At 38.0% G+C, this 72,089-nt stretch overlaps 2 protein-coding genes and 1 pseudogene across 2 annotated transcripts; 1 reads left to right on the forward strand and 2 right to left on the reverse strand.

The window, feature by feature from the left end:
- Positions 1 to 2,063: 2,063 nt before the first annotated feature.
- Positions 2,064 to 12,170, forward strand: LOC137394495 (tetratricopeptide repeat protein 28-like). Its single transcript, XM_068081220.1, has 3 exons — positions 2,064 to 2,138; positions 5,453 to 7,198; positions 8,841 to 12,170. Exons 1-3 carry the CDS (start codon positions 2,064 to 2,066, stop codon positions 12,168 to 12,170), a joined length of 5,151 nt encoding a protein of 1,716 aa, XP_067937321.1.
- Positions 12,171 to 13,395: 1,225 nt separating this feature from the next.
- Positions 13,396 to 28,550, reverse strand: LOC137394496 (GPN-loop GTPase 2-like; annotated as a pseudogene).
- A 13,554-nt stretch (positions 28,551 to 42,104) lies between these two features.
- Positions 42,105 to 43,523, reverse strand: LOC137394497 (jerky protein homolog-like). Its single transcript, XM_068081221.1, has one exon. The coding sequence runs from the start codon at positions 43,521 to 43,523 to the stop codon at positions 42,105 to 42,107; it is 1,419 nt and encodes a 472-aa protein (XP_067937322.1).
- Between the last annotated feature and the right edge of the window lie 28,566 nt (positions 43,524 to 72,089).

The following is a 72,089-nucleotide window of genomic DNA, read 5'->3' on the forward strand; positions in this document are numbered from 1 at the left end:
TTGTTTGAACAAGAAGTCCTAACGACTGACTGGATAATTCTCAATAGAGTGATTACTCATGATGATATCTCACAGTGCACCGACTGGTCAGCGTATTAGTTACCGTACTTTTCGGACTATTAGCCGCTACCTTTTTCTGATGATTTGGAGCCATGTGGCTTATATAAGGGTGAGGCTATTCTGTGGTTGTTTCTTTTACTGCTAGGGCACATTAACCAGAATCTCTGGTTAGTGCACCTCTAGCGGTGAAAGAAAAAAACGAAACAATGCCTAGCGGTACTGTTCTGTTAGGCACTAGGTTAAAAAGCGTCAGTTAAAGATGTAGTTACGTCAAAAAAGTCAATTTAATGAAATTAGGACCCATAAAAGACTAAAACATCAGCTACAATTTGATGCCATTTTTGTCTTTGTAGACCAACCCTGTCCAGAGATATATGCGTTTGAATAAGGCCCTCTTTTAAAAAGCTCACGTTCCAGCGGGTGCCTATTTTGTGACGTCACAAGCAAGATATCTGAAACGAAACCACGAGCGATAAATATGAGGTCGCTTCGTTAGCCAATCATGAGCGCGAAATCTTTATATAGGCCGTAATTAATGTTATCACTCGTAAAACGCGTTGTCTGTGATCTCGAAGAATCTCATCGTTAGAGAATTCTCAACGTTACTGATTCAACGCGTTTCAACAATTACTAAGTTATACATAGTTTTGTATAGCGACTGCGACTCAGAGTTATTTGAGCAACTTTTAGTAAAAGATTGGAGTAGACAGCCTATGGCTGTTGACAGGCGTCAGCAGCGTTTTGCTGCAGAGGAAGACAGAATGGAGGTAAATACTTAGAGTCTTCTATACTTGAGTAAATATAATATTTTTATAGTCATAAATACATTTACTAATTAATAAAATGATAATTCTTTGCTATCTCCAATCATCGTTTCATAGCTTATCTGCCGTTTTACCTAGCTTTAATATTTTTTTCGAATTTTCTTTGGTAAATTAGAGTCATGATTACCAATTATTTTCACTTGTAGAAAGTGGGTAAAATCGATTGATCATTGCAAATCTTTAATTTCCAGAACCAAAGCTTCGAATTGTTGGCTTGGCTTGCTTGTGTCTTTATTAAATGTTTATTCGTTTTTAAAATTACACTCGCAATCTATTTAACTCCCAATTTGGAAGCTGTCAATAGACACGCTTTAGAATGACATATCTATGAATGACATATATTTATTGCATTTTTTTTACTGATTACAGAATGTTTATGTCGTCCCACCAGCCGAAGAAGCTTTGTCAGTGTGGAAACTGCCATAAAGTGGAAAGAGAGACTTGAATGCGTGCTGCATAAGCCATGATGTTTTGTTTGAGTTTGTTGCAGTAGATGAATTTGTCTTATTGTATCAGCTAATACTATCTGAGTGGCCACGACTTGATGAATATTTTTAATAAAAGTTTTATGCCGAGATGAAAATATTTTTGCTTGTAAAAATTATATAATAAAATAATATTGTTGAAGATAATGCAAAACATGATTTGCAGAATATTGTAGTGAATCGGATATGGTATATGGATGTCCGCAGAACTGGAGAAGGTGAGTTCAAATCCAGTTTGCAGCAGACTTCTCATCCTTAAAACCACAGGTGTCCTTTAGCGGGGATATTGCCGAAGCCAAGACCGGGCCGTAGTCTACACACACAAAAAAACAACAAAGGTCCACGTAGTTCTGAGCAAAAACAAAAGTATCCATCCAAATATCTCACCAATCCAATGAGCAGCACACACAAAAACTAAACCAATCGACAGCGCCACCCATCATGTCAAAATATTCCAAGTTTCAAGTCATGTCTTGCACAACTCACCTTATGGTTTGTCAAAACTTGTCCCAAAGTCCTTATTAATTTGAGACTGTCTAATATCCGTTTTAGAAATGGTCGCCGCTAGTCTAGCCTAACGTTCTGATTCAACATCTTAGTAACTATTGGGGCATTGCTGAGTTCTCCCGATCTTTTTGAGTTCCTCTTAAGTTTTGTTTACAATAGTGTTAACCCGATTTTGATTGGTTCTTGCATGCTTAAGAAAGATTCAAAAAGATCAGGAGCACTCAGCAATGCCCCGATAGTTACTAAGATGTTGAATCAGAACGTTAGGCTAGGCTAGCGGCGACCATTTCTAAAACGGATATTAGACAGTCTCAAATTAATAGGGACTTTGGAACAAGTTTTGACAAACCATAAGGTGAGTTGTGTAAGACATGACTTGAAACTTGGAATATTTTGACATGATGGGTGGCGCTGTCGATTGGTTTAGTTTTTGTGTGTGCTGCTCATCGGATTGGTGAGATATTTGGATGGATAAATTTGTTTTTGCTCAAAACTACGTGGACCTTTGTTGTTTTTTTGTGTGTGTAGACTACGGCCCGGTCTCGGCTTCGGCAATATCCCCGCTAAAGGACACCTGTGCTTAAAACTCTATCCCTGTCTATATTCTTTTCAAAGACGTGGCTTGCTTATTTCACTTCGGTAGTATTCGGTAAGAATACTACTAGTAAGAAACTAGTACGTAGACGGTGTAGGCAATGATATACAGCCCTGCCCAAAAGATAGGCGACAGGCATAATGTAGGTGGGGCTTATAAGAGGCTGTATATCGTTAGTATAATGGGTAGCGCTGATACAAAGACCGTGTTCTACATAGTGACTTGACAGAATTACCGTAGACCGATAGAATTGGTAGTCGGTACCCAAATGTTTACACAACATTTGGAGAAAGTGAGTAGAACAAATTTTCAATTTTCGTTATTTGAGGCCTTTGAAACATTCATAATAATGCATCTGTAGCAGGATTTAAAATTTTATTCTAGCCAACATGAGCAAATACAAAATAAGATATATGCCAATAGAGCCGCGTAAGACTAGACTTTTATCACAAATAGCCGATGTGAATACGAGAGATAGAGACAGGTTGCCTAACGCGTGACATCATTTTGGGCAAGTCTGGGCACGTTTTTGTGGCCTGAGCGTTTTTACGGCGATCAGATTTTTCGGTTTTAATCTTCAAATATCTTGGCAATGCGATCGCGTAACACAACAAACAACATATCAACTGATAGAGAAAAAAAATGCTTTCTCTTAAGATCAACTTAAATTTGACGCAACTACATCTTTAATACGAAACAGTGCCATTAGGCACTGCTCCGTTTTAAACAGGAAAGTTGCTGCCGTGTTAAAAAGCACCATCCTGAGTTCTGCGGCTTATACAAAGGTGCGGCCTATGTATTATTTCATTATTGTTTTGTAGAAAATAAAGCAGATGCAGCTTATATAGGGGTGCGGTTTATACCCTAGGACTCTTATATTTCGCTAGTATTTAGTTTCGTGAGTAGCATACCGAGCAAAATTTCGCTGGAACTTAATTTCGCAGCTCTGATGAGTGCGAAAATATAGTGATGTGAAAATAAATGCAGTGGAACAAACATTAGATTCCTCAGGTCCAGTTCGCTGGTACGACATATTTTTCAATTTGGGACTACCGTACTGTTTGGACTATAAACCGCACCTCTTTATAAGCTACATGTGCTTTATTTTCCAAAAACGATAATAAAACAATACATAAGCCGCACCTTACTATAGGCCGCAGAACTAAGGACTCTGCTTTTAACGCCATTTAAAACGGAACAGTGCAGAACGGCACAGTTTCGTATTATCCGACGCTTTTTAACTTAGTGCCTAACGAGACAGTACCGTGAGGCATTGTTTCGTATTTTCTTTCACAGCTAAAAGTGCACTAATTGGAGATTCTCGTTAGTGCGCCCTAGCGGTGAAAGAAAAGGCCACAGAATAAGCCACAGTGATTAGCCGCACCCTTGTAGGCCTACCTATAAGCCGCATGGCTCAAATCATCAGAAAAAAGTAGCTGCTAATTGTCCGAAAAGTACGGTAGTTTGTATTTGTGAACCGCAGGTAGAAATGTGTAGGCTAGATCAATAATGTAATTTGATCGCTTGCTGCCATTTGTTTCCTAGACTATCAATGACGTCAAAGCCGCAGTGACTGATTGGTACCAATATTAGAATTCAAGTATTTATAGCACGCGGTGCCGCGGTGGCCATGGCACCGGGTTGTTATTGCTTTTGGTTGGTAATAAAATTCATCACCACAATAATTATTATTCAATTTTATGACTTTTCCTACCAGACTGTCATCCTCATCAGTAACAAATTCAATGACTAAACTAATATCATCATCTTCTTCATTTGTCTAGGCTTTTCCAAAAAAAATTTATTATCTTAATTTGTTTTGCCAAGCTGCTCAGTCGGTGTATTAGCTATAATGAGTTTAGCAAAACTTGCCCAATGAGCCAACCACACACGAAAATTGCCTGCATTTCTAATATGACGATTTTATTGTGAATATCAATGAAGAAAGTCATTTATTTTCGCGTTTTCGCTCGTTCGTTATGATAGTTTATTTTCGCTCATGAAATTTTCGCGAGAGGCTGTTGCCGTGAAAACGCGAAAGTTAGATGCCGCGAATACATAAGTGTCCTAGGGTAGTACAAAAAGTATGGTAATAGTAATAAGTTTGTGAAGGCCATGACAATGAATAACATTCCACAATAGAATACTTTGTAACTTTACAGCTTCTTGCTGGACAAATTAATACTGTAAAGAAAACTGGAAAAACTCTGGTACGATTTACTACATCGATATCGATTGACTGGACATTTGTAGTCGAGAGTAATACATATGTATTTGCATATAGTTAGGAGTAAAGCAAAGTTCATATACATATAAGGCCCATAGGTGCTCTGCATGGTCTGTGTTTTTGGTCTCTTTACATATATGGGTCATTGGCAGGTCAGCTCCACCTCTTTTGAGTCTGGCTCTTTGTTGGTAGCCTCGCCGAGTCAAGCAGGGCGGGGTCGGAGGAGTTGTGCTAACCTGGATACAAGGCAGCCTCACTCCCATCACAATACGGCAGCACAATTATAAAGTTTTGAAACACTAAATCACTTGCACACTTTGGTGTACAAGAAAAGTCTAACAAACATTTGAAACAAAACCTGCTACCAATAACAACTTTGATGAAAAAGTTGTAAAAATTTAAACATTTTTTCCATTAAACATTAAAATTTCAAAATGTATTGTGTACTAGTGAAAAATAAGATATTATGAAAATATTAAAAAAATTTCGCACCTTTTTAGTGAACAAAGAACATGCATGTCATATGTCACTTATATTTAGTTTCTTCAATCTGTATAAATCTGAACATGCACTAGTGCAATTATATTAGAATATTCACATGTTCAGCGCTCAAACTTGAACACAGCAACAAATAAATTACAAATAGCCATTGAATACCATTGGTTTATCTGAGCACTTTCTAACTTAACACTCAATACTGAAAAGAAAATAATCTACAAGTTGATATACATGTATCTATTATTTTATATTACAGGCCCACGGGATAGCCAATTTTTGTGTGACTTTAGCACCAACTGCTAAAAGGCGTAGACTAGTTTATGACATAGAAGAGAGTTGGTACAAAGGAAACCATTCTCTCACCTATGATCAACATCAGAAGATAATCAGTAACCATAAGGCACTTCTAGAGAAGTACAGAGAAGATACTAGGAAAGACTTTAGTAAGCTTGATGACCCGATGATGGCCTTGAACAATGATGACATATTCAGTGAGGAAAGTCTCTTGAATGCGACATCATTCTGTAAAAAAGTGTTTGCGGCCAGCAAGACCTGCAGTGAAGGACTTATCAATGTCTCAAAAACGATTCTCCAATCAAGCATTGATGTGCTGAAGAAGAAGGATGAAGAAGCTCCATGTAAGTTTACTATCATTGGATTAGGTTCCATAGCAAAAGGAGATGCAACTCCTTACTCTGATCTAGAATATGCCATCATCGTGGAGAAGGAATCAGATTACTTTGAAAAACTAGCGGTAGACAGCTACTTCAGAATAGGGAATCTAGGTGAGAGTCCTCTGAAGTCCTTTGATATTAATGAGTTGAAGACAAACAGTGAGTTAAGTAAGCTAGCTAAGACGGCTGTCACTGGATACAGAATAGATGGTATCACTACAAACTCTGGTAACATCCCAACAGGTAATGGTAAAGAAGAAAGTCTGAGTCTGACGCTAACGGTAGAACAGTTTATGGAGCTGTACAGAAGTGAGGCTGAAAAACCAGTTGGTCGCCTTGCAGATAAATCTGACATGCTCTCCTCTACGGTCGTCATATTCTCAAATGAGGACTCACCTGATCAGAGCCAGCAGCATGAAGAGTTTGCTTCTGAAAGAAAATCGTATGAAGACTCTTTAGTAGGAGCAAAGGTGAAGAAAAAGCGTTTCGATTCATTCGCAAGTGACATTGATAAATACACCTTTTTACCAGAATTTGTATCATTTCAACCTCCTCAGAATTGGAATATCACGGTAAAAGAGAAGATATTCAGATATCCAACACTTCTTGCTAACAATTTGAAGATGTGTCTTGGACTCACCTTTAGCCAGTCTTGGGAAATTTATGGAGAGATGAAAAAGCAGGGTCTGCTGTCTTCAGAAAACCTTCAGTATCTGAACATACTCCTTGCTCTCTCCATATACATCCGTACTTCCTCTTATCTGAAGATGAGATCTCAGGCAGAGTTTGTACAAGTTGACAAATACTACCAAAGAGGTCAGATATTGTTCTATGCTGTTCCTGCACATCTAGTTGTCATTATGGGTTGTCTTCTCATCCCGATAAAACGGTTCATCAAATCCAGGATGTTGGAACTCAAGTCTTCTGCCGAGACTAAGGAGCAGTCAAGCATCGATGTGGCATCATTATTTCAAGGTTTTCAAGTTCCTCAAGAAGATTTCTGGCTGAAGTCAGAAGTACTCTACTTCACTGGCCAATACCATGATGCTACAATGGAAATCAGCAAAGCAATTGGACAACCCATTACCTCAACAACCTTTGCTGAACTAAAAGAGATCAGTCACTCGTCTGTAGATGAAGTTTCACTCAACAAGCGTCTACAGTTGTGCGCGTACCTTTTGTATTACTCACAAAATTACAAGCTAGCTCTCGAATGCTTCCAATGTTTGTCTGAGAAACAACCTCAACGAAGTCTTTGGAAGCTGCTGGCAGCACACTGCAGCAAAGAGATTGGGGACTACAGGGCTGCCAAACGACTGCTTAAAGAGGTGAGTCAGTTGTAGCATATCACAGGCTGTATATATGAGTGATGCTAGAAAGGTGGGTAGGCTAGCTTAGGTGTGGTGACAGCAGAGAAGAAAAGAGAGAGGGAGCACCATAAGTAGAGAAGTTATCTACACTTACAACAGTAGTAGAATAACTCCCATAATCAGATGGTAGCAATAAACACAGACCATCATGGCTGGCATACTAATGTTGTGGGATTAGATGCCAGGATAACCTATAATGATGAGTATTTCAGGTATCTAACACATGACTTCTTGCTGTACCTGTGTAGGTACACAAGCTACTGCAATATTTTATTCTACATGCACAATGGAAGTGCGAAATTAAGATTTTCAAACAATTTGTTTCAGTGCTTATTTAACCAGATTAGCTTTGTGTATGGTATGCCACTCTCCAAACCATAAATACATGTGTATCATCATGAGCCAATTGAAATCTTTCTATACACATGAAAACAAACAAACCTTAAATGAAATTCAAACAGACCAGCGTATCATGTCACCCCCTCATTATCATTGATAATCCGTCTCTGAATGATTGACTACTTCCATAAACCAAAAAGGTATGCCAACTTTTCAAACCCTCAATACAAATACAATCATACCTCACCATACTTGAGCTTAATGCATTTTGAGACTGAACTCGAATATCAATTTACAATTTACTCTTGTCTCAAAGCACTATTTCCTATATAAAATAACTATGTACAAATAAATCAGTTACCACACAATTAAAAGGCAACCCAAAAAAAAATATTACGGTAGAAAAGAGTGTTTTGATTGTTATAATTCAGTCCCTATGTTAACAAAGTAACCAATACATATTTAGTATAATATATATATATATATGTGTATTTAGTGTTTATTAGGTGCAATAAAATGTAACATCACTATCTACACTACTCTACGGAATGTTACCTTTAAGACAGATGTAGTGGATAACGGTGGTCTGAGAGAGAGACTAAGTAGCTATGTGCTTGGATCACAAAACTTTTGTGACCCTGCGTAACAGATAGTTGGAATTTAACATGAATGAATATATAAATATATAGCTTACTTATATATATGAATGAATATAGCTTACTGAATGTACACTTGAAGCTAAGTTTTAATCTTTTACTAAACTTACTTTAATTTTGTTGTTTTATTTTGTATTATTTGTTTCCGGTGTGGCGCTTTTTGCCTCGGGTTCACTATTATTTTCATCCAACCTTGTAAAAATCTTTTCCCAACTGATTCAAAGATAAAATCGAGCAATGCTGCTCTCAAATGTGACCTTTCACACTCTTGGCCATGTAGTGGCCACGGCGAACTGATTCAAGTGCTCAACTCTCAAAGATTACTCATACCTCAAGAAAGAAACTTGCTAAAAAGTCTACTCATATTTCAAGTATATTGCATGTTGGGGCATTCGTAGGCAAAGGTACGGCTGTATATTATACTGAGCAAATATAAATGCGTTTGATTTGCAGCAGCACCATCTATTTGAACGTCACTGCTAATACAATGGTACTCTAGAAGGGTTAAAAAAAGAGCACCGTGACGTTCAAATAGAGGTTTATGGTAACTCTATTGTAAAAGCTTTACTGAATGTTTAGTACCCACTAAGTATTTATTTCTGCAGGCAGAGCAATCATTGGAGATGTCAGATGATAATACTTCTGAGGGTGTAGATGAGAACCACAGAGACACATACATTACTTACACAAATATTGGTTCAGTGTACCAGGCTTTGAGTGAGTATGAGAAGGCATTGCATTACCTTACCAAAGCTCTGAACATCACCAAGGCTTTATACCCTGATACCAAGCATGCCATTGCAGGCAGAAGTTTTAATAACATTGGATTGGCTGATAACTGGCTGGGTAATTATGAGCAAGGCAACAGCTATGAGTCATCAGACATGTTAGAAGCAAATACGGAATATGAAGTAGTTGTCATACATCCTGATATTGCTGCTAACTACATTAACATAGGTTCAGTGTTCAATTCTTTGGGTGACTACAGCAGAGCATTAGAATATCACAAGAAAGCATTAGACATGTTAAAGGCTGTGTATGAAAAGGATACCAACCATACTGCCATTGCTATCTCCTACAGTGAAATTGGTTCAGTATACAACTCCTTGGGTGACTACAGACAAGCATTAGAATATCAACAGAAAGCATTAGACATGCGAAAGGCTTTGCATGGAAAGGATACCTACAATACCGATATTGCTATCTCCTACAATAACATTGGTTTAGTATACCACGCCTTGGGTGACTACAGACAAGCATTAGAATATTACAAGAATGCATTAGACCTTCGAAAGGCTGTGTATGGAAAGAATACTGACCATACTGAAATTGCTACCTCCTACAGTAACATTGGTTCAGTATACTGCTCTTTGGGTGACTACAGACAAGCATTAGAATATCACGCTAAAGCATTAGACATGCGAAAGGCTGTGTATGGAAAGGATACCAATCATACTGATATTTTTGCCTCCTGCAATAACATCGGTTCAGTATACAGGTCCTTGGGTGACTACAGACAAGCATTAGAATATCACATGACAGCTTTGAACATGCAAAAGGCTGTGTATGGAAAAGATACCAACCATACTGATATTGCTACCAGCTACAGTAACATTGGTTCAACATACATTTTCTTGAGTGACTACAGACAAGCATCAGAAAATCACAAGAAAGCATTAGACATGCAAAAGGCTGTGTATGGAAAGGATACCAACCATACCTGTATTGCTACCACCTACAATAACATTGGTTCAACATACAATTTCTTGGGTGACTACAGTCAAGCATTAGAATATTACAAGAAATCATTAGACATGTTAAAGGCTGTGTATGGAGAGAATACCAACTATACTGATATTGCTGCCTCCTACGGTAACATCGGTTCAGTGTACAACTTTCTGGGTGACTACAGGCAAGCATTAGATCATCACATGAAATCATTAGACATGCAAAAAGCAGTGTATGGAGAGGATACCAACCATACTAATATTGCTACCTCTTACACTAACATTGGTTCAGTGTACAACTCTCTGGGTGACTACAAACAAGCATTAAAACATCACAAAAAAGCTTTGAACATGCAAAAGGCTGTGTATGGAAAGGATACCAACCATACTGATATTGCCAGCTCCTACAATAACATTGGTTTAGTATACCACTCCTTGGGTGACTACAGACAAGCGTTAGAAAATCACATGACAACTTTAAACATGCAAAAGGCTATGTATGGAGAGGATACCAACCATACTGATGTTGCTACCAGCTACAGTAACATTGGTTCAACATACATCTCCTTGATTGACTACAAGCAAGCATTAAAAAATCACAAGAAAGCATTAGACATGCGAAAGGCTGTGTATGGAAAGGATACCAACAATACTGATATTGCTAGCTCCTACAATAACATTGGTGCAACATACAACTCTATGGGTGACTGCAGGCTAGCACTAGAATATCAGAAGAAAGCATTAGACTTGCTAAAGGTTGTGTATGGAGAGGATACAAACCATACTCGTATTGCTACCACCCACAATAACATTGGTTCAGTGTACAACTCTTTGGGTGACTACAGACAAGCATTAAAAAATCACAAGAAAGCATTAGACGTGCAAAAGGCTGTGTATGGGAAGGATACCAACAATACTGATATTGCTATCTCCTACAATAACATTGGTTCAGTATACAACTCCTTGGGTGACTGCAAACAAGCATTAGATCATCACATGAAATCATTAGACATGCAAAAGGCTGTGTATGGAGAGGATACCAACCATACTAATATTGCTACCACCCACAATAACATTGGTGCAACATACAACTCTATGGGTGACTACAGACGAGCACTAGAATATCACAAGAAAGCATTAGACATGCTAAAGGCTGCGTCTGGAGAGGATACCAACAATACTGATCTTGCTACCACCTACAATAGCATTGGTTCAGTGTACAACTCTTTGGGTGACTACAGACAAGCATTAAAAAATCACAAGAAAGCATTAGACGGGCAAAAGGCTGTGTATGGAAAGGATACCAACCAGACTGATATTGCTACCACCCACAATAACATTGGTGCAACATACAACTCTATGGGTGACTACAGACGAGCACTAGAATATCACAAGAAAGCATTAGACATGCTAAAGGCTGCGTATGGAGAGGATACCAACAATACTGATATTGCTGCCACCTACAATAGCATTGGATCAGTGTACAACTCTTTGGGTGACTACAAACAAGCATTAAAAAATCACAAGAAAGCATTAGACGGGCAAAAGGCTGTGTATGGAGAGGATACCAACCACACTGAAATTGCTACCACCTACAATAACATTGGTGCAACATACAACTCCGTGGGTGACTACAGACGAGCACTAGAATATCAAAAGAAAGCATTAGACATGCTAAAGGCTGCGTCTGGAGAGGATACCAACAATACTGATCTTGCTACCACCTACAATAGCATTGGTTCAGTGTACAACTCTTTGGGTGACTACAGACAAGCATTAAAAAATCACAAGAAAGCATTAGACGGGCAAAAGGCTGTGTATGGAAAGGATACCAACCAGACTGATATTGCTACCACCCACAATAACATTGGTGCAACATACAACTCTATGGGTGACTACAGACGAGCACTAGAATATCACAAGAAAGCATTAGACATGCTAAAGGCTGCGTATGGAGAGGATACCAACAATACTGATATTGCTGCCACCTACAATAGCATTGGTTCAGTATACCACTTCTTGGGTGACTACAGACAAGCATTAAAATATCTCATAAAGGCATTACAAATGAAAGAGGCTGCGTATAAAAAGGGTACCAAACATCTTGGTATTGTTCACATCTACCGTAAAATTGGTTTAGTATACTACCACTTGGAGGACTACAAACAAGCATTAGAATATTACACCGAAGGATTAAACATGCTATAGACAATGCATGGAGAGGATACCAACAATGCTGATATTGCTAGCAGCTAAATCGCACCTAGCTCAACATTTTTCTGGTAGGGTAACCACACAAGCATCAGAATCTGAGTCTAAGACATCAGGCATGAAGCTCAAGATGAATGACAGGAATTCAGCTCATCTTCATGTTAATGGTAACAAAGAGGCAGAGAGACATTGTAAATAAATTAATAAAATCAACCGCAACAGAGACGGTCACATCAGACATGTAGCTCTCTTGCAAAAGATAACAATGATCACTCATATACTTGTTAGTTAAAGATGCTTATCCTGTAACCAGGGATCCTAACATTTTACTTTAATACCTCAGGGTGGGATATGACTCATCCCTTATCGGTCTGACTCTTGCTATATACTTGCAGCAACCATTAGGCAGTGCGAGTTGACTTTTTGCTGGCCGCCTTTTTACACCCCTTTTGCCATTTTGATATTCTATACTGATTAGTGTAGTTTTGTTTGATCTGCTAGCCTACTATATACTAACTTACAAGTTTTATGTTTATGGAAATATGATTATTAATAAACTCATATTTGCTTGTCAGATGTTCCACTACCTTAATATAGTGCGTAGCCATCTTGGGATATATTTCGATGGCACACAATGACATTGACCTCTATAAAAGCTATTGTAAATTACACCTTACCATATAAAATAAATGAATAAAGCTAAACAGCTCAGGAAGAAATTTGATACGTATAAATTTACGATAAATTTGATTTGAATAGCAAAACTAAAATTGATAAATAAACTTGGAAATGCAGTTTTATAACATTTTCCAAATAAAGCATCAACTAATTCATTCTTCAACACGCAATTATGAGAACAACAACAAACATTTTCATGCCTTTTTTTATTTCAAAAGTGTTCACGGTGAGTACACCTCACTCTCTCGCCCGCCATCGCTCTCTCATTCGCCATCACTCTCTCGTTTGCCATCACTCTCTCGCTCACCATTGCTCTCTCATTGGCCATCACTCTCTCTTTCGCTTGCCATCGACCTCTTTCGCCATGTCTCTCTCGTTCACCATCGCTCCCTCTCGCCATTGCTTTCTCTCTTACTGTTGCTTTCTCGCCGTCAGTTGTTCGCTGTCGCTATCTCGCTTGCCGTCGCTCTCTCCCTTGTTGTCGCTCTATTACCGTCGCTCTCTCGCCTTCGCTATCTCTTTTGCCATCGCTATCTCTCTTGTATCATTCTCTTTTTATGGTGAGCAAGAAGCAATGGCGAGCGATGGCGAGCTTGCCGTCACTCACTGTCGTTTGCCACCACTCATTTTCAAACGCTGTCGCTCGCCGTCCTTCATCCATTGATTGCTGTTGCTTGCCGATCGTTGAGCAACGATCAATGATCAATCGACCAACAACATCTATGAGTAATGTTGGTAAACAAAAATGATTCAAATGGTTATCTTTATGAAAGTCGATATTTCGTACATAATTATACTCTTGTTAAAGAAGATTCACTTGATGAGTTAGATAAATAAAAGCTGTAGTGATGAGTACAAAGTAGATACTGCATTTAAGTTATACATTCAGCTTAGCAAGACTTACATCACTAGATCTGTAAGTTGTAGCAACCTAGCAAGCATTTTTAGTAGACTCCCATGCTAAGCAATTATTATATCACACAGGATGCTATACAACGTATTATTCTATATACGTATATATAAATCTCAGAGTTTGTCATTATTTGTTTAAATGTCTGTCTGTCCAGTTATAGTTATCAAAATCTTGGAATGAAAAGCTCACTACCTGCTGAATTTGAACTCACAGAGATTGTCACTGCAAGTTTATAACCACACATTTAACCTTCCTCTCTCTCCCCCTCTTTTTTTTCTCTCTCTTCACATCCCTTCCCCCCCCCTCTCCCTTCCCTCTCTCTCCCCCTTTTTCTTTCTCTGCCCTCTCTCTCTTTTTCCGCTTCTCTCCCCTCCCCCGCTCTCTCTCCCCCCGCTCTCTTCCCTCTTTATTTTCCCCTTCCTCTCTCTCTCCCCCTCTTTCTTCCCCTCTCTCTTCCTCCCCTTTCTTTCTTTTCCCCTCTCTCCCCTCACTCACTCTCACTCTCTCCCTCCCTCGCACTCTCTCTTCCTCTTCCTCTCTCTCCCCCTCTCTCTCCCCATCTCTTCTTCCCCATCTCTATCTCCCTCCCCTTCTCTCTTCCTCTTTTTCCCTCCCCCTTTTTTTCCTTTCACACTTTCCATCTCTCTCTCACTTTCCATCTCTCTATCCCACTCTCTCAATTTTTTTTCAAAAGAAAACATTTCATTGTATTAACCTTTCCGCCATTCTATTCTAGAGCTCTGTCAGTGCAGATACTGGACTGGTAATCTATTCATAAAATACTTTTCGAAGGAATCAATCATACTAATTCTTAGATAGTTCTATCATTGATTAAATTTTATTATTATTGTTAATAAAAATCAACACAATTACTCAGTGAGTCTGATATTCCAAATTCAAGATGGTAGACACTTGAGTCACAAGAAACCATTTGCTGTCGCTAATACTTGTTTTAAATTATTATATTAATTGTACCGACTGACTTACACTGCCATTATTTACCATTACATTAATCAGAAAAAAGCATCATCGCCCATTACATCAATTATTGCATTGCATAGCCTTAAACCTTCTGCTTTTACTGATCGCCGACTCATTTTCTAAATAGATACTCGTTATGTTTCCACGCTAACTCACATATGGGCTGTATAGCTTCCGTGCATGTGTTATCCTGAGATGTTTTTGAGATGCACAGAAACATTGCAGTACAATTGCTCTCACTACCTAGTAGCACTAATAACCCACACGATGAAAATATTCTATGGATTTAATAATTCGCAATTTTGCGAACAGACAATTCCGCGAATAATTCGCAAATTTCGCGAATAATTAGTTCTATTTTTAAACACAAGGGAGAATAACTACTACCTCAAGTTAAAAACTAGTCGCTAGGCAAAAGTATTAAACGTAGCCAAGTTCCAAATTCTTTTTAAATCATCGCTGTGGCATTGAGTTAACCCCATTGCCAATGCATCACACCTCTTTACAAATTTATTCAAGGTTGTCCCAAGTTATTCGGAAATCGACACGGCATCATCGAAAAAAATCTCCTGCAGTTCTTTACGTTGAAAAAACTCATAACTTACCACAAGTTGTTGGTTCATCCAGAGGCCTCCAAATCAATGAACATTCATGAAAACCTCTGGATGAAGCCAAAAATTTATAGCTTAGCATGATCGACATAAAATGCTTAGCTAAACAGAAACCTAAACGTGTGGTATACGCAATACTCTATTGCTAGCAGCTTTCACGGATTTACAGGCACTTTCTGTTACCATCACAGAGGGGTACCATATGGAATGGGTTCATCAAGGCAGGAATATTGGAAACATGATTATACTATATATATTCAGTGAAACATGGATAACTCAAACTTCACGGGACCGAGCGAAAGTGTTTGAGTTATCAGAGCGTTAAGTTATCAGAGCACAGTCACAAGTGAATGTATTTAGTAGATACATATACAAACTACATGTATATATAAAACTAAAGTATAGGTTGTTTGTTGTAAATTAAAGGGCATCTGATGTAGAGTTTTAAAGTATTTATCAGAAAGTATAGATATTTTTATACACTTGAGATTTGTGTGTTGTTTTAGGTGATGTGACTGCCAGAACTTTTTCAGATTAAAATTGGCAAAACCTAATCGCGGTTAAAACGCTCAGAAGACATTTTTTCTTCTGAGTGTTTTACTCGAGATCAATTTTGCCAATTTTAATCTTAAAACGTCTTGTCAGTCACATCACCTAAAACGGCAAACAAATCTCAGCCCAATAGAAAAATATCTATTCTTTCTGATAATTTTTAAGACTGGACATAAGTAAACATTTATGACCAATGCAAAAAAGCATGCTTTACATCTGATCAGTTGTTTCATTTAAAATTTATCGTGTTTAGTCTGTGACAAGGTATTTTTTGACAAAGATCAACAGTGTGACTTATTGTAGAAATAGATTTTAAACAGCTATTATAGTCCTTAAAAACTTGTTAGCCTTTTCTAACAAAATTGGCTCATCGATAGTTACGCCTTCACTACGCACTTGTCTAAACCAAGTCAATAATACACCATCCAAATCATCGTGCGACGTTGAACGATCTCTTAGCCTTGATGAATTTTGGTCACATAACGATCTTATTCTTTCTTTTTGTTTAATCCATGTTGACACTGTACTTTTTGGAAAATTTTCTCTTTTTGATAATGCTCATAGCTTTTGTCCTGCTTCGATTTCCTTGAGTACTTTAAGTTTGTCAGAAGGTTTCCACGCTTTTCTTTGCTTGCGTGATGCCATCGTAAAGCGGATGTCTGTTGTAGCGGACGCCAAGCCACAAGCCTATTTGTGACATTTTATCTTAATGTATCTGCATACAATCACTGTTACAGTATGTATTTTGCATGCTGTGTCTATCTTTATTAAATTTTTATCGCTAATACCTTCTAACGTTTATAGCTTGGCCGTAACTAAGCGAACGTCTCAGCGACCCTATTAATCATTTTTATACGATTTCTTTTTCAGTTCCATCATACGGTACGGGGGAAATTATATGTACACTATACGCGTATAAAAAGCGCTTTCGTTAAGAAAGCAGAGTAGTCTCAGCTCCGCGACTCTGTGAATTTGGCAAAAAAACTGTTCGAGTTAACGATGCCAAGGTCGAGTTATATAAAGCAATTTATCATTGCGTGGGAACGACCCAAGCAAATCTATTCGAGTTAACAATGTGTTCGATATATCCGAGGGCGCGTTATCCGAGTTTCACTGTACTTGTAACACACCCAGAATGAAAAAGATCTGTTCCTGCAACTTATTGTTTCTTTTAATATACCGTAAAACCTTTAACTGAACGCCATGGCGCTCTATTTTTCAACCCTTCTTTATAGTGCCAGTCAATTGGAGGTGGCGTTCAAATAGAGGCTGGCATTGTATTTTTCAAATGGCTCATCAGAATTTTTAGAAGATAAATTTAGCGATATTAGGGGCGAAGCGAATGTTGCCTATACTTTGCTTTTTTTTCAGTAGAGCAATATTAAACCTTTTGGATGCAATAACTCTGCTAACTTACCTTCAACTTAGGCAAAGATCTCTTAATAAATATGCATCGAGAAACCGTAAATTATTTCTACCAGTTGATATTTATTGCTTGCAATTGACCCGCGATGATATTTTCCCGTGTCCTTCATTGCAATTTGTTGGTATTTTCAATTTTTATTTCCTTCTAGATTTGAAAACATACTTTAATTTTCACGCGTATCTATATTTAACAATGTTGGATAAAAGCTCATTGCACTCATTGACACGTTTTCTACAGTTTGCAGCCAAAGTAGCTTTTTATGTGCAATAGAAGGAGGTATGAGCATCGATCCATTGTAAGCCGTGCAAGACAGCCAAAAGGATGCTATCAAATAACATACTATAAATCTGCACATTTATAAGTTATACAATACTAATCTATTAAATGATACAAATATATATTAATGAACAAGTGACATGAACAAACCATACTTATATTACATGCAGAAACAAAAATTAACGCTTTTAAAACAAAAATATTTGCATCGTTTACTCGAATAGCTGCATTCTAATTGCGGCTTTCGATGGAACGAACATCTTCTAGTTGTGCAATACCTTCCACAATGACTTTTGGCATTAACTCTTCTTCTGCACAGCTGAACTAGTCAATATTAGCGTCCAAACAATTTTTTGACAGAACAAAACTTTTACGTGCCGCTTTTAACACAAATGCAGCTCGTAAATGTTTGCTCGCTAAACGTAGCCTTTAACCCAAAACTTGCAAATCATTTTTTATACCATAAGTCCTCATGCTCAAGCCGCGCGGCTTGTTGCTGGGCGCGGCTTCTGGTTCAAGATCATAGACAGCGGCTTAAGGCTATTCTTTTATGTAGATTGGCTCAGGGCAGCTTCTCAATAAATGCGGTTTCTGCTCAGCTCCTGCGCTATAACCACAGAATTGCATTCATGATACACTTTTATGTACGGGGGTTTCGGTGGCCCTACTCGTTTATTTTCAAGGTCATGTTTATGGAATAGTTTAGACTAAAGAAGATTTTATCGCTCTAAGTCGAGATGAATTCATGACACACGAGTGAGAGACAAGTGGTTGAGAGCGTGTTAATACCTGCTGACATCGAAGCAGAAACTATAGGCGAAATTTATGAACAATCGATTTCGGCATAAATGACGCTTGGATCGCCTATTGTTAAACCGGAAATATTTTGAGCTTGTTACTGGTGGTAAGGGATCCCAATATGATTTTCTGATTTAAGTACTTTCTATTCCTTTGGTGTTGTAAAATAAGAAAGTGACAGAAAGGATAATACAATTGAAATAATGAAGAGCGGTGTTGATTTTTGTATCAAGTAATACTAAAATGCAATATCATAAATTAAATGTTTGATCCTGTTTACTGATTAATCCACGTATTATTATTATACATTATGTTATCATATTATTGATTATCAGTTGTAACAGTGATGTCAGACTTGGCCCTACAGCCCATGAGATCGGGTCGCTTGTTGTTAGGATGACAAATGACATAGACTTGATTAGGTTGTGGTAATCTGAAATTGGCTGCGAAATTGACAACGCCCTGGGATTGGCTTCTGAAATAGATTGTTTATAAATTTCACCGAAACTATAGACCAAACTGAGTGCAAAACAGTTTTTCTTATTCAAGAGGACGGGGTATAGCAAAACCCGTCTCAACACTCTCGCTCTTGAAGGGGTCAAAGACGACAAAACCTCAGTCGTTAGCCATGGTCTGTGGGCAAATGCGGCTTGTTGGTAAGGGCAAATAGATACCACAGACGGCTTGTTGAAGGGTTATTTTTTCCTTCATGAGTTATCTGTTTGTGAGCACAAGCCAGTCGCGTGGCTTGAGCATGAGGACTTACGGACTTGAGCATGAGGGCTTACGGACTTGAGCATGAGGACTTACGGACTTGAGCATGAGGACTTACGGACTTGAGCATGAGGACTTACGGACTTGAGCATGAGGACTTACGGGCTTGAGCATGAGGACTTACGGGCTTGAGCATGAGGACTTACGGACTTGAGCATGAGGACTTACGGGCTTGAGCATGAGGACTTATGAGCTTGAGCATGAGGACTTACGGGCTTGAGCATGAGGACTTACGGGCTTGAGCATGAGGACTTACGGGCTTGAGCATGAGGACTTACGGGCTTGAGCATGAGGACTTACGGGCTTGAGCATGAGGACTTACGAGCTTGAGCATGAGGACTTACGGGCTTGAGCATGAGGACTTACGGGCTTGAGCATGAGGACTTACGGGCTTGAGCATGAGGACTTACGGGCTTGAGCATGAGGACTTACGGGCTTGAGCATGAGGACTTACGGGCTTGAGCATGAGGACTTACGGACTTGAGCATGAGGACTTACGGGCTTGAGCATGAGGACTTACGGGCTTGAGCATGAGGACTTACGGGCTTGAGCATGAGAGCTTACGGACTTGAGCATGAGGACTTACGAACTTGAGCATGAGGACTTACGGACTTGAGCATGAGGACTTACGGACTTGAGCATGAGGACTTACGGACTTGAGCATGAGGACTTACGGGCTTGAGCATGAGGACTTACGGACTTGAGCATGAGGACTTACGGACTTGAGCATGAGGACTTACGGACTTGAGCATGAGGACTTACGGGCTTGAGCATGAGGACTTACGGACTTGAGCATGAGGACTTACGGAATTGAGCATGAGGACTTACGGTATGCATGTTCCTCGAAGCATTAACTCTTTCGCTACCGCATTAAATTCTGACCGAACGATTATTCTTCCCGCATTAATTCAAACGGATTTTTGAAAAACTGATATACAGCTAGTATTCAAGCAATATCTCGAGAAATAAAGCAGATATCATTTCACTGTAAAATGCATCTTATTCAGAAAAGAATTTTCTCCAAGATAAGCATTAAATTGTTTAATAAATCTTACTCTCGTAATTTTTCTTTGCTTTGAACTAACGCAATGTGTTTTTTATTGCCATGACGATAGCGATCTGGTTTTGCCATTTTGAAAAATAATTAGAAATGAAATTGTTGAGCCAAAAACTTTCTATTGGTTGCACGTGCTTGGCAACAAGGTTGTTTCATTAGATACAACATTTTATTAGTCTAGCTAATGTGTGGGCTTTGTAACGAGATGAAAAGTGCAACACTATTGATAAGCCGATAGATCGGCTTACGGTCTGTACTTATGTTACCGTGCAAACCAATACATCAGCTTACGGTAGCGAAAGAGTTAAGACCCTGTTAAACAAGTAACTACTATTAGCCTGAGACAGTTAGTAATTATTTCTATAGCGTTGCTTTGAAGGTTCATCTACCATCGTAAATTTAAACCTTTTTTATATAGGTACATGTACTTCCAAGTAGAAAGACCGCGTTAAACAAGAAACTACTATTAGCCTGAGGCTGTTATTAATTATTTCAATAGTGTTGCTTTCAAAGTTTGAACTAAAATAAGCAAAAAGCTTTATAGTTGGACAACGAAAGAATTGATTGTTCATAATATAAACGCCTCATTATTAATAAGACTTTGTGGACACGTTTCTACTGATCCCTTGATATTATGGGCTCATGAAGATCAAAGATAGTCAAAGTGGCGGTAAAATAGAGAGTGGCGCTTTATTCTTCAACCCTTCTCTTGTAGTGGCGGTCAAATAGAGATGGCATTCAATCAGAGGTGGCGCTCAATTAGAGGTTTTACGGTAACTGGTTATATTTACATTCTTATGTAATGTATATGTTATTGAACACCTTAAAATGGATAATCATGATAAGAAAACTCCCATGAGAATAACAATGTGAATGGTCTAACTAGCAAAGTAACCGAACTTACTTTGACAGAAAAAAGGGTGAAAAGAGATGAGTCCATAATCTTCTACCATTTCAATTATCTTCTCATTTAGTGATATATATTTGGGCAGTACAATATCTGTCTGTAAGTAAATAGGTCAGTAAAGGTGATAAGCAATCACTCTACAAATGCTATGTCAAGCAATGTAGAATCAATTCCTGTGATACATCAAAATGATTTTCTTGAGTTGGGTAGCTTGAATTTATAAATTGGATTTGTCCACTCATGGAAACTGTCTTTTTCATACGCTGATTGTTCTAGACTCAAAACAAAAGAACTTTGTATCTGGAGATTAATGGGTTTCATCTACCACCCTACTTGAGAATCATTCGTAAAGGCTTGTGTTACTGCGGAGTTAAACTCCATGTTATTGAAAAACCACAAATAAAATTACATAAACGTATATAAAATTAGATAAACTTGAAAACCTAGGTCTGTTAGCAGAATATAATGCAAAGTTGTAAAATCATCCAACTTCTGATAGCTAAAATTATGTAAAAGTCCATGTGTTTCAAATTGCAAAACCACTATCTAAATGTAACCACCTAAAGTGCTACATTGTAAGGCCTGTCAACCAAAAACTAGCTTTACTGGGCTACAGGTGCAAATAACTCCAAATTAATTAGGTAATAATAAACACTAACCACACCTTGTCAAGTGTATCTAAGAGTTGAGAGAGAGATCCAGCACTTCTGTATAGAAATCAAAGTTGAACTCGAGTTTGCCGTACTGCTCTATTAGATCAACCTCGGAGAGAACATTGATGTGGGGCAGCTCCAGCTGCAGCATCGTGGACAGGCTTGTCAGCAGGACGGCTATGAACTTGGAAGAGTCAGTACAATAGTGAGAGTCAACGAGATGCACAGCTGCCAATCTGCAGTCTTTCTTCCTTGTCAGGTGATCGATGATATTTTGTACAGAATTGTGGTGCGTGTAGAGTTCCACCTGACCTGGACAGTCAAATAAGAAATAAGCTTCCGAGGGTAAAGTGTCAAGCTGCGTACATAGCCACTCGAGGTTGGTTTCAAGGCATTCCATAGCATATAATAGCCCTCCATTCGGTCCAAGGCTGAGTGTGTCCATCACATCGCCAACAGATACTAGGTCTGTGATATTAACGCTGCATGTGTAGGGTAATATGTCATTAGCTGGGTCCAAGTTAATTATAGATACCTTTCGCCCTGCAATATGACAATCTAACAGTCAACGAGATACACCGTGGAATAACCACTATTGGTATCATAAAAATCTTTAGATGTAGCAGTTGGCTAAAAAAGCTTTGTAGTCTTGTATCCAGTGAGCACAGAGCCTAATGGGTACATGAAAAATCACTAATTGTTTCATATTACATATGCATCTGAAAATGCAAACAGAATAAAGTGGAGTTCAATAGAAGGCCACCTCAAATTTAAGTTACAACTGAATTTGTCTGTAGTAGTATAATAAATCCCATCATTTTTAAAAGCAGAATTTTTAGCACAGCATAAAATTCAAACATACAAAAGATTACAGCCAAACTTAGGCGTAATCTAATACTAACTATAATAATCAAGCAGACCTACCCATGGTTTCGAGCAGATCCTTTATTGCTTTGCAGTAGGTGCTCTTTCCAGACCCTGGAGGTCCAATAACGACTTGCCCAAATCTAGGTCCCATCTCGACAGCTTTGGTTAGTCGGCGTTGCTATATAAATACACATTCTGGTATATCAATTACTTAAAACATTTCATAGTACAGAACTAAAATGAAAAATGACCACAAAATGTTTTTATGTACCATAAAAACACGTATCTAACAAGACCATTTTACTCAGAAGGCACTTGTTTGGTGGCTGAGATGAAAAAATGGCTGACTAGAAATTTATTCATCATTGGTTTGGGTTATTATCGATAAGAAAATAATCAAAATTACTATTTATGCGCATAAGTTAATTACTATAATTACGCATAAGTTGACTTTTTGGCAATTATTTGCCAAAAAATTTAAACAAATAAACTCAAAAACTAGCAACAAAATTAAATAAGCCATTTCGATAAAAATACAATTTGCCCATTCGTAAGCATAAAATTTATTTCTTCACACTTGGATCAACTAGTGAGGGGCCTTTACGATTTGAGCTATCGTCGGCTTGCCGAATTCATTTTGTGGTTATTTTGCCTAAACAGCACAACAACTAAGAGAAAACAACTACAAATTAAATGTACAAATTCTCGCTAATACGGATACACATAAAGAGTACAGTAAATGAAAAAGGGGTTTGTAATGTTTTAGTAATCTAAATCGGTATAAAATTGTGCAATAATCATCAATCTGAATCAGAAATATTTTATTCAAATGACACTCTGCAGCCATGTAGATACGTGTTTGTTAGTTTTCATGAAAGTTCTGCATTTCCCTAATTTTGAACAATTTTGCTTAAAACCTCACATGCATTTGCCTTCCACCAGGTCACCAAAAGTAGTTGGTTTCAAAATTCCATCTGGTTCCTAAGAACCAGCGTCTTAAGAACTTGAATAATTGAAATTTTCTAAGAAGTATTTTATTTATTTCAACATAATTTCAAATATCTTGAACTATCTAAAGTAGTTTTAAGGCTGTAAATAGACACAGTAATTTGATAACGCAGTGTTGTAGCATATACCGTTAAACAGTCTGGTTCCATCAACCCACTTAGTACTATTAGAAGTTTTGTTCTTATAAAATAAGTTTTGTTCTCTTGGAAATATTGAAACTGAAACTTCATTCCTTTATGATCTACATGTAATTAAGTCAATGACATGCATGATGCATTTACTTCCATTTTGAAAGCAAGATTAAATTAATTTGGATATAAAATAATACAAAACTATTATTTTGGAAAAGGTTTAATCTTATTTAATTTTAAGCTAGGTTTAACTAATTTAGATCACAGCTAACATAAACAGAGAAAAGGTAGAAAGTGATAGCTGCTTTATTTGTAGACGAAAGGTTCCGACTTCTATTACTGTGCAAGGGCGTAGTTGTAGATCATTAATCTCCCAGCTGAAAGAAATTAGAGAGATTCGTGTTTAATCAAGATTGCTACGAATAATTGAAAAGGATTCAACAGTAAGTGAAAAGTACCAACTGTAAGTAAAAGGCATCAACTGCAAGTGAAAAAGTACTAGCTGTAGGTAAAAAGGCATTAACCGCAAGTTAAAAGTACCAACTGTTAGTAAAAAGCTTCCACTGTATATAAAGGACTGTGCAAAGAACATAAACCGGATGTAAAAGGCCTCAACTGTAGGTGAAAAGTACTATTTGTTTGTAAAAAGCTTTCATTGCATATAAAATGCTTCAACTGTGTATATAAGTTGCCAAATCTATGTAAAAGGCACCAACCGTATTGGTCTCACTGATAAAACAATGCATTTGTGTCATCGCATTTAAAGAAGATAGGTTATAGATATCGTTTATTTAGTTTTTAAAAGCAACGAAAAATTTTTTAGAATCACAGGCAGGTTAATAATGCAAAACAACTTCAAGGTGCAATATCATGTTTCTTTCTGGATGAATAAGACACAAAGCAATTGACACATTTTCTACCTTATTAGGGCCTTCACTGACTGCTCAGATTATATTATTGTTAAATTAAGCTGTTTTTGTTGCACTTTCATATCTGCCAATAGCAACGCACCAGCACCTCTCTTACTAGCCAAAACAATCAGGAAATTGCGAAAGTGAGGGATTGTTGGACCTTGTTCATTGGAACTAATGAAACAGGGATGAACAACACTTCGGCAAGAAATGTAATTCGTTAGTTTACGAAATCTGAGATCTGATTGCTTTAGTCACCAGATAGGTAGCCATTTTCTATCTAAAGTGAATAGAAAAGGCTAAGCTATCTCTCCTTCACACCACAGTTGGTGAAAGAAAGCCCACAGCTTCACTTTCAAAAATTTAAAACTACATATCTGTAGCAATAAATGCATGTTTTGTTTTTCAATAATGATTCTGGTTTTAACCTAGACGTTTTGACGCGACCACACAGATAGCAAATAGAGTTTGCTATGTATTTTTAATAAGGACTTGCTTAGTACTAAACCTTGTTACGTATGCTCTTTGTGAACTGTGGTTACTGCACTAGTACTGCACATAACTGCTGATCAATAGCTGGTGAAGTCAGGCCATAATCAATCTAGAGGTGGATCTAGATATTGTCAACAGTGGGTCTGACAGTAGCAATTTCTTATACTAATATGAGTTTGTAGTCTGTGCCGATTCTGTTGTGATTCTGTTATAACCCACATTCTTTACACAAGCTGTCATCAAATTCAGCTGCCTGGTTTAGTCTCTGGATGGTAAGAAAAGTTTGTATATGTTACATGAAAAGGTAGTTATGCATCTATTACCAGCATAACGGTGAACACAGATAAAAGAAACACAATGCTAGTTGAAGTAAATAGAAGTACATACATTCATTCCAACAAGTTATCACTGTAGACCAAAATTCATCAGGAAATAAATCTGATTAGACTATCATAGTGTGGCCATGTTTAGGGTGACACTATGATAGCACTAACAAGTTACTGTACTACAACTACAGAAGTATCAGATGGCATGAAAACTTTGCAGAACGATTGGGTTGAATGCATTGTCAGATATTTTGACCATTCATTAATCAGGTTTAATGCCTTGGTAAAGTGTCAAGCTGCGCGCATAGATTGGTTTCAACGAATTTCATAGCATATAATAGCCCTCCATTCGGTCCAAGGTCGAGTGTCCATCACATCACCAACAGCTACTAGGTCTGTGATATCAACGCTGCATGTGTAGAGTAATATGTCATTAACTGGGTCCAAGTTAATCATAGATACTTTTCGCCCTGTAATACGTCAATCAAACAACAGTCAACCAGATACACAGTGAGATAACTACTATTGGTATAGCAATCTTTAGATGTAGCAGTTGACTATAAACAAAACCTTTGTAGTCTTGTATCTAGTAAGCACAGAGCTTTATAGGTACATGAAAAAAAACAGTAATTGCTTCCCATTCCATATGCATCTTAAAATGCAAACAGCATAAAGTGGAGTTCAATAAAAGACCACCTTAAATGTAAGTTATAACTGAATTTGTCTGTAGTAGTATGATAGCTCCCTTAATTTCTAGCAGCGGAATTTTCAGCACAGCATAGAATTCAAACTTACAAAAGATTATAGCCAAACTTGGGCATAATCTAATACTATTTATAATAAAATAATTGATTACTAATTGAAAGGATTATCAAAAAAATCAAGTAGGCATACCCATGGTGTCGAGCAGTTCCTTTACTTTTCTATGCTGCTGCAAATCTAGGTCCCATCTCAACAGCTTTGGTTAGTTGCTATATAAATACACATGCTGGTATATTAATTTCTTAAAACATTTCATAATACAAAACTAAAATAACAAATGACCACAACGTTGATACATGGTAATCTAATCATGTACCATGAAAAACCACATATCTAACAAGACCATCTTACTCAGCGGCAGGCCTGCCAACCCAAGAGTGGGACAATGCTTGAGATTTGGTTTTGGGGCAATTGATGTATCAATGATAGTACATATAAAATTGTGGAAATTAGGGCAAAAATCTCACGCATTTCTCACTCAATTTAATTTTTTCTTTGGCGTGATTGCGTGAGTCTCACGTCCAATGCGTGAGAGTTGGCAGGCCTGCTCAGCGGGCACCCGTTTGGTGACCGAGATCAAAAATGCTCGTCTAGTGATTTGTTCATTAATGGTTTGGGTTATTACCATTAACAGAATAATACTATTTATAAGTGATGCACAAGTTAGCTTTTTAGCAATCATTTGCCAAAAAAATTAAGGTATAAGCTCTGTTAAGTATGTACCTGTGTCGGCGTAATAGGGCAGGTTTAACGCGAGGTAGCAAGATGGCGTCTGAGCGATTTTCTACTAAAACCGGAAACTACATTAAAGTCACATGATCATTATGTGACAAACTCCAAAACTAGCGACCAAATTAAATACAAGTAAGCCATATCGAGAAGAAATTTGCTTAGCCTGGGCGCGAGAGGAAATTAGCACCACAAATGAGAAGGCGCGCGGGAGGTAGGAATAATGGGTTGTTGGGTTTACCCGCCAAGTACGCTCGTTATCGCGTTCTAAACTACGCTCTGAACTATGCGTTCTAAACTCGTACACTAAACTTGCATCTTCCCCATCTTGGAGAAAAGATTCTTTCAGCAAGCTTGAATCAGACAACTATCATACCATGAGCACTGACCACACATATCATTGTGAAAAACCAGCAGCCAGTCACCAAGAAGTGGGAGTATCAGAATGGGACAGCATGTGTAAAGTAAGGCATGACATGAACTGAAAACAAGACTCAAGAGACTGTCCTGTGTGGTCTGTCTGTCAGTTCTTTGATCTTCAGTCAAGTCAGGGGAAGAGTAGAGCAGAGATATAATCATTTGAGTTTTAATTTTGTATATAACTACATTGTAACAAAATCAATCACAAACTACTTACTCTACTTGCACTTTGTGTTATCTAACTGAATACTGAACTCGATTTTGCTTGCTCATACTAAAGACAAGCCAAAGAAAACCTTTTCTCATACAATCGCTTCACAGAATAAATATCATATGCCTGCCAAGCATATTATATTATGAATCAGTCTTTTAAGTCAAGCCTACTCTGTCCAAATTACATGCGGCGCTGCATAAATGAGCTCATCTTTTAGAACGTACTTCGCTTTAATATGACACCTGGTTTGTCAAAATTCCCCAAAATTCATGCATTTCATTTGCCTATTACATTATTTTGGGGGAGGCTGGTGGGCATTTGCTGCCAGCTACTCACTACATTGGTCAAACTAGTAATGATGAAGCAACTATATAGTGTATCTTTGCTATCAATCATGGTCTGAGTATGATTGTGATGTGTTCACCAATGAAGGTATTTGATGATACTTTTTGTTCTTAGAATATACTACCTGAAGGTTTTGCCTACCACCTTCTAAAGCACGAGATGGTCCGAATAATCTCCAAGACGACCTTTGTCTTCTCTGTGAAGGAACTAAAATCAAAATCCGATATTTTGGCTTGGAAGGCCTCGTTTCAGGCAAACAACAGATGGCGCACAAAGGAAATCAGGAAGCCTTCAGAAAGACTCCTGTTTCGTGTAAGTTAGCACAAGTATAATAGAAATGAAAATACTCTAGTGTTGTTAAACCAGGTTTATCGCCAGCCTACAATGTATAACCAGATGCGCTGGTCGTGACTCAAGAACAGATTCAATCGTTTTCTAACCTCACCACACTCGAAAGACACAAGACCCGAGTCCGACACACTATACAGTTGTGAAAGAAGAACATCAAGGGCATTGGATTGGTGCAAGTATAATATACACTGTCATGTTTGTACTCTGGGGATCTAATATATTACTTACCTTTTTCAGCTTAGAGCTGTTTTTCAGCATCAAACACAGTATCAAAACAAGCATAGCTGCAAAAATAAGCAGAAGAGGAAGAGAAAATATTCCAACATAAAAAACACTGGATGTCCAGCCACGCTCACAATAAATTTAAAGCCAAAGGGAAACATGTAAGTTAGAATATAGCGAGTCTCTCTTATCAATTGCTTTAGGATTTATACATTTTGAGGTAATGCCTGTATTTCAAACCAAAATCGGTTATCAAAATCAATCGGTAACATAACAATTAAATAAAACATTGTTACCCCTGATTCTATGCCTCTAAATAAAATTTGTAACTTGTTAAGCGACTGTTGGACTGAATTCATCAGATTAATTAATAGAAATAAATATTTTCTGTTTCAAGGAGATCGAGTGAAGCAGTGGTTAAGCTCAATTTGGCCCACAACCACCAAACAGCTTCTGCTGCTTCATATGGAAAGAATTGTGTCTCTGAAGAAACCACTAGAGCACTAGAACAGCTTTTTGTTGATGGACATTCTCCGATCTCAGCTTTAAGTCATTTGAAAATGACTGTTGAAGAGGATGTTGTCAAACTTGCGGACAGGTCAATCATCCCATCATCCAAGTTCTGCTCAAGGTATATAATTTGTGTGAAGGAAAGTCCAGTTGAACATTGTTTATACGCTCTGCATACATTGTCTGATCCACAAATTATTTGATAACCGTTCAAAATGCTAGCAATTCTCATGTTTTGGCTTTTTAGACTTTATATTACAAACTGAAAAAAATCAAATATGATGAATTTCAAAAGACGACCGCAGAGATGAGAGGCTCTACAAACAAAATTGGAGAATGAGGATGTCAAGTTTTTGACAGGTCTAACAGAGAGCGGCCAAATGGCTGTTTCTCTGATAACTCCACTGATGGAGCGCTCACACAATTTAAGGTCAGCTTCTGAACATCACTGTGACTTTACATAGGTATAGTCTATGTACCGCTTGCACTTACTAGATAGGATATAGGATTTAGTCACCCCAACCACTGATTATATTCCTCTATTAATTGTCATTCAGTGTCATTTACTGTTATTTATCATTTAAATGCGCCTCTATGTTCAAACTGGCAGTGAAAATAACATGCATGGCACATAATCTGTTGCAGAGAGTCTGCAGAGATAGTGTTTTTAGATGCCAGTAGTGGAATGGACGGTCACCAGACCCGCCTCTTTCTACTTCTAACCCATTGCCATGGAGGAGGTGTCCCTTTAGGTATGAATGAAGTTTCAATACAATGTAATTCTTCACTCACTAATAACAACCTGATTTGATGTTGTTGTTCAAGACAATGCATGCTATAGTTGCAAAAAGCCATGAAGGTTTTGAAATGCTAGAACATCGAAAAACCCAAACTAAACATATTGTGATTTTATTGCAGGTGCATTTCTGACCACAAGTGAAAGTGAAGATGCCATCACCATGGGATTAGACCAGATCAAACAGCTTGCTGACAGTTCTGGCTTCTATAACAGAGGTTTGTCATTATTATGTTTTTAAAGATAATTCATCTGAAACTACAATTCATTGAATGTTGGTACTCGAGAAAACAATGAAGGCTGAGAGACAGGTGAAAAAAATCCCCACTTTGCTTAGTGGTTAATGAGTGAACTTGGTAGTACCCAGAACAATGCATTTCACAAATCACATAAAAACCTCTCTTGGCAATCAGTGTTTTGGTGACAAGGAACCCATATCTGCCCTTCTTCTGGTTTGGTATGATCAACACCCATCGTTCAACAATTTTGGGCCTAGTTGGACCAACGTCGTTTATGGTTGATGATTCAAAGGCAGAACATGTGGCCATTAACGCTGTGTTTCCAGAAAGTCGAGTGCTGCTTTGCACATTCCACATACAGCAAGCGGTGTGGAGATGGCTGTGGAACACACAATTTAAGGTCAGCTTGTGGAACAGCTGACCTTACACAACAAGTAGATCTTGTTGTGGCTGTGGAGCAGCCACAACAAGATCTACTTGAGAGATCGTAACACATGCATGGAACTGTTTCGTAGGCTTCTCTACAGCGATAGTGAATCTGAATACATGGAAATGTCAGTATAATTTATAATGCTATGTATTTGATATTTCTATTATTCAGAAAGCAATTTTCATATACTTACTGATGTTTTGGAGCGAGAGTACTAAATGGAGCAGAAATGATTACCCTGTGTTATGGATAATGAAAATAACAAAAGCAGAATATCAACACCAATCCTTGGTGTTGTTATGTAGAGGTTACAGTTTTTATTTGGTGTAATTTTAGCCTAACTATTATTCCCCAAACCCCAGGGGGGGGGGGGTTGATGACTAATAGTTAGGCTAGGTGTAATTCTTTGTAATTTATCTGGTATACTTTAAATGTATATTTGATGATTTGAAACTCAGCCATTACCAACTTCCTTAATGATTTATAGTTATGACAGTGACCATTCGTGTCTGGCAAAATATCCAAATTATGCCAATTATCTTGGTGTGTTACATGGCAGGCGAAGTCTTTGGGCTTTGTGCCAGAGCAGTCTCACAAGAGGTGGCTATTAAAATAAGCTTGTTGCATGCAATTCACTGCTCACTGTTCTTTGCTTCTGCTCTTCACCTTCTTAGCTTTTTAGGTGTATACATGGGCTATGGTCAATTGAATGTGGTGTTGCATTGCATGTCATACATATAGTGTATACCACAAAGTTCAATGCTTGGCATGAGTCTGCAATTGACATTATGTACGATAAGAGATTGCATGAAATGTTATTGTCCTTCATTTGTCTAGTTTATACCCCAATTGTATGGCCTTATAGCTTTATTATATATTGCCTCTTGTATGATTTTATGTGGGCCTGTGCTGCCAAATTATTTCTTTTATACTTAACATCTATTTTCGATCTTTAAGGTAACAACACCAACAATTTTGTTGAGGCAGCATTCAGACTTCTCAAGGACAAAGTTCTTTATCGAGCTAGAGCGTTTAACTGTGTCCATTTGACTGAGTATCTGATCACAAAATTGGAGAATTCAATTTGTAACAGACTTCTTGATATTGCCCATGGCAGGACAGAGCTGAGACACAGAAGGAAACGACCTGCAACTTCATCAGCAATAATAAAGCATGTGAGTAGCAAGTGGTACATGAGGTGGATCAGTTCAATTTCTGTTATTGAGCGTAATTTTAGAGTAGGGTAAGTTGAGTTACATGGGAGATGTCTTGTGTCGGATTTCTTGATTTCTCGATATTCCCAAGTTCCTCAGGTATAGTTCCTCAAGTATAGTAAGTTCTGCTGCAATAATTACCTTACGGCTTTTTATGTATATATAACTTACTTGGTCTTTGCAGAAGGTTGGTGACCAGTATGAGGCTGTCATAGGGAAGACCAAGAGACTCGTCCAAGCTGACCTAGGTTTGTGTAGCTGCACTTATGGCAACACAGGAAACCTCTGTAAGCACCTGTGGGCTGTGATGGAGAGTGCATTTGAACGTAGAACAAATGAACAACACTATAAGCCACTCCAGCACCAAAGGGAGGTTTTGTTTTGGCTTTCAACAGGTAATACCATAGGACTAATTACTGTTTAAAATGATAAGAAGTCAACTAGTTTGCTTAGCCTTGTTAGATGTAAAGTTTGACTATTCACAGTGAACTCTCATAAAACATCCTAAACTATTTTACAGATCAGAAAGGCTGGTTGGAGCCACTCCACCACAATACTTTTATAGATAACAAAACGATTAATACAGAAGGAGAAGTAGAAGAACATATTGAATATGAAGAGATTGTTAAAAAGTACTGGCCTAGTATTAACCATCAACGCTTCCTTTGTAAAATGGAGTGGTCATGTATGACTAACAAAAGTCAGCCATAAAGCTTACTATTACTAAAGATGGGAATTTTTTGAGACCAAGAATTCATTCGAACCACTTGCAGGACGAAAATATAAATAGTCTTTTACAACTAGAACCTACTTGTGTTATACAATATAAAGTTTGGTCATATGTGGGTATGATTACTCAAACACTAAAATTCATTAGGTGGCTTGATATTTTACATTTTGTGAACAATTGTTTTGTTTTTATCATTCTAGCGAGAACAGTTATTCAGAAGTGGATGTGATACCAAAGGTTTCTAAACTACAGCGCCAGAAATGGTAGGCCACGAGACAAGGCACATGATCATCATATTTATACATGTTTTTCATTTATAAGCTATTTTGTCACACATGCCTGTTATGACATGTCAGCAATCATCATGGCATAACATACCTGATGGTTATTATTTGCCACTGTGGGGATTGATTTGATAAAATCATGTCAGAAGCCCTATGTTCTCTGTTCCACAAACTTACCACCTTCTGCTTCTTGCTTCATTACTCCAGTGGTGTGTTTACTCTCCTGCTCAGTTTATTCAGTAATGATTTCTGCTTCTCAAATGGTTGTACATTTTATGATTCATGCCGAATTACATACTCTGTGTGAACAATGATGATTCAATAGTTGAAAGACAAGATTACATAACACTGGGAGATATCACTGTTTATAATATGCACATCATGTACATATTATTGGGTTTTTTTAAGGCAAGCAGCTATTGATACATTTCACAAGGACATGTCGGATAAACTCGAAAACTACTATGAGGCGGCTATGTATGGTCTGGCCTTTGAGACTTTCATTGAACGGTGGAAGGCCCGTACAGCGAGTCAGAAAATCACTCTCCTGAACACACCATTGTCTTTAGGAGAAGGATACAGTTTTACGCAGAAGAGGTGAATTTTAGGGTGAATTGGCAGGGTGTAGTATTACCATAGTTTAGGTAACAAGTCAGTCAGTTATACATTAATGTACAAGCATGCCTCACGTGGTATTCAATATTGATAGCCGTTTGATACATGCCTAACTATTAGGCCCACCCCCCAGCGGTTTTGGGACTAATAGTTTGGCTGGTGTCAGACACTCCTCATCAGATATTCTGGATAAATTTTTGTGATTAATTGAGGTATCATCAGATTTATACCATTTAAGACATAACGCAAAACATATTTCACATGAAAAAGAACAAATATCATAATAATTACAGGACTAAAATTGGAGTGCAGCCTTCAGTAGTTGCCAGAAAAAAAAGGCCACTTGGCACAACAACGAGCCAACATGGAGGTTTTCGTAGGAAGGCTGCTGAACATGCCTATGGGAAGGAAACCAAGAAGAGCCACCCTGCCCCACATAGTTTATCATTCTGTGTGGAAAGAACCATTTCTTTAGGCAAAACTCACTCCAAGAAATGATACCGTATGTTTATAGGTATAGAATAGTCTATGGCTGTGACTTGTGCTTTTAATTAACTGTACTCACCAGAGTTTATAAATGATGATGTCTTATGAATGATAATGGTTTCTTCTTTACACGTCCAAAGCTCTGTGAGAATGTCAGCAGGCGATGCATTTTTATTCACAGCTGTCCGATCCACATGTTTGAATGGAACATAGGTGTAAAATATTATAAATCTAAAAATCCATCTCCTTAAATCTTTTATCATTCGATCAATTTAATTGACCAGTTTTAGGAATTACTTTTCATTATTGTTGATAAGTGTGAGTACATCTCAGGTCTCATTTGTTAGTTAACACTTTTGTATACTTTCTGTTAGTAACACTTTCTTTTGTTATTATTGTAGTAAATCTTATGACACACTGAATGATGATCAGTTGCCAGTGGCTCAAGAAGATACCATTACTACATCAAAAAATGTTCCAGCATCTCCCATATATGACATGGAAGCTCACCCCTTTGCATTATTTTGTTTTATTGTTTTAGGTGTGTTAGGTGTGAGACTTCATCCTCGTACAGTCTGAATAGCATCATACTGAGTATTTTCAAATAAGGTTTTTATATATTGAAACTAATTGAAAGAATACAATGAACATTCTGGATATACATTGTAAGTGTTTTCAAACTTAATCTCACATTTTATCCCCTAATCCGCCACATCATAAAGCGGACATAATTCCTGGATGAGGCACAAACATGAGTCTTTTTAATGGTTAACACCAGACATTGTTAGTCAAACTGTACTAATTTATGCTGTAGCAATAGTGAGGATTATGACGTTTTTGGATTTGTAAAAAGATATAAAGACACAGCCTGGCCAATTGTCCTACTTACCATATTTATTGATACAGCTTGATGATAAAACTGAGCCTCTTGATGAGTTGATGCCTGCATTGGTGCTAAGAACTGTCTATATAGATCACAGCTGACTTGATTTGATCAAGAATTATTGGTTTGATGTTGTTACTTACTATTACAACTGATCTATTTCAAAAGTCACATGATGAAATGCGGATGTGTAAGGGAGTTGTGGCATGTAAAAATTCTGCACCAGTTGTATAGCAGCAGTGCTATTCATCACTGTAAATAAATCCTTATTAGATCAGCCAAGCCAAAGGCGTTTTATAGCTTACCACCCAAAGTGAGAGTATAAGTTCACTCAATTCAATGGTACACACAAAAACTGAGTTCACTTTTGTTCTTGGCGTTGAGAAAAAAGATGATCAGTTCCCAAAATTTACATAATCTGCAGTGACATTGCATTTTTCTATAAACAACTGCTCAATCATGAACTGAAGCTTGGAAGACAGAGTACCAAATATCAACAAAGCTACTTCCTTGTTTTGATCAGAGCCGTATAGTTTCACAGAGTTTCGTGGCCATCGGAAGCGTTTATAGGAGCTCTATTCTTATATACCGGTAAGTTATAATGGAGAGGCTGCAACATTAACCAACAAATACTACTCTCATTGGCAGTTGCTTTGAAGTTGATTGTTGTATCATACACCATTTGAAAGAGGACCAAATTTTCTACAATAAACTACAACTTTTTTTGTAGAGAAATAAAATAAATGCAAAAAAGTGAGATGTTGAGAGCTAGGTAAGAATATTCCATTAGAGATCAGTATGTCGATCGGGTTTGTTTGGAAACAGCATTGTTGTTTCCGGTTCTTGATGCAGGACTTTAAAGCTATACTCTGAAGGCTTTGGTTGTGACAATGTCATATATTGCGGTACAATCGCGCTTTCTTGACTTCTCTCACGAGAGTTTTTAGGGTGTTAATTTTCTCTCGCGAGTGGCGAAAGCGGTGTCAAAAAACTCTCGTGGCAGGAGGCACAAAAGCGTGAATGTCCGATATCCTGATATCAAAAGCCAGGTTTGTAGTAGTAAAGCTACCCCATCGCTAGATTGGCATGCGCTATCGACGGTAGGCTTTGGTTGGTTCTCAAATCATGGTGATGATGATGATGAACTCTTTATTGACAAAATAAAATATGATATACAACAATGAAACAGAAGCCTCTAGGAACGTTGTGTCCAATGGGACAAGGGTGATATTGGAAAGACTTTTCCAAGATGGACATTGTCCAATGTCGGCACTGGAACATCTAAAATTGTCCCACGTAATATGACGTCATAGAAACCAGTGTCGTATACGGTAGTTTCACATGAAACTAATACGGCTATGATCACAACAAGGAAGTACAGTATGTACAGCACATGTAGCTGGCTTTGTTTGTACTATTTATTGGTATTACCAAGGATGTTAATGCCTCGGTATTATTGTTTATATTATGGCATTGCACACTCTAATTTCGAGCAATATTACAATGCTGGCTAAAATGACTGGTAACTCCAAAAATTATCTTGTCAAGCTCATGGTAATCAATCCTAAGAATAAGAAATTTTACTCATTGTGTGAACTTATGAAATACTTGGAGCAGAAAGCTATGAAATTCTCCCTCTATTGTCTTATGGAGGATTTAAAGTGGTTAAAATCATGGCTCAAGAGGTGTGACTCTCCAAAATATGGGCATATGTTGGGAGTTGGATTAGTGGTATTACAGGCGGTGTTCAACTTGAAACATGTCACAGTTAACTTACACCTCTTCATCTCATTGAACTTATGACTTTTCAGTCAGTGTATACCAAGTAATGCCGATTGTCATAGTAACAATTTAATACCGATAGTTAATTGATAAGTTAGTCAGATGTTATAGATGGAGCAAGAACAAGAGTTTTTTTAGGTCTACTTAATTCACGATTGTATGAAAGTGAGAAACACCAATTAGTGTGAGCCAGTGGGTTCAGGTCATTGGCTGGTCCCAAGAAGGAAGCAACATTCGTGAAAGTTATAATATTAATAAGAAACACAATCATCGCCACTCCTGCATAATCTTTCTAAAGATAATTGTTTGAAGTCAGTTGCTTTTTTGTACGGCAACTAATGCTGACATCAAACCAGCTTTCATGCCCTCATTCAGCTATGATGTCTGTTCTATTATGTCACCGATTGGGTGAGCAGTATGTGAGAGAGAGTTGATTTGAAAATATTTATACCCAGGAAGTTCAATGTATTCTTTTTAAACACGTAAAAATAAAACATATCAAGTAAAAATTATTTACAAGCATAGAGATTAGATATTGTCATCAGAGATAAATAAATAAATCATACATGAATTATAGGCATCAGAACCGAAGAGAAGAAAAAGTGAAAAATGATAGTAACATCTGCAACTGTAATACCTGTAGGAAGGTAGCGGTAGGAGCATTATAGGCTATTACAACACCTAAAACATAAAACGAAGAATCTTAGACGTGAGTTTCTAATGTTAATGAGGTGTAAACTATAACAGACAACAGACCAATAAGATTGATTGATTAAGCATTTGAGGCACTTGGTTCATGGAAGCTTTACGGACAATTTATAGTATTTACACATGTATTAGTTCAGACATGCGTGTCAAGCATGTGTAACGTGTGTTACAAGCAAAAGACAAAATCATGGCTTATTTTACATTATTAGACTTACTGATATTATTTCTTTGAGTGATTTTTTCCAAGAGAGATCTTTCTTTCCATACAAAAAGACAGGCTGTGCGGGGCGGGTTGTCTCTTCTTATTTTTCTTTTGATACTGGTGATCAGCAGCAGTCTTTCTTCTGGTTCCTCCGTGCTGGCTTGTAGATGTGCCCAAGGGTTTGTTTCTTCTCGTCACTGCTGCTGGCTGCACACCGATTTTGACCCTGGAATTATTATGATATTTTGACATAGAAATTGAACTCATTTTCTTTCCACTTTAACTCAACCCTTTGTTCATATGTATAGCCATCTGGCGGTGGATACGAAAAGCCGAACGCGCTGAATGACCGAACAGACCGAATATCTTTGGCAGTTGCCCTTTTGTGTTACTATTTAGGGTAAGAGCTCAATGAATTCCTTAGTAACATTTTAGAGACGTTTTTTCCTAACGTTAAGTTAGGAACCTAGAAGTCATTTAGCAATTATTTTTTATTTTTACAGTTTTGTCTAGAGTATCTGGATAAAATAAACTCTTTTCTGTATCAAGTTGAATATTCTTGTCTGTATTGACATGATTTTTCTATTCAAATAATTTGTGGTATGCTCTTTATAGCTTTTTTATATCAACAAAGATAATCAATTATAATAATAAATTGAAAACTAGTTTTATAGTTGTCATAATATTGATATCATTTCCTGTACTGGCGTAACTTGTTGATTTGGTGGAGACTGGACTGAGGGTATATAACTCCCTTTGAGAAGCTCTACTGTACGAGTGATGCTAACGCTGCACTGCGCTGAGCATTCTTTAAATTCAGCTCAAACCCAGTGTAAGTTGTCTGCTCTTTAACCAGCCTTTCATACGTGAGGACAACTCTCCAAAAATATTATGTTCGGTCTGTTCAGTCATTCAGCGCGTTCGGCTTTTTGTATTTACCGGCCATCTGGTAGTACATTCTGAAAATAGTAGAAAAAGTTACAGCACACAACCCATCTGCGATAAAATGCGCACACACAAACCCAAAAAGAATACGACATTGTGTGAGTTAATGTGTGGGCATACCTGCCAACTCTCACGCATTGGGCGTGAGACTCGCGCAATCACTCTAAAAAAATGGAAATGCGTGAGAAATGGGAAAATTATAGATCCTATTGGAAAACCACTGTTTCCAATTGAGTGAGTATCCGGTTTGACTCGCTGATTTCTTGTGCTGTCATTGTCACGTAGATACTACGTGTTGGGTTGACGATGATTATAAAGTAATGCACCTTCCCTGCAACCAACCAACGACTCCGAAGCTAAGGGTTGTGGGAATGAAAGAAAGTAGGAATGATGAGTGAAGAAGCAACATTTATTATTCTATCTCTCTAACGAAATTAAAAGTATACTACACCGCAACTATAGCCTAACTATAGCTAACGAGCCCCATCATGGTCCGGAGTATATACATACATTCAAACTATAGCTAACGAGCCCTATGGTCAGGAGTATATACATTCATGGATACTGGAAAGGTTTAGTTGGATGGTAGAATTGGATATACAGTAGTAGGACATGTAGTACCGTCTAATAGTAGGTGGATATACTATTAGACGGTACTACATAGAGATGGATGGAACTTCAGCACAAACGCGCAAACAACATCAGTTTGGGTTTCTATGTTTTCAGCGAGCCGACTAAATTTTATTGTAACAGGAAACAGCGATTTTCCAATAGGATCTATAATTTTCCTGAAAAATGCGTGAGATTTTTGCACCAATTTCCACAATTTTATATATACTATCATTGATACATCAATTGCCCCAAAACCAAATCTCACGCATTGCCCCACTCTTGGGTTGGCAGGTCTGTGTGTGGGACAGGGTGATTACCATATCCATGTACACCCATTAAAAGACATCTGTGCATCAAAACATAACAGAGAAATTTCCAGGTTTTGTGATGCACTCGAACTCTTGTTGACTGTTGATGTTGAAAACATGATGTCAAAATTGTTAAAAAGCTCATGTAGATTAATATACTTGGTCAAGCTCCGAAGGGCGTCACAAACAATAACATTGATTGTAGTCTGGTGGCCACAGGGCATTATCGTGTCAACAGGTAGCAGAAGATGGGGTCTATGGTAGCTTGACACTTTTAACATGTTTCTAATTTATTCATTATTAATTTAGTTTCCTACCGCTATTTTAGTTGATAAGCTAAGAGTAATTTGCCATTAAATGGTGAGTAGTTATACAAAAATAAATTTTTTCTTACGCTGTGTGCAGTCAGTCGGACCAGCTAATCAGAGCCGTAGACCAACATTTACGTCATGCTGTAGTACGGGGGTATTAAATTACCCCGATATTAATTAGGTTTGTAGTCAGTTTCCTGTCTCATCGAGCAACCGCCGGCGTTTGGAGTAATGATCAAAAACTTTAATTTACTAATTATACCGATTTCCAAAGCTAGCTGTCATGGATTACATAATTCAATATAATCAACTACCACATTCTAATAGATAAAAGGTTGTTCAACGCACTAACGCGTTCAACACTGCATCTTTATGGCAAGTCTGATTCTACAAGTGAAGCCGACGCCAGATACAGGTTGTTCTCATCAAGGACATCTTATGAAAAAAACCTTCCACCAAGAGGGTTCTCTCCGTCGGCATTTAATGAGGGTCAATTACTAAGCAGCAATACAGGAATGGAAAATTCAACCATTAATGGTGCCCCCAGATCCCACAAACCATGTCTGGAGTAAAGACGATGATGAGATTTCTTGGCAATGCTTTCCTGATGAGCAAAGAGCTATTCTTAGGCAGCTTGTCCAATGGACCAGTTGCTCATGCAAAAAGAGTTTTCACAAGTCTATGCGGCTGTGTAGAGTGCAGTAATGAAATGACTGACGAGATTGAGGATGGTAATCAATTAGATGGTGATGATGAGCTTTAAGATTATAATTATGTAATAGTTTTATTAAATACTTTGCAATATGCTTTCTAGAATCAATTAACAGTTTTTGATGTATCATGATAAACAGACTATGTACTTTGGTAAACATGCTATATAATAACCATACTAGTCTTCATAAGTCTTCATAGTCTTCATACTAGTCATCATAAGTACTAAGATACCCATACAAAGACATGATATTAATTAATCATCCAGAAAGTTGGTTGTCATCGAACATACTGCACCACACATTCCATCATACTGGTTACATTCAACATTTCAACCATACATGGTTTCAAAATACTGCATGGTTTTAACATGCTACCAGTACCATAAATCTAAAGCTAAGCCAGAAATTTCGCATATTGATGTCAGTTAAATGAAAAAGAAATAATTTTAATAATAATAATTTCATTTAAAAGATTAAGTTTACATTAGATTCGTTAGTTAGTCTGCGTCACAACCAGTGTACCCAATGAGGTATACAGTATAGCCTGTCCATCAGTAGTTGTACAGGTATCAATGTAACAAGTATGAAGAGGGTTTCTGGCAGATCAGTGGCTAAGGTGATGGCGAGAAATGTTTGTCATATCAAGTCCCTGGCGGCCGACTACAATGTAAAGAATCGCATCCATTACAGACAATGAGTTCAAAATACAAAATGATCATATAGACATATAAGAAGTGACATACATTTATGGTGCAATATTTATCGATCATAATCTACCCGAAAAACGATCTATCAAAGCATGTAGCAATAAATTTAAAACTTGAAAATAGGAAGAGCTACAATACTGATTTGAACGTGTACGCAATGTGCATAGCCCTACATAAAAGTAATAGATGTACCCCCTTTAGCTTTAACCACAACAATAATTAGTTAATTCATACATCGTATACTTCTGTAAGGTAATAATTGATTTGTGAGTGCTATAACAATACAATATAATACAATTGATTAAAATACAACAAAATATGTATTAATATATATAATATCACACAACATAATGCAACATGTAAATCCTATAACACAATTCAAATCAGTTCAATACAACATAATACAGCTATTATAATACGATAAAATATAGTGTAATAACACAATAATACAGTACTGATAAGTTCTGCATGACACAATATAGTAACTTAAAACTAACCAAACCATCAGTTAAATAACAATCATACATTTGCATAAAGGTACTAGGGGAAAGTTGGGTGATATGGGACGCTTAAGCTTCCAGCAAACCCGGCAAGTAACTCGACTAAAATTTCACCTTTTTGTTGAACAGCTCGACTTTCTTGCCATGTTATTAAATTTTTAGCAGCTTATAGCTATTAGTTTGGCCACAATATCTTTTTTTGTGTGTCCCATATCACCCGTGATTTCGATGGGCTTATGGGTGATATGGGACAATAATTTAAACTGATGAAAGCTGTTGTATTTTACCCCACCACTACCATTATTGCTACTGACAAACGTTTAAAATATATGTGAAAGAAAGAGCAGTATTAAAATAACATCCTTTGTAAAATAATTGTAAATATTTATTGGAGTAACAGTTACAACATGTATTTAAAGAAACAAACTGCCTATGTAAGTATTTGACCCTACCACCACATTATTTTTGTTATCTATTTAAAATGAACACAGTGAGTAAAATAGCAGTGGCAGTAAAACACATTGCTTGCCAAACTACCCTTAAGTCTATGAACTAGTCCGATTCGCAGTTGTGGCATGTATACAAGTGGTAACCAGGAGTGCAGGCTTCATGAGCCCAATGTTTACAGTCACTGCACTGAACCCATGGTTCCCTAGATGTGCTGTTACCGAAGTGTTCAAAGCACACAATACAAATGTTAAACTCGTCGTCTGAGTCGTCGGAGTAAGATAAAGGTGGCCTTTTTCTTTTTTGTTTGCCTTTTACTGACTTCTTGGTTACGGCGGGATTATCATTACCTTTTGATGTTAAAGTGGGCTCGCTAGAAGTTTTTTTAGCTGCTTTCTTTGCAGCCTTTTCTAACAAAGTGACTTTCACTGGTGTTGTGTTTAAGACCGTACTACTTTGAGAGCGTGATTTGTCTTTGGCCTTACTAAAGTTCATAATTGGTTTGGGAGAAATCTCGCTAATCAATGATCTGACACATTTGCTTTTAGAAATAACCAAAGATAATGTATGATCATGATCAGAAGCTGTGCTCAAAGTAGAAATTTCATAGCCATTGTTAGAGCTATCAGCTGCAAGAGGTTGGTCATTTGAAGTTTCTCTGTTCTTGTTGGTCTGACCTGTTGGCTGACATGTTTCCATGCCCTCTGTTATATTGTCATGATGTGGTCTCGGTACTTCGAAATTAGCAGCTTCCAAATCATCTTTAAAAATACTAAAGTCTTCATCACTAAACACGCTTCTGTTAAATGGCGATATGCCTGTAGCGAGGAACCCAGAAATTGCTAGGTCCATTCGACATGTAGACGAATATGCCTTGTTGAAAATCCCAGCTACATCGACAGGCGTAACAACCTTTCCAGGATTTTTCAACAGCCACAAACGTACATTCTCTGCATAGTTAGTTTTTAGTGGTTTAAAAAAACTCACATCTAGTGGTTGGATTCTGTGCGACGTATGTGGGGGAATCGTTACAAAGTTTATACCATGGTCACGTAAAAACTGCCAAATCTCTAGCGAAAGATGGCTGCTATGATTGTCGGCGATAAGAAGTACAGGATTTTCTAAAGAGCAATTGGTGAACTTTTGAAAGTGTTGCAACCACTTGAGAAACAGTTTTTCATTTACCCAGCCACTCTCTGAGCATTCTCCGACAGATCCTACTGGTGCTCCATTCATAAGATGGGGAGCCATTCTTATTCTCTTAAATATAAACATTGGTGGTACAAATGTGCCGGTTGCGCTCATGCAACATATTACAGTTGTATTTGTCCCTCTTTCCCCACTTGTTACTGCTCCTACTCTTTTCTTTCCACGCGCTGCTAAGATCTTCACAGGTTTGGTTACAGTGGATACTCCAGTCTCGTCAACATTGTATATGCGCGCAGCATCAATTGCAAGAAAAGGCTCCAAATTGTCATAGAATTTTAAAATAGCAGCTTTGTTAAATGCCTTTGCTCTGTTCATTGATGTGCCTTCAGGAAGTCGAACAGCAAGCTCTGGATGGCGTCTAATAAATGCTGTAAACCATTCTTGCCCAGCCATTTGTGACTCCTTGTTGAACTTATGTGGGATGCCTTTCTTTTCTGCAAGCTGTAATAAGTCAGGAAAAGGTAAAATCATTTGATGAAGATTCTTATAATCTTCAATATTGTTAGGCATTGCAGAACAAGATTGATTTAAAAAGTTGAAAGGATCCTAAAATTATGGTTTTAGCTATTTACTTGATATGCCAGCTTTCTTAGGTCTCTTGCTGTGATTCCGAACAATGTCCTTTCCATATCTAGTACATGACTAACAAGATCTTCTTCCATGTCACCTAGCACGGGTTTTCCACCTAGAGCAATCTTTCCAATACTGAGGTTGGACTGCCTTCGAAGTAGAGTTGTCCGTGGTATGCCATACTGTGATGAAGCTTTACGAAGAGACATTCCATTTTTTACACTGTCTAATGCTTTCAGCAAAGCATCCTCTGACCATGTAGCTCGAATGTTTTTTGCAGTATAGCGAGGCATGTCTAACAAAATCACAAAAGAGGACTTAGCAGAGTAGTATATGGGTGATATGGACCACCTGTCCATATCACCCATATACAGGTGGTCCATATCACCCATACACACATAATTTTGTTTATAGGCTATTGTTAAAAACAAAGCAGACAGAACAAATCCAATTTTTGAAATAATGATGGCAAGATAAGGTAGAACAACTTACCTTTTACACTTTAGAAAATATTGGATGTTTTTTGCCAAAATGGCAAGAAAAAGGCTGCAAATTGTTAGAAGGAATTGTGCAAAAACAGTTAAATTTCTCTCTCTACAAAGCATGCTGTTTTATGTAGGCAGCCATTTTGCAGGAAGTAGGGTAACTAAACCTTGACCTTTTACTACTTTCAGCTGTATCCTATTACTGTTGCCTAGTGAGATATAAACTGTCCCATATCACCCGGTAGGTCCATATCACCCAACTTTCCCCTACACTTTGTGTTGATATTGGTTTGACGTTTCAAAGAGCAATACAGTCTCCAATTTTGTAAATAGGCGAGCTAAGTCTTAATAAAAATCAGCAGAGGCATGCTATATTACAAATAGTCCAGTATTACTGGTTTATTAAAAAAATACCCAATCTAGGTATTCTATTTATGAAGCCCAATAATATAAGTAGCTTATAATGTTATGTAGTGCTACCGTTTTAGCCTAAAAATTAAACAAATTGAGTTAAGCTATTGAGTGTATGAAACAGTGAGTGTTTAAAGACACAGCAACAATACCTACGACAGGTGTAAGAGGTGTCTGATTGGTCGGACTGATCTGATGCGCATGACAGGACGGGGATAAGGCTACGGAGTCATTCGTCAACCTGGAGGCTTACTAGAAGGACGTCAACGCTCGACTAACATGTATATATCCCGTGTATTCCTATATGGTGTCAGAATAAGCGTACCCACGCTAGCGTTGTTAATTACCTCGAAGCCTAGTAGTGAAGGTTTGGCTGAATCTTACCGGGTTTACTAACTATAATTTGCGTTGTTCGGTACTCGTGAGGTAAGTTGAGGATTTGGATGAATCCTAGGAACTGAATAATTAAGTAAATAGTTGTTAGAAACCAGTATATAAATAAATAATGGCGGAAGGAAGTAAAGATGATCGCTTTGTAAAGAAATTAAATTTCAAAGATGAAAATCTTTCAGTATCGTGGAAAACATTCAAAAGGCAATTTAATATCCTCAGAATAGCCAAAAAGTATGGCGATATGGAAGAAGAAGAGAAAATTGCAAACCTGCTAATGCTAATGGGATCGGACAGTGTTCCTATCTATGACCAATTTAATTTTCATGATACGGAAGAAGGTAGAACAAGAACATTGGTGAATGTAATCGCCATGTTTGACAATCATTTTGAACCCATCAGAAATGTAATTTATGAACGAGTAAAATTCAACAGTCTTAAACAAGGATCTATGTCAATTCACCAATTTATTACTGAAGTTCATACCCAGGCTGACAACTGTGACTACGGCAACATGCGTGACCAGTTAATAAGAGACAGAATTGTGGTAGGAGTGGCGGATAACAAACTCAGAGAACAACTTATCGATGTCGAAGAGTTAGACTTGGCGACTTGTATTCGAAAAGCTAAACAGTTCATATCCCACCATGCTCAAGCTGCAAAATTATTAGGGGAAACCCATGATGATAACCTAGATGCAGTAAAAAATTATACTGCAACTAGCGACAAATTCAAAAAGCGAACTTACGGTCAACAGGGCAAACAAAAGTGTTTCTTTTGTAACAGAGACTCGCATCCGAGAGAGAGATGCCCTGCACGCAACGCGAATTGTTATATCTGTAAAGAGAAAGGGCACTGGGCTAGAGCTAAGGCATGTAAAACAAAAAAAGGATCGCAGATAAATATAACTAGCGAGCTCACGCAGGAGTCCGAGGGACTAGAGAGTTTGTACTTTGGCTCCGACTCGGAATGACTAGATGGACTCACGATTGAAAATATTACTGAAACTCCAAAAGCATGGATCGCGAACATCAGACTGAATTCACATCAGGTGAAATTTAAACTAGACACGGGAGCCGCAGTTACAGCTGTGCCGGCGTCTATGGCCAATTTAGTGGAAAACGTCAATCACTCTAACAAAATCCTCAGAGGCGCTGGAAACCATAGATTGGTTGTTACAGGCCAAAAGGAGGTAACATTGTCCTCTTCGGAGGTGGAAGTTCGCGAGAGAGTTTATTTTGTTAAGAATTTGGTGACGCCGCTGTTGGGGAAGCCAGCCATTTCTAAATTAAGTCTTATTAACTTCACTGATAGTGTAGAAGCAGATATACATTGGCTTGCAAGCTACCCGGAATTGTTGAAAGGTCTGGGAACAATGGATGCTCAGGTGAAAATAACCCTGGAAAATAACTGTACACCATTTGTTCAGGCTGTCCCTAGGAGAGTAGCGGCTGCAAGAAAGGATATGCTGCAGAACGAACTCAATAGAATGGAACAGCTAGGGGTAATCGAGCGTATCGAGAAACCTACTCAATGGTGTGCACCGTGCATAGTAGTTCCCAAGAAAAATGGTAAATTACGGGTGTGTATAGACTTTACAAATCTTAACAAGTCTATAAAAAGAGAGCATCACCCCTTGCCAACAGCAGAAGAAACGTTAAGTGAGTTGGGAGCTTCTAAGTTGTTTAGCAAGTTAGATGCTAATTCAGGGTATTGGCAGTTGAAGCTTCAGCCTGCTTCCCAAGAACTTACCACCTTCATTACTCCCTTTGGGAGATACTTCTGTAAGCGATTGCCCTTCGGCATTAGCAGCGCGCCGGAAATATTTCAGAGAGAGATGCAGAAAGTGTTGGTTGACTTGAAGGGCGTAGTGTGCCACATGGATGACATACTCGTGCACAGAGCCACCAAGAAGCAACACGAAGAACGTCTCCATCATGTTTTGGCTCGGTTAAGAACAGCTGGAATCACACTAAATAGAGATAAGTGCGAGTTTGGCGTGCGGGAGACTAAGTTCTTAGGTCATGTGATAGACAGTAGAGGGATTCGAGCAGATCCGGAAAAGACTAGAGCCATTTTAGAATTCCCGACTCCTTCCACTAAGAAGGAGCTACGACGTTTCTTTGGAATAGTCAACTATCTAGGAAAGTTCTCCCCTCGGCTAGCAGAGTCAACAGGACATCTACGTAGGCTTCTCGGGAATGACTGTGAATGGATATGGGGTCCTGAGCAGATTGAGCAGTTCAGACACTTGAAAGAGCTGCTGGCAAAGACTCCCATTCTTACACCTTATTCAGTGACAGCCGACACACTGATTAGTGCAGACTCATCTTCTTTTGGCTTGGGTGCAGCACTAATGCAAAAAATTGAAGGTGACTGGCGACCAGTGGCATACGCTTCTCGTTCTTTGTCGTCTACCAAAAGAAAATATGCTCAGATTGAGAAGGAGGCGCTCGCAATCTGTTGGGCCTGTGATAAATTTTCCTACTATATCTTGGGGAAAGACATTCTGATAGAAACAGATCACAAGCCACTCGTAGCTATTTTGGGTACTAAAGAATTGGCTAAGTTGTCCATTAGAGTCCAAAGATTTTGCTTGAGAATGATGACATATTCATATAAAGTTTTTTACACGCCCGGGAGTAAGCTCGTCTTGGCGGACGCATTGTCTAGATCGACCTCGCTAGAGGTAAATGCCATGACAGAGACTGGAGAGTCATGGGCTGACGAGAGCTTGGCCGAACTACCAATAGCTTCAGGCAGGCTGGCTAGGATCAAAGCGGCGCTGATAGCAGATGACGCAGGACGATTTTTGTTAAAATTCACCAATGAGGGTTGGCCAAACAGTAAGCAGATTCCCGATGTGGTAAAGAACGTGTACACATTTAGAGACTACTTGACACAAGTTGATGGCATCATATTCTTCATGAACCGTGTTTTCATTCCTGAATTGGAAAGGGACAATATACTGAAAGACATACATAAGGGCCATCAAGGAGAATCTAAGTGCATCAGGAGAGCATCGGACATAGTATGGTGGCCTGGAATGACCCGAGAGATCAGGAAAATGGTGGCTAGGTGTGAGTTGTGTGAAAAATTCCGTCAAAAAGCAAGGGAACCACTGATCTCTACCCCTTTTCCGGAGCGACCTTGGTGGAGATTGGCGATAGACCTTTTTGAAATGCAGCAAAAGTCTTACCTTATCACAATCGACTATTACAGTCGCTTCATTGCAGTAGATGAGTTGGATGACTCAACGGAAGCTCACGTAGTTTGCGGTGAAGTGAAAGACATGTTTTGTACACTAGGGGTGCCAAACACAGTAGTGACGGACAACGGTCCTCAGTTTATGTCGGAAAAGTTTCGAGAGCTGCTCAGGAAATGGGATGTGCAGCATATAACCAGTTCTCCAAAGAATCCCCGAAGCAATGGGGAGGTTGAGAGAGCTGTTCGCACAGTGAAGGGTCTAATGAATAAGAATCTAGACTGGAAGGCAGCCCTGTGCATGTATAGAGATACTCCGCTGGCTAATGGGTACTCACCCTCACAATTGCTAAACAGCAGGTCTATGAACTCTATGGGCATTCTATCAGACCATAAGATAGATGTCAACAGACTCAAAAAAGTTGAAAGAAACCAGAGACAAAAACAAGCTAGGTGGTATAATAGCAGACATGCAGCCAGAGATAGAAGCCCTCTTGCGATGCAGCAGCCGGTAATAATTCGAGACCCAGGCACAGCCCCGAAACAGGCTATGGTGATCGGCACTAAAGGTCGCGAGGTCGTAGCTCTTGGAGCATCAGGAAATTTGCTTCGCAGAAACAGGGAGTTAGTATCGAGGTCACCTGCGAAGATTTCCGGCAACACTCTCCCAAGTTCCAATGACTCACAAAGTATTGTTAGTCATGAGCACACAGGAGATGTCTTTTCTAAAGATTTGCCGGACAACCCACATCTGGGCCAAGAACCTTGTTTTCCTGGAACTTTTGGTGATAGCCTCCCTGGCGGGGTCCAAACCCCTGGTTCCTTGTATAGGACTCCAGTTAAACAAAAATTACATAGACCCATAGAGCAGCCGATCAGCAAGACTAGACCATCGAAATCTCCTGAGAATATCTCACTTGAATCTCCTGTTAAGAGGAGCCGCTATGGTAGGCAGTTAAAAAGGCCCACTAAATTAAACCTATAGTTTCAAATTCTTTATATCCACAAAGTTGACTCTAGATATTATTTATCCCAGGAATGAAGACGCTGGTGCTGGGAAATTCCATTGTGACGGAGTTGAATGACTCCTCTTGGAGAACCATTTCCATACCAGGAGCTGATTGGATAGATCTGCTGGAACACATATTTAATAATGTAAATTCTTTCAGGGATTCCATCACATACTTGCACATAGGTCCAGTGAGATTCACTAGGATGACACATGATAGGGAATGTATACTGATTGACCGCCCGTATGGTACACCTAAATCTATACTACGCCCATGGACAGGGGCACTCAGGGCTAATAATATTAACATAGTGATCTGTACAATCTACCCGGCGTGCCTCAATAGGTACAACAGGAGTTCTGCTATCAAGCACAAAAATAATACCGAACTCCTCAGAAGCCTAGTTGTTATTGAAAACCAATTAATAGTTAACTTTAACATGCAAAATAATTGGGCTACTCCATACCTACATAAGAGAATTTTTACTAGGAGACATCACTCTTATGCATTCAGAAACTATTTCTTGAGGGATGGGCTTCATCCTAGGAGACAAATAACGAAGGATTGGATTAAAGAGATAAAGCGGGTCAACCCTACAAATCATTTAAGAGTGAATTGTCGTTAATAATATGTTATAGCTTACAACAACACAAAAAAAAAACAAAAAAAAAAATTCATAGTTTTACTCACTTTTCATAAAACTGTATATATGACTAACATGCTTCACCATTAACTTTATCTAACCATCGCAACACAAAAAAATATGCACATATGATACTGCTGTTCGCGTGCGAATGTATTTTAGTTAAGGTGTGAGTGCACCTCTGGCAGAAGACAACTCCACGTCGGAAGGAACTTGAAGGGGAGGTGTAAGAGGTGTCTGATTGGTCGGACTGATCTGATGCGCATGACAGGACGGGGATAAGGCTACGGAGTCATTCGTCAACCTGGAGGCTTACTAGAAGGACGTCAACGCTCGACTAACAGGTATATATCCCGTGTATTCCTATAGTAGTTTATTGTATTATTAGTTTGTAACCAATATGTAAAATCTGGACTGAGAAGTTTGACTTGAGAGCTTGATTCATTATAATCAACACCTATCACTTATTGATCCAACTGACTACAGTACACAGTGAAGGAAACGCAAGATTTTCAATAAAGCAATGCATTTAATCTTTGATTAATTATTCATAAATATTAAGTAAATGAGTTTGCTATCATCTCACCTTATTTTTTAGGGGTTTGAGATTCTTTGCAACTTGAGAAGCTCTTTGTTATTTCGACTCACTAGCAATCTTCCTCAAGCATTCAGTGTGGCATTTACATACGACTAACACTGCGAGCTGCGATCTGACTGTTTGTAGATGGTGCTCTACATCTCATAAAAACTTTGGATTATCGCTTTTTTCCGTTAGTAAAACTTTGTTGGCTTCTTAGCATGTAAAACTTGATTATAATGAATTATGTAACCGATAATAGCTAGCTGTGGTAATCCATTTAAATAGAAGATACTAAATTTGCACTACTAACCGACGTAAACGGCAGTTTCTAACACGGAACAGCGGAAACAGACTAAGAGCACAAATGTTATCGGTGAAAGCAAATACGCACCGTATTAAACAAATACATAGATTTATGTTTACCTAGCTGATTGGCTGATTTGGCTAACTGCGCATGGCGCAAGGGAAATCTCATTTATGTATTTCTACCCATCTTTTAATGATAAATAATCACTGCTTGACAAGAATAATTCCGGTAGGTATAGTAAAAAGGTTAGGAGATTGTTGTATATTGTTAGAGTTATTATATCTTTATTAATTAGTAATTGATAATCAGTCTAGATAAGAGTTGTCTACCCTTCTTCCCATGATGCTACAAGACCTTCCCATGATGCAACCAAGAACAGCACTTCCTGAGGATCTGATGAAATGCTAGAACGCTAAATAAATTACGACTGTAACTTTAATCTTTAACGATTGACATCATCTAGATAGTTTAGGGCTGGCCAGCCATTAGGTTTCATCATCAACTAACCAGACAACATTTAGGTAATTATCACAACTTATAACATGGTGGCAGCAAAATACATCAAGATTTGCTGATTGATGAGAACCCAGCCAAGTAATATATTTTGAATATCAGCTGATTAGGCCTGCTTCTTATTTGTTTTCCAATTTCTGTGTACTGCTTGTGTGTTGCTATGGATGGTTTTCGATTAACCTCACCGGCTGAGTTGTGCATGGATGGAAATTTGGCGGAAAACTGGAGGAAATGGAGGAGGAATTTTGAAAATTATTTGGATGCAATAAACCTCATTGCTGGGCCTGCTGATGAAAATGGGGCTTGGCCGCCGGCAAATAATGCAATATGGAGGAGACAAATAGCTATACTACGACATTGCATTGGCGAAGATGCTGTGGAAATATTAGATCAATTTGAATTTGATGAGGAGGCAGAGCCACCTGAAGTTAGGACTCGCCTTCCTGATGTCTTGGCAAAATTTGAAGGTTACTTCAACCCGAGGAGAAACCTACTGTATGAATGGTATGTTTTTATGTCTTTGACTCAAACCGAAGGTGAACCTATTGATATGTTTGTTAAAAGGCTAAAAACTCAAGCTAATAAATGTGAATTTGCTGAGCAACGAGACATGATGATATTAGTACGCTGTGTGTTTGGAATAAAAGATCAGAGGCTCAAGGAAAAATTGTTGCAAAATAGAGACGTAAACCTGAACAATGCCATTGATATGATCCGAGCATCAGAAGTCACAAAAAATCAGTTAGCTGAAATGGCTAGTGAAAAAGTGGTGGCAGTTGTAAACAGAAGCAACGGAACAAGTAAAGGACCTCCTATACCAGCGCCTAGGAAAATTATTGACTGCAAATTTTGTGGTTATGACCACTTTAAAGGGAAATGTCCTGCCTATGGAGAGACATGCAATAAATGTGGCTTGAAAAATCATTTTAGAAAAAAGTGTACTGGTACCAAGAAGGAAGTAAATTCAGTCACGGTAAAAAGATCGGATATTGGGGTTAGTGACCTATTCATTGGAATGATAGCCAACGATAGAGATTCGAAAAAAGGATGGTATAAATCATACAAACTTTCACATGATTCTGTTTCAAAACAAATCACTTTTAAAGTAGATACTGGTGCACAGGCAAATGTTTTACCATTGAAGTATGCCAAAGATCTGAAGGCTATCATACAAAAAAGCACTGCAAGACTTATAACATATTCCAATGATGTCCTACCAAATGCTGGCAAAACCACGCTAAAGCTAAATACTGACAAAACAGAAGATGAACTCGTATTTGAGCTCGTTGACGAGGATGTTGTACCAATATTAGGCCTTCAAGCATGTGTGGAACTGAATATAGTCAAGAGAATTGACAGTGTTAACAATCAAGCCATTTTAGAGGAGTATGCAGATTGTTTTCAGGGAATGGGCTGTCTCGAAAAAGAACATACTATTAGGGTAAATTCTGAAGTGAAACCAGTTATCAACAGAGCAAGACGCATACCTCTGAGTATGGTAGACAAAGTGAAAGCTGAGCTAGACAAAATGGAAGCCAATGACATAATTGCCAAAGTTGACCAACCAACACCATGGGTAAACAGTATGGTGGTGGTAGAGAAACGAGATGGCAGTGTCAGAATATGTCTAGATCCAAAAGAGTTAAATAAAGCGATTCTTCGTGAGCATCATCATATTCCAACGCTAGAAAACATATCATTCAAGTTCACAGGAAAATCTGTTTTCACCATTGTAGACATGAAAGCAGGATACTGGCATGTTCCACTCGATCGCCAATCACAGCTACTTACAACTTTCAATACGCCATTTGGCAGGTACTGCTACAAGCGTCTACCCTTTGGGATTAACTCTAGTGCAGAGGTATTTGAAAAGAGAGTCGAAGAAGTATTTGGTGACCTTGATGTTTGCATCTATTTTGATGACTTGATTATCGCTGGTACAGACCAAGAAGATCATGATAGAAAACTCAGAAGATTGCTACAACGGGCAAGAGAGAACAACATTAAATTTAACAAAGACAAAATTCAACATAATCAGTCGGAAGTTAACTAATTGGGCCACATTGTGTCCAAGCATGGGCTAAAACCTGATCCGAAAAGGTCAGAGCAATCAAGCAGATGCCAAACCCAGTAGACCGACAAGGAATTCAAAGGCTCATGGGATCACTTAATTTTCTGAGAGGATATATTCCAAATATATCAAAGGAAACTCAACCAATTAGAGACCTACTAAAGAAAGACACTCCATGGGTATGGGGCAATCAACAAGAAGAGGCTATGACTAAAATAAAAGCTGTTCTAACTAATGAACCAGTTCTGAAGTATTTTGACACAGAGAAAGACATTGTTTTGCAAGTAGATGCTTCTCAGGGTGGTCTAGGAGCAGTTTTGCTTCAAGCGAATCAACCAGTAGCTTATGCCTCACGGGCTCTAACTAAGACTGAAGAGGGCTATCCACAAATTGATAAAGAGTTACTAGCTATAGTATATGGGTGTGAAAAATTTAACACTTATACTTATAGACGTGGAATTGATGTTCAGACAGATCACCAACCTCTGGTCTCCATTGTTCAGAAACCACTTTGCAAAGCATCACCTAGACTACAGAGACTTCTTGTAAGATTACAAAGATACAGAGTTGAAAAGATCCACTACGTGCCTGGCAAATATCTATACTTAGCTGACACTCTGTCACGGGCATATCTTGAGGGCATCAGCGATAACATGGAAGATGATGTTGTCATGATTCACTCACTTCAGTTAGAAGAGTCCGCCAAAGAAGAAATAAAGATGCATTATGCCATGGATGATACCATGAAACTCCTAACATCGGCAATTCTAAGTGGTTGGTGTTGGGCTGTAAAAAAACAGGTTCCAATTGAGTTACAGCCATATTGGGGTGTACGTGATGAGTTATATCTCAGTGATGGATTGATTTACAGAGGTGAGCGTCTAGTGATCCCTAAGTCTCAGCAACGCCCATACCTCACGAAGCTTCACTCAGGACACTTGGGAATGGATAAATGCATCGAGAGAGCGAAACAAAGCATGTACTGGCCTGGCATGAATCAACAGATTAAGCAACTTGTAGCTGAGTGTCCTATATGCCTGAGATTTTCTAATAGACAACAGAAAATGCCGTTGCTACCACATGAAGTACCTAAGTTACCATGGAATAAAGTTGGAATGGACATACTAGAGTTTAAAAACAACAGCTACTTACTAGTGGTGGACTTTTATTCTCATTATCCAGAACTAAGGATCATCAAAGGGAAGACTGCCAAAGATGTCACACTAGCATTAAAAAGTATATTTGCTGTTTATGGGGTACCTATTGATGTAGTTGCAGACAACATGCCTTTTGGTAGTATGGCTCTACGTCAGTTTGCATCCGAATGGGGCTTTAACATTACAACTTCTAGTCCACGTTATCCCAAATCCAACGGTATGGCCGAAAGATACGTTCAAACAGTTAAGCAGTTCTTGAAAAAGGCAGCTGCTGATGAATCTAAGTCGGACATTTATCAATCATTGTTAGCCTACCGACAAACTCCAGTCCAAGGTCTACCTTTCAGTCCATCTGAAATGCTCTTTAACAGATGTATTCGCGGTCCATTGCCTTACACTAGAAGGACCTTAAAACCATTGATTCCTGACGCATATCCCTTGCTATCAGAGAGACAAAGAAGTCAAAAGTTAAGCAGTGATAGACAGGCTAGAGACTTGCTTCCTTTACATAAAGGAGAAGAGGTAGTCATCAGAACAGATGACGAAAATGAATGGAGCAGAGGACAAGTGTTAAGTAAAACACCACATCCACGGTCTTATATGGTAGACACTGGCACATCACACCTTCGTAGAACTAGAACCCATATCAAGCCAGTCCAAAGTATACCCGATGAAACAGATGAAATGACAACCATGAATGAACGAGCTATTCCTGATGAATCACAAGACTTAGCTCCCGGTAGCACACCGAAGAAGCAAGACACTCCAAAGTCAACGCAACGAACAAGTGCACGTAGCAATCGTGGCAAGCTTCCTTCAAAGTACGACTCCTACAAAATGTATTAGCAGCTGTCCCAGCTGCTACTTTAACTGTATATATGTTCTTTGTATTAATTGTTAATCGTTTAAAGACTTTATGTTTTGGATCTAAACTTCCGAGGAAAGGAAGGATGTTGTATATTGTTAGAGTTATTATATCTTTATTAATTAGTAATTGATAATCAGTCTGGATAAGAGTTGTCTACCCTTCTTCCCATGATGCTACAAGACCTTCCCATGATGCAACCAAGAACAGCACTTCCTGAGGATCTGATGAAATGCTAGAACGCTAAATAAATTACGACTGTAACTTTAATCTTTAACGATTGACATCATCTAGATAGTTTAGGGCTGGCCAGCCATTAGGTTTCATCATCAACTAACCAGACAACATTTAGGTAATTATCACAACTTATAACATGTACTACATTCCAAAACGGTTATTTTGTATTACTACAGCAGGTTTTGGCTTGCCCACAAAACCGTTTTACTTTTTCTTCTAATTACAATACAAATTTGAACCTGACTTTTTAGCAATTATTAGCCTAGCTACAAAACAGTTATATTTCTATTAAATACATATTGAAACCTGACTTTTCAGCAAATATTAGTTTAGCTACAAAACAGTTATATTTCTATTAAATAAATCCATTTCGTCCATGGTACTACTGATTACATATAATTGCCAACAAAGTTACAGTTTTCAAACCGAGTTAGGAACTGCGGGCTAGAAACTCACAAATCGTTCTTTTTTAGATCTGACCCCATTAATAAAGCCAATTATAACGCTTCGTTAGTTGACTCGCTGCTCATCCTAGTTGTTATAGATACTAAAGATACATGTAAACGCTATCGCTGCAAAACACGAGCCGAATTGAAATTCTCTGTTACGTACTAATCTTTTCTTCTGATTGTTGTTGGTTATAACGAACCTTATTCTTGTTACGATGACTTGTGATTTTAGAAAAAAGAGTTTTAAATTTAAACCAAAAAATGTGTGTCTGACTCCATGTACTGGGCTAACGTTTAACAGGTTTATGAAGTAAAGAAGCTTCTTTTATTTTACAACACAAAACTACTATGCATGTTGTACTTATTACAGTAGTTAATAACTTAGTTTAGTGCATTTATCAAACACTCGGTAGGCAACAAAATGCCTACCGAGTGTTTGATCGACTAGCTATGCTATTGCGTATTATGAGCTTAATCACTCTCCCAACTTTTTTATTTTGCTTAACTAATTTTGTTAATGAAAATAAATCACAAATCACAAAAAAACAAGTCGCGAGTACTTTTATTCAACGCCAAAACACAACGGAGCTCTTACCACATTTACATGGTCACTATGTAAAGTGATGGTGATATATGTTCACAGTATGTGTACAACACAAGGTAAATGATACTTGTACATACTTGACAGTAGATCTACAACACAGACTATGTGATACCTGTTTACTATAGGTTTTTATGTACAACACAGAGGGTGTCATCACCATTTACAGCAGACATAAAACACAACAGATGTTTATTGACACGGGATATATAATACAGAGCTTGTGTAATCTGTTTTAACAAGAGAACCGGCATAAGAGTATAAATTAGAAATAACGTGAGAAATCTGTCAAATGAAATCATCTACTTCAAGCACCTGTCGAGCACCTGTCCTTGTCAATATAGGATCATGGTAATAATCATCAGTTAGTTTGTTAGCCAAAGGGTGATGATATCTGTTGCTTTGAGAGTTGTTCATCTTCGGTGGTACTACTTGTCGCAAGTACTGCGCTGAACCGAAGATACGCTTTTCTATGATATTCATTTATAAGCTGGCGCTTGCTGTATGGCCAGTGACACACATCAGATCTTAAATACTTAGTTAAAAATCTGGAGAAAATTAACCACAAGGCTTTTAGATGAACATATCTATGGCTTTAGTAAACTTAATAGTATTTCCTTTAAAATGATAAGTAGCAACTGGCAATCCCTTGAGCACAGGCGAGAGCTGAAAGATTTGCGCGTCTTCAGTAAAATCCAATCTTAAGATCTTAAAGTTAATATTCATCGGTTTACACAACCAACTCTCAATAGTTTACTAGACACAACAACGTAGGCCTATGGCATACGATAAATCATAACAAAATAAAATTCATCTTTAATCGAGTATTAAAGTTTTACAATTTAATTAACTTTTTTCCTCCACTTTCCTAGAATCGAACCATTTTATCTGCACAAGCTAAACATCCCACAGGAAATACCCTACGGAGATAGACAAACTTCTAGTATCTACAACACTATTCTTCACCATCATTTCTGATTGCTTTCTCCTTTGCCTGCCAGACTCTCTCCATCATCGCTTGTTCTGATTATGTTAATTATACCAGGTTCCTACTGTACAGTTTCAAAATACTTAAACGGTAACTTACGTTCACCACTCAGGTAAATATCTTATACTTCCCAGCAAACCGCGAGTCAACTATAGGAACCGTTGTAAGGAGAGCAAAGCTTTTTGCAATAAGAACTATACTATTCTGCAAAGGTCTTTGTTAAAGTATGAAGTGAAATTTGTGATCATTATTTGGTAAAATACATTGACAAAGTAGAAATGGTTGAGAAAAAAGCTGTACATTTTATCTTGATATTGAAAAAGAAGGAGATCACCAAGACCAGGGATTCAATAAGTTTCCCAAAACTTCCAGAGACATAAGAGAGTCTGCTTTATAACCATTTTAGTACAATAAGTATTTCAGTTATGTTCAACCTTTGATGACACCCTTCCTTGTCTGAGATGAGGTCATGGGATCCTCTTTTACTTTGACTGAGACTAGACTTAATTGCTATCAATGCACCCAAATAACCATGTATTGAAGATTACTTACATGTAGGGCTACGAATTTGATTACATAGTTATACGAATAACTCATGGCGCAATAAAAATTCTAATTGTGTATTTTCACCCATCTTTCAATGGCTGATTAGCATGACCTATATTTGTCTTTACAGAAAAGGGAGTAACCAAAAGTCAATCTTAACTAGACAAATACCAGCATGGCAGATCTAGAGTATGTTGACCAGTTGGCGAGGTCCTACAAGGAAAAAGCTGAAGTCTCTGGTAAATGGAGAGATTACCTTCAGGTAAAAATGTAAAAAAATTGTTTTTGTTAGTAGTCTAGTAAGAGATGTGAAATGAAAATTATGTTGCCTTTCAGCTCCGCGTGAATACACATACTGTACATGCCGCTTCAAACGTGAAGTTCTGTTTACACCTCAACAATGTGTAAATGTTTATGGCTAAGCTGGGTGGACATAGACATCAATGATATATCAGACGATTACCATAATTATAAGTATGGTCTGTTGTATGAACATAACCTGAGGGCAGGTCAGACTAAATGGGTACACTTATAATCTAGATGAAGGTTTGTAGTACATCTTTTAGATAATCAGCTTGTCTATAGATTCCGAGTTTTCTCAATACCTCCTCACCAGAGTCTCTGTTATCAGCTCCAGTTATAATTATTGGTCACATGACCATCAAGTGACATTGGGACATCATTATTCGGCGTGAAATGTTGAACTGCTTAAGGATAGAAAGTATGTTCCGCATGTCACCTAATGCCAATAGATCGATACATCTACTGATTTTTACTTGCTCATAGTTCTACTAAAATAATAAGTATGCTACAGTGTTATGCTAACAACTTACAGTTGAGTGGAGAATGATGATCAGGTTTGTTAGAAAGTATTGAACAAACAGACCTGATATTTACCAACAGCTCTTTATAAAAAGAGGTTTAATCAAAATGACTGTTCACTGGTTGTATACATCTGTTTGTAGTCTGTAAGATAGCATCAATTGAGCCCAGCATTGCTAAGAGTAGACCTACTTTGTCATGTTGTATAAGCTGTAGGTAAAGCATAGAGCTCTGAAAGTCTGCTCTTATAACTCTTCCTTCATGATAGAATATTTTAATGTCAGGGAACACGACCCTTATTATAGTAACAATTATTTTGCTAAGTCAATAAGCAGTCGATTACTCATTCTTATCAACAACTGGTTGTCTTTTCACTTTGCGTGAGGCCGTAGCACTGAAAAACTAATACAGGTGGTACTGACAATGTTTCATAAAAAATTGCTTTGTACCGGACTTGAATTCATGACCTCATGACCGCCAATTTATTACCTGTAGTAATCGACTGCCTTTAGACTTACTGTTGGTCTAGCAGTTAGCCCAGTGATGCCCGTGATTCCTTTCATTTTTAATCAGATAGCTGGCAGCTAGATGTTTAGGAGGCTGGTTGTTAGCAACTAGGTGTAGTTTTAATCAAATAGCCCTCAGTTAGATGTTTAGGAGGCTGGTTGTTAGCAACTAGGTGTAGTTTTAATCAGATAACCCTCAGTTAGGTGTTTAGGAGGCTGGTTGTTAGCAACTAGGTGTAATTTTAATCAGATAGCCCTCAGTTAGATGTCTAGGAGGCTGGTTCTTAGCAACTAGGTGTAGTTTTAATCAGATAACCCTCAGTTAGGTGTTTAGGAGGCTGGTTGATAGCAACTAGGTGTAGTTTTAATCAGATAGCCTTCAGCCAAATGTTTAGAAGTCTGGTTCTTATCAGCTAGGTGTAGTTTTGTGTTGAAATATTTTATCCACCTGGTGTGAAGGGCAAGGGAGGCAGCATATATGTGTGAAGTTCGAACGAAATCAGTCAAAAGATTATGGAAACGCATAGCGCTTTTGCTGACATCATAATAAAGTGGAATTTATTAATATATATTTAATATAATTTGTTAATATGTATCATTAATAACCATAGATATATAAACCTAGATTGGCCAATAATAGCTATTCCCATCGGCTGCCTTGTCAGGCTTAAATAGCATGGCGTAACGTCATTGTGTTGTACCTCACGCTTGACTTCACTGTTGTTAACAATGGAGCTAATGAAGAGAATTTGACAAAATCACATTTATTTTCACATAAAAACCTTCTTGGATACATAATCCAGTAAACTAAAGCAATTTTGTGATAATATCTGATAACCACCTTATATTAAAACTATAAAAGCTATGAATTGTTGCGAACAACTCATGAGCCATCATGGCTTTATTTGCCACCCTCTCCTATCCCCATTCTCTCTTTTCCCCTTCTCCAAATAGGAAGTGAGAAGGGGAAAAGAGAGAAGAGAGAAAGGAGGGGGGCAAATAGCCCACCCACTCAAAGAGCCAGACCCTGGCTAGGTAAATAGACTAATATCATGCTGAACTAAACATGACTAAATATGATGAGTATGCAAGTATGTCTTAAGTCAAAAATGAGACAGAATGATTATTTGTTAAGCCTCCTAAACATCTAGCCTTCAGCTAGATGTTTAGGAGGCTGGTTGTCAGCAACAAAGTGTAGTTTTAATCAGATAGCCCTCAGTTAGATGTTTAGGAGGGCTGGTTGTCAGCAACTAGGTGTAGTTTTAATCAGATAACCCTCAGTTAGGTGTTTAGGAGGCTGGTTGTCAGCAACTAGGTGTAGTTTTAATCATATAGCCGTTAGTTAGACGTTTAGGAGGCTGGTTGTTAGCAACTAGGTGTAGTTTTACTCAGATAGTCCTCAGTTAGATGTTTAGAAGGCTGGTTGTTAGCAACTAGGTGTAATTTTAATCAGATAGTCCTCAGTTAGATGTTTAAGGAGGCTGGTTGTTAGCAACCAGGTGTAGTTTTAATCAGATAGCCCTCAGATGTTTAGGAGAACTGGTTGTCAGCAACTAGGTGTAATTTTAATCAGATAGCCCTCAGTTAGATGTTTAGGAGGATGGTTGTTAGCAACTAGGTGTAGTTTTAATCAGATAGTCTTCAGTTAGATGTTTAGGAGGCTGGTTCTTGGCAAATAGGTGTAGCTTTAATCAGATAGTCCTCAGGTAGATGTTTAGGAGGGTGGTTGTTAGCAACTAAGTGTAGTTTTAATCAGATAGTCCTCAGTTAGATGTTTAGGAGGCTAGATGTTAGCAACTTCACGTAGGTGTAGTTTTAATCAGATAGCCCTCAGCTAGATGTTTAGGGGGCTGGTTGCCAACAACTAGAAGTAGTTTTGAGCGGAAATCTTTTAGTGATGAGGTGGGAGGGAGGGAGCATGCTTATGAAGTTTGGACAAAATCGGCCAAAATATTATGGAAATTTCCTGCTTACTCAGAGTCACAAACACATTAATAGAGCGAGATTTATTATTATATATTTAACATCATTCATCATTATGTTTCCAGACAGACAACATGTCCAATTAATAACAGAGAGAAAACAATCCACTTTTCATTTCTTGCACCTTTTTATTTATGTTGTTGGAAGTTTTTTTTTAACTTTCTTAATTATTAAAAGAAACTTTTTATAATTCTTTCATGTCATTTGATAGTCTCATTTTAGCATCAGCTTTAGACATGGGATAATTAAACTCTTCTCTAAGGTCATATAGATTATCATTTACTTTAATCATAACATTTCGTTTACTCATTTTTTTGTAGATATTTTATTGAAATAAAACAATATGTACTGTTATAGGCTTCTACAAATTATAAGGCTTAAACTAGCGTATATTTCATAATTATGGAGATTACAAGGTTTTAACTTGTGCTTATTTTAAAATCTAAAGTTTTTTCGATCTGAAAATATTTTCAAATGTAGTTAGGACCATTTGAGTAGTTTTGTATATTACAAGTCTAATTAAATTAGCTTTTATGTGTTTGTGTAGAGTAGATGAGACTTAATTGAACTCAGGTTTAAGAAATCCTTTAGCAATGTAAGGTTTCTTTTGATCTTTTACTGTTTATTTTAGCCTTTTCTTTAAAAGAGTTACATGCTAATGTAGCCAGAGGAGACTGAGAACAATTATAGGAATGATCTTCAGCTGTCATAATTTGATTGGTTTGAGGGCCAGTTGAAACCCTCTTAAGCAGAAATTACTCCCAGTTCTCATGTCAGAAAATTGATAATTTACGAGCTGTTTATGGCCTTCCCCAGACTCATGCAGGAATTGAGCAAGTGTTGCGCCTATTCCACTGTTCTCAGTAAAATGCTGAGCTTACATCATAAGTCAAGTTTGGTTTTATTGTTAAAATCTGAAGGCAGTTCATCATCAGCAGATGCCAAGTACTCAGGTTACATAATTAAAGCTTATACAAATGACAGTTTATTATTATTAGATACCATGTACTCTAGTTACATAATTAAATCTGATACAAATGACAGTCTATTATCAGTAGATACCATGTACTCAGGTTACATAATTAAATCTGCTACAGATGACAATATATTATCAGTAGATACCATGTACTCTGGTTACATAATTAAATCTGATACAAATGACAGTCTATTGTCAGTAGATGCCATGTACTCAGGTTACATAATTAAATCTGATACAGATGACAGTATATTATCAGTAGATACCATGTACTTGGGTTACATAATTAAATCTGATACAGATGACAGTCTATTATCAGTAGATACCATGTACTCAGGTTACATAATTAAACCTGATACAGATGACAGTCTATTATCAGTAGATACCATGTACTCAGGTTACATAATTAAATCTGATACAGATGACAGTCTATTATCAGTAGATACCATATACTCAGGTTACATAATTAAACCTGATACAGATGACAGTCTATTATCAGTAGATACCATATACTCTGGTTACATAATTTAACCTGATACAGATGACAGTCTATTATCAGTAGATACCATGTACTCTGGTTACATAATTAAATCTGATACAGATGACAGTCTATTGTCAGTAGATACCATGTACTCAGTTTACATAATTAAACCTGATACAGATGACAGTCTATTATCAGTAGATACCATGTACTTAGGTTACATAATTAGTTCTGATACAGATGACAGTCTATTATCAGTAGATACCATGTACTCAGGTTACATAATTAAATCTGATACAGATGACAGTCTATTATCAGTAGATACCATGTACTCTGGTTACATAATTAAATCTGATACAGATGGCAGTCTATTATCACTAGATGTCATGTACTCTGGTTACATAATTAAGTCTGTTACAGATGGCAGTCTATTATCACTAGATGTCATGTACTCTGGTTACATAATTAAACCTGATACAGATGACAGTCTATTATCAGTAGATACCATGTACTCAGGTTACATAATTAAATCTGATACAGATGACAGTCTATTATCAGTAGATACCATGTGTTCAGGTTACATAATTAAATCTGATACAGATGACAGTCTATTGTCAGTAGATACCATGTACTCAGGTTACATAATTAAACCTGATACAGATGACAGTCTATTATCAGTAGATACCATGTACTCAGGTTACATAATTAATTCTGATACAGATGACAGTCTATTATCAGTAGATACAATGTACTCAGGTTACATAATTAAATCTGATACAGATGACAGTCTATTATCAGTAGATACCATGTACTCTGGTTACATAATTAAATCTGATACAGATGGCAGTCTATTATCACTAGATGTCATGTACTCTGGTTACATAATTAAACCTGATACAGATGACAGTCTATTATTAGTAGATACCATGTACTCAGGTTACATAATTAAATCTGATACAGATGGCAGTCTGTTATCACTAGATGTCATGTACTCTGGTTACATAATTAAAGATGATACAGATGACAGTCTATTATCAGTAGATACCATGTACTCGGGTTACACAATTAAATATGATACAGATGACAGTCTATTATCAGTAGATACCATGTACTTGGGTTACATAATTAAATCTGATACAGATGACAGTCTATTATCAGTAGATACCATGTACTCAGGTTACATAATTAAATCTGATACAAATGACAGTCTATTATCAGTAGATGCCATGTACTCGGGTTACATAATTAAACCTGATACAGATGACAGTCTATTGTCAGTAGATGCCATGTACTCGGGTTACATAATTAAATCTGATACAGATGACAGTCTATTATCAGTAGATACCTTGTACTCAGGTTACATAATTAAATCTGCCAGTTTGAAGAACTTCAGTTTGCCTAGCAATGTCAATTTCATTATCAGTTCTGTGTACAAAATTAGGACAATTCCGATTTGAGTGATTCGAGACTGATGCATTGTAGACTAGCTGTAAAACACATTGCATATTTCCATTGGTCTCTCCAACATTATTAACATGTACGACTGCATATGTGTATGCAGTCTGGTCAGCGCAAAAATTTCAGTAGATTGCATATTTGGAGTTGTTTTTCAGTATGAAAGACAACTCTCAATATAACTATTGCTTTACGTAAATCTGTTCCCAAACACGAGTAATTCAGCTAGTAGTTTATAAGTTATTATAATTAATATTTTACAGGCACACGGAATAGCCAACTTCTGTGTGGCTTTAGCACCAACTGATGAAAGGTGTAGACTAGTTTATGACATAGAAGAAAGTTGGTACAAAGGAAACCATCCTCTCAGCTATGATGAACATCAGCAAATGATCAGTAACCATAAGGCACTTCTAAAGAAGTACAGAGACATTACCAGAAAAAACTTTGGTAAGCTTGATGACCCAATGATCGCCTTAAACAATGATGACATATTCAGTGAAGAAAATCTTAAAAATGCGACATCATTTTCTGAAAAAGTGGTTGCAGCCAGCAAGACATGCAGCGAAGGACTTATAAACGTCTCAAAAAAGATTCTCCGATCAAGCGCTGATGTGCTTAAGAAGAAGGATGGAGATGGTCCGTGTAAGTTTGCTATCATTGGATTGAGTTCCATAGCAAAGGTGGATGCAACTCCTTACTCTGATCTAGAATATGCCATCATCGTGGAGAAGGAATCAGATTACTTTGAAAAACTAGCAGTAGACAGCTACTTCAGAATAGGAAATCTAGGTGAAAGTCCTCTGAAGTCCTTTGATATTGTTGAGTTGAAAACAAACTATGAGTTAAGTAAGCTAGCTAAGACGACTGTTGCTGGATACAGAATAGATGGAATCACTACAAACTCTGGTAACATCCCAACAGGTAATGGTAAGGAGGGAGGTCTAAGTCTGACATTAACGGTAGAACAGTTCATGGAGCTTTACAGAAATGAAGCCGAAAAATCACTTGGTCGCCTTGCAGATAAATCTGACATGCTCTCCTCTACTGTCGTCATATTTTCAAATGAGGACTCACCTGATCAGATCAAGCTGCATAAAAAGTTTGCTTCTGAAAGAAAATCGTATGAAGACTCTTTTGTAGGAGCAAAGGTGAAAAAAAAGCATTTCGATTCATTCGCAAGTGACATTGATAAATACACCTTCTTACCAGAATTTGTATCATTTCGGCCTCCTCAGAATCTGAATGTCATGGTGAAAGAGAAAATATTCAGATATCCAACTCTCCTTGCTAACAATTTGAAGATGTGTCTTGGACTCACTTTTAGCCAGTTTTGGGAAATTTATGGAGCAATGAAAATGCAGGGTCTCCTGTCATCAGAAAACCTCCAGTATCTGAACATTATTGTTGCTCTTTCCATATACATTCGTACTTCTTCTTATCTGAAAATGAGATCTCAAGCAGATTTTGTTCAAGTTGACCAACACTACCAAGGTAGTCAGATATTGTCCTATGCTGTTCCTGCACATTTAGTTGTTATTATGGGTTGTATTCTCATCCCAATCAAACGGTTCATCAAATCCTGGATGTTGGAACATAAGTCTTCTGCTGAAACTAATAAACAGTTAAGCATAGATGTATCGTCATTGCTTCAAAGTCTTCAAGTTCCTCAAGAAGATTTCTGGCTGAAATCCGAAGTACTCTATTTTACCGGCCAATACCATGATGCTACAGAGGAAGTCAGCAAAGCAATTGGACAACCCATCACCGCAACAAATTTTGTCAAACTACAAGGACTCAGTCACTTGTCTGTAGATGAAGTTGTACTCGACAAACGTCTACAGTTGTGCGCGTACCTCTTGTATTACTCACAAAAATACAAGCTAGCTCTCGAATGCTTCCAATGTTTGTCTGAGAAACAACCTCAACAAAGCCTTTGGAAGCTGTTGGCAGCACACTGCAGAAAAAAGATTGGGGACTACAGGGCTGCCCAACGACTGCTTAAAGAAGTGAGTCAGTTGTAGCATATCACAGACTGTATAGTTGAGTGATGGTAGAAAGGTGGGTAAGCTAGCTTAGGTGCTCTAACAGTAGAGAAGAAAAGAGAGAGAGGAAGCGAGCAGGTCTTATAAGTAAAGAAATTATCTACACTTACAACAGTATTAGAATAACTCCCATAATCAGATGGTAACAATAGACACAAACCATCATGGTAGATGTACTGATGTTGCGTGATTAGATACCTGGATAACCTATACTGCTCAGTATCTAAAGGTATCTAACGCATGACTTCTTGAAACTTAATGTGTTGTGGAACTGAGCTCATATGTCAATTCACCGTACTTTTCGGACTAATATCCGCTACTTTTCTCTGACGATTTGAGCCATGCGGCTTATATAAGGGTGCGGCTATTCTGTGGCCTTTTCTTTCACCGCTAGGGCGCATTAACTAGAATCTCCGGTTAGTGCGCCTCTAGCAGTGAAAGAGAATACGAAACAATGCCTAACGGTACTGCTCTGTTAGGCACTAGTTTAAAAAGCGTCGTGTTAAACAGCAAAATCGCTGCCGTGTTAAAAAGCACTGTCCTGAGTTCTGCGGCCTATACAAAGGTGCGGCCCATTTATTGTTTTATTATCGTTTTTCGGAAAACAAAGCAGATGTGGCTTATATAGGGGTGCGGTTTATAGTCCGAAAAATATGGTACTCTTGTCTCAAAGCACTATTTCTTATATAAAATAACTATGTACAAATAACTCTGTTACCACCTGATGAAAAAGCAACCTAAACCAGAGTGTTGCGGTAGGAAAAAGTGTTTTTGATTGTTATAATTGAGTCCCTATGCTAACAAAGTAATAAATACCAATTTAGTTGTTATTAGGTGCATTAAAATGTAACATCACTACCTACACTACAGGTATAGAGTTTATCTTTGAGACAGACATTGTGGATAACGGCAGTCTGAGAGAGACTTGGCATCAATGTGTTCGGGTCACTAAACTTTTGTGAGCCAGATGCAGTTGTTTAAATTTAACTTAAATGAATATAGCTTGCCGAATGCACACTTGAAGCTAAGTTTTAATCTTTTAATAAACTTACTTTAATTTTGTTGTGTTGTTTTTTATTATTTGTTTCCGGTGTGGTGCTTTTTGCTTCATGTTCACTATAATTTTTATCCAACCTTTCAAAAACTTTTTTCCAACTGATTCGAGGAGGCGGACTGAGCGATGCTGCTCTCAAATGTGGCCTTTCACACACATGGCCATGTAGTGGCCATCGCAAACTGACTCATGCTCAAATCTTAAAGATTACTCATATCTCAAGAAAGAAACTTGCCAAAAGGTCTACTCATATGTCGAGTTTATCACATGTTGAGGCACTCGTGTGTAGATGTACGGCTGTATATTATACTGAGCAAATATAAATGCGTTTGATTAGCAGCACCATATATTTGAGTGTCACTGCTAATAAAATGTCACTCTAAAAGAAGAGTGGAAAAAGGGGACCGTGGCGTTCAAATAGAGGTTTTATTGTAACAACTTTAGTGATTGTTTAATACCCACTAAATATTTATTTTTGCAGGCAGAGCAATCTTTGGAGAAGTCAGATGGTAATACTTCTGAGGGTGTAGAGGAGAACCACAGAGACACATACATTACTTACACAAATATTGGTTTAGTGTACCGGGATTTGAGTGAGTATAAGAAGGCATTGGAATACCTTACCAAAGCTCTGAGCATCAACAAGGCTTTATATCCTAATACCAAGCGTGCGATTACAGACCAAAGTCTTAATAAGTTTGAATTGGCTAATAACTGGCAGGGGAATTATGAGCAAGGTGATTGCTATGAGTCATCAGACATGTTAGAAGCAAATATGGAACATGAAATAGGTGCCATACATCCTGATATTGTTACCAGCTACAGTAACATAGGTTCAGTATTCAACTTTTTGAATGACTACGGACAAGCATTAGAATATCACAAGAGAGCATTAGACATGCTAAAGGCTGTGTATGGAGATTATGTCAACCACACTGATATCGCTACCTCCTACAATCACATTGGTTCAGTATACGACTCTTTGGGTGACTACAGACAAGCATTAGAATATCTCAAGAAAGCACTAGTCTTGCAAAAGGCTGTGTATGGAAAGGATACCAACCATATTGCTATTGCTACCAGCAACAATAACATTTCTTTAGTATACCTCTCTTTGGGTGACTACAGACAAGCATTAGACTATCACATGAAAGCATTAGACACGCAAAAGGCTGTGTATGGAGAGGATACCAACCATACCGATATTGCTACCTCCTACAATAACATTGGTTTAGTATACAACTTTTTGGGTGACCACAAACAAGCATTAAAATATTACAAGAAAGCATTAGACATGCAAAAGGCTGTGTATGGAGAGGATACCAACCATACCGATATTACTACCTCCTACAATAATATTGGTTTAGTATACCACTCCTTGGATGACTACAGACAAGCATTAGAATATCACAAGAAAGCATTCACCATGCAAAAGGCTGTGTATGGAAAGGATACCAATCATACCAATATTGCTGCCTCCTACAATTACATTGGTTCAGTATACCACTCCTTGGGTGACTACAGACAAGCATTAGAATATCACATTAAAGCATTCGACATGCAAAAGACTGTGTTTGGAAGGAATACTAACCATACCGATATTGCTGCCTCCTACAATAGCATTGGTTTAGTATACCAGGCCATGGGTGACTACAGACGAGCATTAGAATATCTCAAGAAAGCATTCGACATGAAAAAGACTGTGTATGGAAAGAATACCAGCCATACCGATATTGCTACCTCCTACAATAGCATTGGTTTAGTATACCAGTCCATGGGTGACTACAGACGAGCATTAGAATATCTCAAGAGAGCAGTCGGCATGCAAAAGGCTGTGCATGGAGAGGATACCAACAATACTGTTATTTTTACCTCCTACGATAACATTGGTTCATCATATAACTCTATGGGTGACTACAGACAAGCATTAAAATATCTCATGAAGGCATTAAAAATGAAAGAGGCTGTGTATAAAAAGGGTTCCAAACATTTTGGTATTGTTAGCATCTACGGTAAAATTGGTTTTGCATACTACTACTTGGGAGACTACCAACAAGCAATAGAATATTACACCAGAGGAATAAACATGCTATCGACAACGCATGGAGAGGATACAAACAATGCTGATATTGCTAGCAGCTAAATCGCACCTAGCTCAACATGTTTCTTATAGGGTCACCACACACAAGCATCAGAATGTGAGTCTAAGGCATCAGGTATGAAGTCCAAGATGAATGCTAGCAATACAGCTCATACTCGTGTTAATGGTAACATAGAGGCAGAGAGACATTGTAAATAAATTAATAAAACCAACCACAACAGAGATTGTCACATCAGACATGTAGCTCACTCGCCAAAGATAATAATGATCACTCATATACTTGATAGTTAAAGATGCTTATCCGTGTAAACAGGGATCATAACATTTTACTTTGATACCTCAGGGTCGGATATGACTCGTCTCTTATAAACCTGACGTTTGCTATATAACTAGCAGCATAGTAGCAACCATTAGGCAGTGCGAGTTAACTTTCTACTGGCTCACTTTTTAGACTGCACTTACTATTGTCATATTTTATCCTGATTATTATGGTTTCATTTGATCTGCTAGCCTACTATATACTAACTTGCAAGTTTTATGTTTATGGAAATATGATTATGGATAAAGTCTTATTCGCTTGTGAAATGTTCCACTACCTTAATATAGTGTGCAGCCATCGTGGGATGTATTTCGATGGCACACAATGACGTTGACCTCTATAAAACTATTGTAAATTACACCTTACCATATAAAGTAAAGGAATAAAGCTAAACAGCTCAGGAAGTTTCATATAATATATAGCAAAACTAAAAATGATAAATAAACCTGGCAAGGAAGTTTTATAACATTGTCCAAATGAAGCAGCAACTAATTCATTTTCTCATACAAAATCATGAGAACAATAACGAACATTTCCATGCCTCTTATTATTTCATAAACGTTCATGGTGAGTATATCTCACTCTCTCACTCGCCATCGCTCTCTCTGTCTCGCCATCACTCTCTGTCTCGTTATTGCTCTCTCTTGCCAATGCTCTGTCACTCACCGTCGCTCTCTCTCTCGCCGTTGCTCTCTTGCTCGCCGTTGCTATCTCACTCGCCGCCGCTCTATTGCCTGTTGTCGCTCTCTCGATGTCGCTATCTTTCGCCGTTGCTCTCTCGCCTTCGCATCTCTTTTGCGGTCGCTATCTCTTTTGCAATCATTATCTCTGATGGTGAGCAAGAAGCAATGACAAGCGATGGAAAGCTTGTTGTTCGCCACCACTCGTTTTCGATTGCTGTCTCTCGCCGTCCCTCACCTGTTGATTGCTGTTGCTTGCCCATCAATGAGCAACGATCAATGATCAATCGACCAACAACATCTGTGACTAATCTTGGTAAACAAAAGTGGTTCAAATGGTTATCTTTATGAAAGTCGATAATTCGTACAAAATGGTACTCTTGTTAAAGAAGATCCCCTTGATAAGTTAGATAAATAAAATTTGTAGTGATGAGTACAAAGTAGATACTGCATTTAAGTTATATATTCAGCTTAGCAAGACTTACATCACTAGATCTGTAAGTTGTAGCAAACTAACAAGCATTTTTAGTAGACTCCCATGCTAAGCAAGGTTTATATCACACAGGATGCTATACAACGTATTATTCTATATATATAAATCTCAGAGTTTGTCGTTATTTGTTTAAATGTCTGTCTGTCCGGGTATAGTTATCAAAATCTTGGAATGAAAAGCTCACTACCTGCTGGATTTGAACTCACAGAGATTGTAACTGCAAGTTTTTAACCACACATTTAACCCTCCTCTCTCTCTCCCTTCCTTTTTTCTTTCTCCCCCTTCCTCTTTCTCCTCCCCTCTCTCTTTCTTCGTTACTCTATCCCCCCCTCTCTCCTCCTTTCTTTCTCTCCCCTCTCTATTTCCCCTCTCTCTCTCTCCTCCCTCTTTTTTCTCTCTCCCCCTGTTCTCTTCCCCCTCTATTTCCGCCCTTCCTCTCTCTCCCCCTATTTCCCCCCTCTCTTTCTCCCTCTCTCTTTCTCTCTCTCCGCCGCTCTCTCCTCTTTCTCCCCCCTTCCCCTCCTCTCTCCCCCTTTCTTTCCCCTTTCTTTCCCCCTCTCTCCCCCTCTTTCTCCCCCTTCTCTCTCTCCCTCCCCCGCTCTTCCTCCCCCTCTTTCTCTCCTTCCTCTCTCTCTCCTTTTTTTCTCCCTTCCCCTCTCTTTCACTCTCCCCCTCTTTCTCACTCTCCCCCTCTTTCTCACTCTCTCTTTCACTCTCTCCCCCTTTTTCTCTCTCTCCTCCTCTTTTTCTCTCTCTCTCCTCTCTCCTTTTCTGTCTCCTCTTTCTCTCTCCCCTTCTCTCCCTCCCCCTCTCTCTCCCTTTCTCCCTCCCTTCCACTCTCTTTTCCTCCCCTTCTTTCTCTCCCTCCCTTTTTTCTCTCCCTTTCCCTCTCTTTCACTCTCCCCCTTTCTCTCTCACTCTCCCCTTCTTTCTTTCACT

Source organism: Watersipora subatra, chromosome 4 (genome assembly GCF_963576615.1).
Source record: "Watersipora subatra chromosome 4, tzWatSuba1.1, whole genome shotgun sequence".
Lineage (NCBI taxonomy): Eukaryota > Metazoa > Bryozoa > Gymnolaemata > Cheilostomatida > Watersiporidae > Watersipora > Watersipora subatra.

Bases quoted from the DNA above. Each gene is read 5' to 3' on its own strand.
- LOC137394495 (XM_068081220.1), top strand. From the start codon at position 2,064: ATGCTTAAGAAAGATTCAAAAAGATCAGGAGCACTCAGCAATGCCCCG. The intron at 2,139-5,452 runs GTTAGGCTAGGC...TTTATATTACAG, and splicing joins CTAAGATGTTGAATCAGAAC to GCCCACGGGATAGCCAATTT. The intron at 7,199-8,840 runs GTGAGTCAGTTG...TTATTTCTGCAG, and splicing joins CCAAACGACTGCTTAAAGAG to GCAGAGCAATCATTGGAGAT.
- LOC137394497 (XM_068081221.1), bottom strand. From the start codon at position 43,523: ATGAACAGAGCAAAGGCATTTAACAAAGCTGCTATTTTAAAATTCTAT.